At 41.2% G+C, this 72089-nt stretch overlaps 1 long non-coding RNA gene across 1 annotated transcript; it reads right to left on the bottom strand.

Annotated features, from left to right (window-relative positions):
• Nucleotides 1-41973: 41973 nt before the first annotated feature.
• On the bottom strand, nt 41974-43618 carry LOC115343229. The gene is made up of 2 exons (XR_005932752.1): nt 43211-43618; nt 41974-42670 (listed from the first exon to the last, which is right to left on the bottom strand). It is a non-coding gene; the product is annotated as an uncharacterized LOC115343229 (long non-coding RNA).
• Between the last annotated feature and the right edge of the window lie 28471 nt (nt 43619-72089).

Here is a 72089-nt window from a genome sequence, read left to right as displayed (position 1 = left end):
CTTGGCTTAGAATAAAAGCATAGAGGCTGCATGATGGGCTGTGGTCGTAAGCGTTCCCCTGAGCTCTGATGGGAATGGAGAACAGACTTGTGTTTGCTGCCCTCACTGTGTACATAAGGTCAATGTATCAGAAAATAGCCAGTCGAGCAGCTAGTTTTAAGAGCTTTCAGGCACTGATTATGAATCTTATTTTATTGTTAATGTTCCTTTTAAGCTTGACATTGATCTCCTTATTACATTACGCACACAAAGCAATGAATTATTTTTTGGATGTATAAAGGAAGATTAAAAATACTCCTGAACTGTCTACCCACTTCATGGAAATATTAAGCAATGGACCCAATGTGTGACAAGACGGGAATCCTCTCTCTCTCTGGGATTTCACAAGGGAATAGGGAGTCACATGTAGACTGGCCCGGAGCTTTGCATGAGAAAACAATGGTATGTTTTCTCATAAAACCAGTGAGTCATTACAACCAAAATGATTTCAAGGAAGGGTCAGTTTCAAAATTGTTTGATTCAGAAAGTACTGGGAAAATTTTTTGATTTTTAAAGGACTTGTGTCAACATTTTCTTAATGGAAAACAAAAATTGTTTGAAGTAATCTTTAAAACACAGGCTAACTCAATACAAACTTAAATGGTCAGAAGGGAAATATTTTGAAATGAATGTTTTAAAATTGGTAAGGGCATGTTTGATTCACCGTCACCCATTTTATTTTCAATTTAATGAATTTTGATTTTTCTAACACAAGGAAGCATTTCTTGACTTGTTGTTCATGGTTATATAGACTCTGAGACAAATTTATTTGGCGTAAATATGCAAAATCTTATTAACCTGACTGTACTTTGAGTGAGCTTTCCTATGACAGACCACAAAGTAACAGTTAGACATTCGTTACTCACATTGCCTGCCTCTTTCCTGGATTGGCTCTGAGATAGCCCGTGTTTCAGGTATGCATGTTACCCATCCCTGAATGACATTTTGGAAAAAATGAATTCAAAAGGGATCCTTTTGGGGTATTCAGAACATCCAGGACTTGTTATACTGTTTCTTGGTTAGGAGAAGCTGAGAAGATGCTGTCCTGCTCACCTGCTTTCACTAGATAAATATCTATTTTGTGGGATGAGAGAGGTAGTAGCTGGTGTAAAGTATATAGGGTAGTTTGTAGTCTGAGTATAAGAGAAGGTTGTTTTTAACTGTCTTGAAACACACATACATCTTCAAAAATGCATTTAAAATGAGAAAAAATTGCACCTATTATGTGTCAGTGTTGTCACAGTCTAACCTGGTGATTTTTTAAATTCTACTTCCCTGCTTGCTGGTTACAGTTTCACTCAAACTTGTGTTGCAGTCACAGTACAATGCAAAGAGGATATGTACAGGTATAGTGACTTAACTGGTAGCTGGTATTCCATCTAAAGTATAACACGCTCTCGTGAGCTGGGCAATATCAAATTTCACTGTATATTTTGCAGTCCCTTTTATAGCCCATCACTTTGTTTTTACTGATCTTATTTCGATTTCCCTGCCGTAAATACACAGGAAGGCAGGGCCGTGTTTTCAAGAGGCTGTCCGAGAGCTTTCCCATGCAACAGGAACCGCCAAACCCCTGACCCAGTTACAGTATACTTGCGGCGGGAGCTATCTGTAACTGTGGTTTGTGACCAGGACAAAACTTTCCCAAAGTCCCTTGGACAGCTTAAACCGCAGGATATTTCATTTGATTTTGGCCAAGCCTTATTGGAATCTGGATTTCCAAAGAGGGAGGACAGCAAAAGTGGGGTGAAGGGAAGTGTGTCAAGGGGGCAGAGGGTAGCTCTCTCGCTGGTGTGACATCCCCGCCTGGATGGGTTGCTCCATAACAAGAAGGACCACGTCCAAAAATAAATGTTCTCAAGCATTCATCTAGCTATGAACTGTAAGGCCAGCTCAGCCAGGTGTTGATTCCTGGGCTTGTCCATCCCTGTTCTGTAGTATGTCTAGATTTGACTTTAAAATTAACTTTACCTCTAAGTGCTCTGCTGAAATAGGGCCTCCCAATTACTGAATAGCAAGAGATGTTTTATAATTTGCAGTAAAAGTTGTGACAGTTAGAACCTTCATTTATTTCCCTTTTACATAAAATGAGGCCATGTGCATAATAAAGGTTAAAAAATCCTCATCTGAATTATCTGAATACCCCTGTTCCATCAATTTCTCTATAAGTATATCTGGGTAAGAGTCACCCTCTTGTGACAGCCACGACTAAGAGGACTGGTTTGTTGCAATGTGTGAACTGTTTTGCAGGTATCATAACAAACCAGGCTAATTTAGCAGGCTCTGGTAACATTCAGCCTTTCCTTTGCTGACCTTCTCTGGAGAAAATCAGGATTTCTGACTACATGTTCTCATATTTGAAAAATCCAGACTAATAGAGTTGTTGTTAGTTACAAAAATCCCTGAATGTTGTTAGTCTTGTTAAAATATTCATTAAAGAATGGCTTGAGGTTTTTTCTTAATTATAGTGTTATTAATCTTTGAACTGTTTTGGATGGATGAGGCTTTATTGTTCTCTAACCAACTGAGCTTATAATTCTATTGCTATATCTGTGGTTGGCCAGGCATGACAGATTGTGCCACACTAACTTTTAATTTTTTTTCATTCTGTTAGTAACAGTCTAGTGTTTTGTTTGGTTTGGTTGGGTTTTTTTGTTTGTTTGTTTTTTTTTTTTTTTTTTTAATAAGCAGGAACCCTATATAACATGCTGTAGTCAATTCTTGAAGTACAGAGAAGAATTAGCATGTGGCAATAAAGATCTAACCTCTTGCAAAAAGAGGAATATGAAATTATGAAGCAAAACTAGCATTCTTTACCGACAGCCTTCTAAAACAACAAGTTAAATAATTGTTAAAAACATAAAGGGAAGTGAATGATTTTGTGGTTGGCTTTTGGATAGTTGCCTAAGAAATTAATATATGCAGTTTAATGTAATTATGTTAATTATAACTGATTTTTCTATTACTGCCATAATGACAGTACACATTTTGAAGTGGGCTAAAGTTCTGAAGAACTTTCTTTTGCTATTTTCACTTTAGAGAACACTAATGCTAGTGTAGCACTCAAATTTGCAGCAGTGATGATGCAGCTGAACATTTTCAACATCAGTGTAAATTCATCTCACACCTCTTCTGCCTGTATCTCTGATAACCTGGTTTTAGGTGCTCTTAAAATTGTGGGGTTCTGCAGTCGCACAGAACCCCCTAGAGGCAGTTGAACAAATTATCACGGGTGGTGGTAGGTGCTTAAAAAAATCAGTGGCTTCCAATTGTCGTAAGAATTTGACATCCTGTTTTTGTCTTTCTACAACCTCGGCTCTCTCAGTAGTTCCAAAGCTGCATTCCTGCATGTTTTTAACAGGATGCAACAGCCATTTCCTGATTTTGAATGGCTATTTTTATTAGATTACAATTACTTTACATTATGATTGATTGAGGGCTAAAACTCAGCTATTCATTTGATGTTCATATAGTCAAAAATATTTCTTTGAAGTTAGAGTTCTTTTTAAAAATAATATTTTCCCTCAATTTTGTATACAGTTTCCTAAATTAATGAACAAATGCTATAGTACAGAAGAGTGCGTATTATCTGTGTTCTGTGTATGCACAATCTTTATTGCTTTGCATGAATTAAGCTCATGTTAGAAAGGGATGAAATCATTTGAAACTGTGTAAAAAAACTGTTTTGTTAAAAAGACATGCTTGCTTTAAAGACTACATAATGCATTGTATGCACACCTTATTTATTACTCTGTGCTTTTCTGCTGCTGTAAAACTGCTGTCAAAATAGATCATGCTAGCAAAAATATTCTCAGTTTCTTGGTAAAGCTAAATGAAATCAAATATAAAGTTTGCGATACATTAAATCACAAATATAAATATATTCTTTACAGCCAGTTGTTATGTCTAAATGTGCACATTTTAAAATGGAAACATTTATCCAACATGCTGATTAGCAATTTCAGTTCTGAAAAGCCTGATTACATTTAAGATGCAAAAGATTAAAATGACTAAACAGATAATGTTAATAGTTCATCTTCCTTGATGTTTTTATATGTTTAAAATCGCAAAAGTTACACCAGAACTTCTTGCATAGTAAACTCACCAGAAATAGTATGGTTGTAATGTATCTTACCGCAAGTTGTAATCTCTTACAGCCAGTGTTTGAAAGAAAGATTCTTGCTGAGAATGCCTGTCTGTGCTTCTTTTATGATATTTACACACACATGTCTAATTTAAGCTACAAAGCTACATAATAGATGCTTGTACTAAAAATGCCCGAAAAGAATAATGAGCAGTTATCTTAATTACTAGTAGAACTCTTAACTTTTGTGAAAGTTCACGTTTGTTGTTAATAATTCATTTTTCAACTATTCTTCTGCTCTGTGAATACAATTAACTAAAAAAAAAAAAAAAAAAAAAAAAGTCTGGGTTTACATTTCGTCTAAAATCCAGTGTTACAGCTTAATTCTTCCATTTTTGTTATCTTTTCTTATACATTTGAACATGCAAATGCAGAGGTAAAAATATTATTAGCCTTTTTTTATACATTGGCAATCATTGGTTCAAAAGTTCACGCAATACCATATGTCCTAATAATATTTATCTAAATCTGAAATAATATGGAACTGTCAAATAGGATCCCACACGGTAACAAATGATGGAATGCAGGGGAACTCTTAGATTTAGCCTTTTCTTTTTTGTCCAACAAGCTAATGCAATAAGACCAATAATAAAAGGTTGTGTAGTAGGCCAAAAGTCTGTGACAGATAAAAAAGAAATGTTGGAAACCGATGAAGCTTTTGCACAATTAGATTTTTTGAGGCAGTGCTGTAAGGATTGTCCAGGGCCTGTTCAGTTCTGATTGATGGTAAAATCATAACTACATCCTATTAGCCGTAGAGTTCACTGACAGGTTACTGCAGATTAATATTGCTACTGCTGTTCACTTACCATCAAACTGGTGGAAATATGAATTGAGCTGCTCCTACAACAAACCCTGCATATTAAGAGGTAGGGTGTTTTACTGAACCATCTCCATTCTGTCATTAGGGAAGGAGATGCAAACAACATTTATCTCCAAGGTATGTAGATATATAGTAACATACTAATTAGTTTTTCCAGGGGACCTTGATGATGCTGACCAGGTAGCAATCACGCACGCTTATTGTTGCTTTGAGGTTTAGTTTATGATTAAAATGATACTTGCAAATGATAATGAACAATATTTTTCTCTGATTTAAATATTTAATCTCATGCAAATAGCAATAGCATGTAATGGAGACATGCTTGTTCTGGAAGATAAAATGAGAGATATTTTTAGGGCCCAGGCTGATGGAGGTGCTGCACCCCTTCAGTCCTGGCTGGAGACACGGGGCTGGGGTGTGCTGGCAGTCTGCCCGGGGTGCCCGGTGTCTGCGGCCAGCACGTGCAGCTCGTCGTGGCGTGGAGAAGCCCAGGACTGTGCCTCGCTAATGGCAGTGGTAGAGGCAATACAGTGTGTGTTTGAAGTCACAAAGAGCTCTGTGTTTTCTGTTTCTTTCTTTGTTGATATTGGGACTTTGTTCTGCCAGGATCTCCTCTCACCCGGCACCTTTGGCACCCTCCAAGGACCGGCCGATATTTACCCTCTGGCCCGCAAGCCTTGAGAGATGAACTCTCTTTTTGCTTGGAGGAAAACCCGACACTGGGCATCCCCCTGCACACCCTGTAGCTCTTTTCTTCCCTTTCCCACTGCCAATGACTGTGACAAGTACTGTTTCTCACCATTCCCAGCGATGCCAACAGCATACCAACATCCCATGGTGGGCACCTCTCGCCTTCCTCTAACCCAACTGCTCTACGTATTTCACCAATATCTGCCTAAACCCTCCTGTTGCTTTCCTCACAAAACCACACCATATGAGAATGCCTTTGGCTAGGCAAAAAGACGTATTTCCGTAACAAATGAAAAGTCTAAGAAGCCCGTTTGATCTGAAAAAGGGCAGCTAGAGGAAAGATACTGCTGGTGGGTAGTCGGAGTGGAAGCAAGGTCCCCATTGCTGGAGTTGGCAACCATGGAAAGCAGGCGCAAGTTGCCCAAAGCAGCATTTGCTCCTGCCCTCTGCTTTGATCTTCACTTCTCCCCATGTCACCATAATGAGCTCCTCTGCCTCAGTTTTTCCATCTGTAAAATGAGAATAATCCTTCCAGGAACATGGCAAGAAGTAATTCATTAGTGCTTTCTGGGACTCGCCACAGGAAATGTACTACTGAAGCGCACAGGTTTAAAAAACAGTTCCCCAAGTGTAACATAAGAGCATTTGTGATTTTAAAAATGTAGGCATGAATCTTTACTGCAAATCTCAGCTGAGTCAAATGTATTTTTTGTCAAGGCGACATTGTTTTTTTTATGATAGCTATGCTGTGATTCATGAGTCAACATGCTCTACAAATACCAGAAGGCATAAGTGAGTTACAGACATTTCTCAGGAGTGGCACAGCAGTTCTCCATTACCCAATTCAGTTAAAATATCCTATTTATCATACTTTTTTTTTTTTTAAATGGATGAATCCTACAATTTTTAGTTAAGTAAAAAATCCGTGTGAGGAAACATGCTCTTTGGCTAGAAATGAGTTTGGATAAGAATTACAACTTACGCTATAAAAACAATTTAAGAAAATGATATATAATAGTCTCGCTGTAAATTATACATCTTCAGTGGCATTTAATAGCCTTTCGTTTCTATCAGTTGCTCATTTATTTTACAAGACACCTAGATTCCTGTATCTAGGTGGTTTTGGATATTATTTCCGCTTGACACAAGTAACATTTAAATTAAAGTGGATCATCCTTTTAGAAAAGTTTTGAATGTGTGTGTCTGAGGATATAGTAGGTCGGCAAATTTGTGATGATACACTGTTCATTGAAAAATACCTATGTGGCAGTATGAAAAAATGCTTTGTGGATATGCAAAATCTTTAAATGAGAAAAGTCAGGTTCAGAACAGAATTGCTACTTCAGTCCAAAAAGAAGCCCATGTGAGGCCAGAAGGTGGTGTATCTACCTGTGACACGTAGAAGACCCAGGTTCAAGTCCCTCCAGGAATCTGAACCTGCGCTTTCTGCATTCAGGTGAGTACCCTGGCAATGGGGCACGGTTAGACCATGCCTCGGTGGGTTTTGAAGAAAGTCAGAATATTTTGCTTTTTGTTCCAGGACAAGATGAGAATTCTTTGGGGACTTCTGAAATTTTCCAGGACAGATAAAGCTGTTTCTTTGACATCCCTTCTCTGCAGCCCATGTTTTTAGAAATTTTTAGGAGACTGGATAAGCTTAGAGTTGCTTAGAAGTTAAATGGGTCACAGGGACAAATTTAGCCATGACATAAACTTGTTGACTTCCAAGTTGCTCTTATTACCAGCAGGATTGAATTTGGCCAGTAGACAGTATTTATGCAAAAAAGCAACATATTTAGTAAGGAGACGATCAAATGCTCATGGGGGGCAGGGGGGAGGAGGACATATGGGGGTGAGATGGAGAGAAGCAAGGGGAAGACAGAAAGGAAAAGGTCATAGCGTGAAAGGGTGCCGTGAATTCCAAAAGTGTCTAATTAGGTTTCTGGCTGTGGAATTTGCCTTTGCCCCAAGCCAAGAAGCCCAGCTGTTTTACAACAGGGCTTTTGCCTCCTAGCAATGACTGCAGACAATGTGTGACCTAAACTGCAAGTGTATTTATAAGGACAACTTCCTTCACTCTTCACAACAGATTCCATAAAATATGTTCAAATGTTATTTAGAAGGTCACATAACTGTTTCAATTTTTTAATGCACTTTTCTTGCTTTTGTTGGGCGTCTAAATACAATTTTGAAAAGTCCTAAAAAGAGAGGGATGAATTTCATTAAAGGCACTCCTCTGAACTTGTATTCCATTGGATTATTTTTAAAAAGTGTCAGTCTTCAAAATGAAATGTTTGATGGAATATTAAATTTGATGAATCATTGCCAGTTTCCATGTTTGTTAGCTTTTATATACCACATTAAAGCATTCATTAATAAAGTGTCACACAACACTGCTTTGATTGAGTCCTAAAAGGTTAATGACTTGATACAAGCTGGTATTCTGAGCTTTACTGTTTGCAGGCGGTTTGTGGTGAATGCGAAGTGCTTTGAAATTGTAACAAAGAGAAATCTTTTATTTTCCTCTATTTCAAGTCCAGAAAGTGTTCTCAACCGATCTGGATGTGCAAGACAAACTAGACTTATCACCATTAAACTACAATAATTAAACAACAGGAGGTACAGTCATGAGGAGCAGGGTTTTTTTGTTTGTTTTGTTTAGCTGGTTTTTTTTTTCCTTACAGGACTTACTCGAATTTAACAGTAAAAAGCTTCATGTTCATATGACTCCTCAGAGAAGGGTGCAGTAAGATACATACAAACCCCACGTTTGCTGTCTACCTACTCCTGTTTGTATCTTTAGGCTGCCTTGCCAATCGATTTTGGGGGCTGCAGCTATGTTTCCCCCATTTTGAAAGTCATTAGCCAGTCCAGAATTTTTCAAATTGTCAGAAGCTTTCAGAAAATGCCTTTTAAGGGCAACTGCTGTGGACACGTCAGTGAGGTTAGGCTTTGTATGAGTCAGAATGCAGGTGGGATACATGGCCAGTATTTTGCCCAGTGCCCTCTTGGTAATGGCCAAGCTGGGTAGCCTGGTCAAGTACAGGCATTTCTATACACTTAGGAAAGTGTCGCATTTATGTCGCCCAAAAAATCCATGGCTGAATGGGCAGTATGGGCAGCAAAAAGAAAGGAAATAACATTTCCAGTCTGTCCTCTTAACTACGCTGTATCCAGATTCTATGAAATTTGAACTCTCCTGAGATGGAAATAAGCTTCTTGACAAAGTCATGTGTGAAGTTAATTTTGTTTTAAGGTAGTATTGAGGTTCTGCTCTGAGGGGAGTTGTTAGTAAAACAAATGACTCTAACTGTTTTAGTATGGAAGACAAATCAAAGCATTTCCATGAAGTAACAGGGGTGACCTGCTGTAACTTAACCATTTCCTGAGCAAATACAAGCTTCTCTATTGGATGGGGGATAGTTCCCATGTTAGCCATTGTGCAGAGAAAAATAAAAGTTCATATAAAAGAGCCCACCAAGGGTTATATGGCTGCAATTGTTTCCAAACTGAAACAACTTAGTATCTGTTTATGATTGTCAGTATCATGTTATATTGTTCTTGTAGAATCCATAAAACCTAAAAGTCTGCAGTATTGCCTCTAAACATCCAGCGACTGCAGCCAGGAGATTTCAGAGCCAATGTGTTTAAACAGAGGGGAGGTAACCCCCAAAAGTTAATAAAAAGTTGACCTTGCTTTTATTTACCATCTTAATCTAATTTTGACGAGGTGCTTCATTTGAACATAGAAGAACAAAAAGCCAAGCCCAAGCTGATAAGGTTAAGGTATTTATACTTGCGTCCTATAAATATTTCTTTCTTTGATTCAAGGATTGGAGACGAGAAGGAAGAAGCAGTAAATCTGAATTCCAACTTTCTCACAATAACTCATGTTTCCACAGTTCAGAATGGTGCCCATTAATTTTCTGAGCCATTCAGATGTACAGCATGCTGTCATATTAGCAGTACTTAGACGAGGATATTCATTTGCATTTTCATAGTCACTTCCTTTGCATTGTGTATGACAAGTGATGCAGAAAACGAGTGGGCAAAGATGTGGTTCTCCACTCAAAACTATCCCTTGGAAGAAGCTACAAAACAATTCTGTGTCTCAAAAGACAGAGATGTTGTCACTCAATACAAATATAAACTATTCTCTTTTTCAGACAATGCCAAAGTGTTCTTGCTAATGAAATCATGTTTCAAAAGCTAATGAGTGAAAAACAATGCATACTTGGACTTGAAAGCAAGCTGATGGAAAGATAGAACAGTCATTCGTTGGTAAATCAGATGTATTGTCAAGTACTTGTACTGGCTAATTGCAGTGGCTTTTTACTGTCTGATTTTTAGCAGTTTCAGATTTCTCTGTGTTATTTTCAGCAGTTCAAATATTAACACATTTAGGGTAAGAGAAAGACAATCTGCTCACAAGGTGTAGATACATCACATGGGTATCTGTAGTCCACAAACCTTTCTGTAGGAACAGGACCATGATGATGATGATGATGATGATGATGGGGGGGGGGGGGGGGGAGAGGAGAGAGGGAAAGAGGGAAAGAGGGAGAGGAAAAAAGAGCACATCATCTGGTTAATCCTATCTCAAAGATACTTCAAAGCAAATTATGCAGAGTAGCTCTTATCAACTGCAGCTGCTTAGTAGGAATGTCATGTGAGCAACAGAGTTTGGAAGATAATGGATTTATGTCTAGCAGGAAGTCAAACGTGTGATGACTTCATGCAGATTCTGTTAGGAATCATGTTGCTAATATTTTTTCCTGTCCCAACAATGTCAAATAAAAACAATGAAAATTTTATATTTGAAGCCCATATCAGATGACACAGGGAATGCAGATGAGAGGGAGCTTTATTTCAAGGACAGATTGCATTAGGAATGATTCCTTTTAGAGTTGTCCTTGCCAGAAGCAAAGCTCTTAGCTTTCCTGATTCAAAAATAAGGGGGACAGCCTCACATGGGGTAAGTGTCATTGTTCTCTTAAAGCCAACAGTGAGATGGTAATTTATGATTTGGCCCATGTACTGATGAGTCTGATAGATGAGTTTATATTGCTTGCTCATAAACAAACCCAGTTTGCTCCAGTTCTCAAATTAGGACTCTATATACTCACAGGCGCTGGGAAAATGAAAGAGAAAAATAATCGTACTTGCTGAACTTGAAAAACTCAGCACTTCCTATTTTAAACCAGTTGTTATGTCTCTCATAATAATTTCATATTTTATTATCCCTGCCTACAGTGGTCTTTTACCATGTCTATATAAACTTCATTTCTAATGGTCTCAAAGGACATACTTGGTATTTCCAGAACAAGATAAAATTAAAACATACACCCAGAAACCACACATATGCACACACAGTCCCGAAGTACTATAACGCTTAAGGCTCCGTTCAAAGCCTATGGACGTTTCAGTGCGGGATCCGGGCTGTGATGACTGACAGATTGGGCTAACAGCGCTGTGACATGCTGAACAGCAGCTGAGCCTCTTGCTTTTTCCCTGGCTTCTCTAGTCAGCGGCACTTGTGGGGTAATTCAGAGAGATGTTCGGCCTCTGTGGAGATGGTACTTTGTGTCATCCAGAAACAGCCTCATCTGGCTACCATCACTAGTGAAACACAGACCCCAGGGGGCAAAAATGCTGCTCAGCCCAACAGCAGGCTTTAGAAAAAGGAAGACTAAAAATGGCTTGTGCGGGGAGAAAAGCCCTAGAAATTTTCTTAACTAATTGTTTGTTTTTATAAGCTTATGGAAAGAGGAGAAGTGATCCAACAATGTAAATGGCAAAATATGTGAAATGGCTAATGAATTTAAGGACTTGACAGTAGGAACTCTACTGAACCGTTGCGACTGATTCTTATTTGTACATGTTTGCAGGTTTACCAGGAATAGGACAGGCGTAAAACACTTCACAGAGCCAACGGGGGGGGGGGATAGTGTGCACATGCAGCACGCACACACACAGAGCATGCACACACATGCAGCATGCACACAAACGCAGCCTGCACGTGCGGCTGTGCTGCCGCATACATTGGCATGCAGATAACAAATTAGCAGGTATATCCCTATGCATTTTCACTTCCTCATACACCATCTCGAGCCATGCTACGTGTATTACATATGCTTAGGTCACAGAAGGGTTAGGCACATAACTACTGGATCCCAAGGGACAGATGGAGCAAAGCCAGCATAATCTCTGAATCCAGCTCTTTACTATTACTCTCTGATCATGAAAAGCCCAGTGAACTTGGAACAGACACTTTTATCCAACAGCTGTTTGCATATCAGAGGCTAAAACCGTACATAAAATCTGAGAGAAAGATTTTTCACACAGACTCAAAGCAGGTAGGGAGCCAGAGTCCTTTTTCTGTCATGGCAGCGGCCCTGAAAGACCAGCTCAGGTTTCTGTGCAGGCTGCTAGAGGCTTTGGACTACAGCACTTTTCCAGTGCATGGATTGTCCTCTGCCCCCCCTTTTTTTGTGTTTGTGCAGCTCCCAGCACAAAGAAGGTCCTATCAAAGCAGAGCACTAAAATTATATAAATGCTTAGTGCTATTACTATAAAAAGTAGCAAATATCCTCATATAATCCTGCCTGCCCCCCTCCCCCCCCCATGGGAGTTCTGGCCATAAACTTAGGCGGTCTGAACTCAAAAGTATAGCCGTGGAATTGCACCCTATGCATTTGCTCTTTTTGACATAAGAGCTGTATTCTCTCCCACAGGCTGGTGTCTTCCTTTTTTCTCTGTAGGAAACTCAAAGTGCTTCTGTTTTACAGATCTCTTTCAGGCATGATTAAATTGGCCTCAAAGGAATGGGATTTAACTGAAAGAAGGCCAACTAGTATTTTTTAACCATGCCCACCAATCCACGCTTCATAAATAACAACTGGTGAGCCCATCACCATGCGCAGTCAGAACTCCACCAGATGAACTTCAAGCAAAAAGCATGTCTTTATCACACTGTGTTTAAAGGACAGAAGACATATATTTTAGAAAGAATACCTTTTTCCTTTCCCCTCTCTACTTCTTTTCCATAAGTTTGTTCTTGTAAATAGCTGTGTGAGTTTTAGTGACAAAGGCACATGAATCTGTTATGCTGCCTTGTAACACCCCACTTACTTGTTTTTACTATCTTTTCCTCTGGGATATTTTTCTTTGTTTTAATAGATTTTAAGGACTTTCACCTCAATCTTTGAGCCATTCAGGGTGTAAACCCCGAACAGCAGTTTCTGCATCAGATGCAGATTTTCTGTTTGAGAGAGGGAATTTCTTTTGTAAAGATGCAGTCTTGATTTAAAGACTTCAAATGATCTACCACATCCTGCGGTAGGTTGTTCCGATGATTAATGGCCCATGCTAGAGAAAGTACGGCAGCTTCCAACCATTGGATCTTATTGTGCCTTTTTCTGTTAGACTAAATAGCTATTTGTTATCAGAAATCTCTTCCTTATGTAGATACCTGCAGACTTTGATTAAGTTACTTTTTAACTCCTTCTTGGATAACCTTAACAGATTAAGGCATGTTTTCCTGACTCTTTTTTTCTTTGAACTTTTTTTTTAAACCTTTTTCTAGTTTCATAATATACTTCAAGAACCGACCCAATATTCCCACGAGCATTTTCACTAATGCTATATGCAGGTATAATAGCACTTTCTGAAATCTAGTTAATGCTGTGTACCTTCTTGTCTTCACATTGTGCTCTGTATATTGTATCGAAAGTCCACGTTCCTCTGTTTAGCTACCATTCTTCCTAAATCTGTGCTGAGGCCCTGAGTTGCTCTGTAGGCTCTTCCCCCCTCAGCGGCGCCATGGCTTTGGCTGGCTGTGCTCCAGGGCTGCTCTAACACGGTGCTGTTGAGTAACCCTGGATCGAGCTCCCATGAAAGCAGCTCAGCTGTGAGAAAGAGCTGCGTAAGAAAGAGTTGGAAAATGCCTCGTGTGGGGCTTTTGTCCACTGTCTTGGAAGCTGCATTTAAGCTCGGGCTATGTCCTTGGTCCTTGCCCAAGTTACAATGTAGGTGTGCCTGTGCCAGCCTTGTAGTGTGCCGAGCCTGATCTGGCCTTGCTGACCTGACTTCCTGGCTTGACCTTGGAGCTGCCTTGGCCCTATGGACCTGTCTGAGATGAATGGACTTTTGGCTGACTGTGGTTACTCTCGCTGGACCTGCTCTGCTCTTGTCTGGGTGGTATGTCCCTGCCCCTGGCTCGCTGTCCCCCTCAGCTATGGAATAGGAATGGAACAAGGGCCAGCGGCTGTGAAGCCTCAGCAGAGGATGGTGGCTTTCAGTTCCCAGTTACTCAGTATCACCTGTTTGTTTGGTTTAGTCCATTTAATGTGAGTATGTTGCTTGGAGTTTTATCTTTATCAATAGAACTTGCTATTTCATCAAAAAAACTAAGACACACTTGTCTGATAAGACTTAACTTCCCTGAAAATGTGCCGAGATGAATGTTCTGCTGCTGTCAATTATTTACTGATTGTCTCCAAAGTTAAGCTTCCAAGACTGGGATGAAGGCTCTTTTCAGCTTAATAGGTTGAATGTCTATTAGTCATCACGTTTACCATTTTAAAACATTTGCATGACCTTAACTTCTTTTACAGTCCTCTCTACAGACTCTTCCAGCTTTTTAAAAAGTCAGTGTACGTAGATCAGAGTGTTCCCTGGCAAGGTGCTTTCATACCCCTGAGTAAAAGTTCGCCAGTGCCATTTATTTCTGCTGGGTAATATTTCTCTGCTGGCTGATGGGACAAGAAGAGGCTCCGCAGCCACTCCAGGATCTATGAGCACTCCCACACGCAGCGGTGCTGGCAGGAGTATGAAGTAAATGCTATCATTAGAAGGGCTTTAGAAGGAGTTAAAATATTTGCAGAAAGATTAAAAGATTTGATTTGTCATTATTCTGCTCTGCAATGGAGACAGAAGAGTAGTCCTGGCTGCAAGCCTTCTCTGTATTATGTATTTTAAATACTGCCTGCCTTGAACTTGTCTAATTTATGCCTTGCTTCACCACGCCAGCCCGAGCCTCATCTAGAATTACTGTTCAGGCCATACTCCCCAGACCCTTTACGGAGAAGCTGGAAGCTTCAGCCCAGCTCTGGTCCAGGCGGGAGTCTGTCCACACCAGCTCCTGGCTGTGGGGAGCTGCCTTCCCACTGCTGGGGCAGGCACAAAGCAGCCTCAGTGCTCCTGACAGCTCCTCGCTGTTTTGCAAAGCACTGCAGTTCTCGATGACTGGGCAGGAAGTGCCCCAAAGCTGCAGCGTTTGGGTCTTGCAGAAACATTTTCACTCATATTCTAGTGCAAAAGCTGGAGAACCAACCCAACCCAACCTTTTTTTTTTTTTTTTTTTTTTTTTTTTTTTAAAAAACAAAAGAAAGCGCAGTAAAACTAGCCCCGGAGTGAGGCAATTACTGGTGAAAGAGCATTTGTTTTAGGAGCTAAAAGACTAGGGGAAGTGGTCAAAATAACCCAGATGACTCTAAAAAAGAATAAGCGTGAGAAATTAATTGAAGTCACCAATAATCATGAGTGGGCAAAATATTTTAAGTTTATTCCTTTTGCTTTGATTTACTTGGAAAACTTTCTGAGTTGAAGGATATATTGAGAAATTTCATAGTATGTTAGATAAAAGTGTATTGATGAGCCACCTGCCATTATTAAAGTACACTATTACAAGCTAAAGGTGTCCTTTCCAGTCTGTAACCAAAATCTAACATCTCTGCAATCCTTCTTGAGCTTCACTCATCATTTTTCCTAAGTGAAACTTAACTATCTGCATTAGTTTATTGGACTGTACCACTGAGAAAAGCAAAGGCAAGGGGAAAAAAAATAATGTTCCTAATAACTCATTTCTTAGAACAAGATCCTCCCAGCCTGCTGTAGTAAAGACTCTCAGATGGTAGGGGCTTGTGCTTCTTCTAGGATACAGCACTTGCTGTGTCTGGCTTAGATCAGGGCCCCATTGAAGTCAATGGGAGTTTTGTGCTAAAAAGTATCTAGTATGCTGTCACTTGGGCAAATGTCCACCTCAGGCTACAGCAGAAGCAAAATCACCACATTTGTTTTCACTTCTGACCTGCTGAAAGTAGGATTATATTACTTGTATATTTCATTCTGATTTTTTTTTTTTTTCCGATTTAAACAAAGATACCAGTGTGGCATAATCTGATACCAAGTACTGTGCGAGAGGCCGAAGTCAATTACAACTGAAATTGCAGACTGCATTTACTGTTGCCTTGCTTTTAACTCAATGTTTTTCTTCATAGGCAATCAACACGTAATTTCCTTTCTTTAGCTCATACGTTTGTGTCTCACAACACGAGCAGTGGCACTGCTCGCTGTGAATTCCCAGATTCTTCTCACATTGTGCCACTTCCTTCATATTATTTAACTCCGTCTTTCTCCTGCATAGATATATTACAGAGGAAAAATGAACATAACTTCTAACAAGTTGTCAAATGAGTGCAGCAAAACTGAGCCATGCTGAGACAGTAAACACTGACTGAGTCAATTTTTCACTATGCAAAATGTATTTATTAGTATTTTGCTCAGATAATCCAAGGGCCCAGAAACACTCTTCCAGTGACTGGCTAAATCCGATTTTTGTTTGTGACCAGCATGAATGCTGACCTTTGCCTTCTTGACTGATCTTTGCATCTCCTAGAAAGTTCATGGAAAGGTCACGGAGCAGCACCGACTTCCTCTGTGCCTGTGTGTGCCTGCGTGTGCGTGGGGACACCTTCCTCCCACTGAGCCCACCGACCGGCTGGCCTGGCCCACGACAGCTTTAGCTTCACGTTTGTGGAAATCTGGACCCACTTATACCAACAGCAACAAAGTCAAACCAGGCAAAAGGGCACATCATTTTTTATTTACCAAGTGCCTTTGTTCACCTTCCTTTCCACTGGCAATTGCTCCTTATTTAGCTTTAAAGTTTTGTCTCTGTTCAGATACATCCTTAGCTTGAGGAAGTGGTAGTATGCAGAGTATCTGGCTTTGTAAAACGGAAGGACTAAAATGTGACTAGAAACAACTACAGAAGAAACACGGCTAACATGGCTCTTTCTTAAATACACACGTATTAAGGAGAATGAGTTCTTCCTTTAGATTGCTTTGGCATAGGTGCATAAGAGAAATAAAAATGATTTCTTGTATATTCTTTAGCTGATTCCTTTCACAGAAAAGTTCAGTGCTGCTTGTCACTGCAAAAGAGAGCTATGAATCTCACGAAAGCTGCTCTGCTGACACCATCAGCTGTACAGCACCCGCTTCCAAACCAGACCTCGGAAAGCAGCACTGTTAGAGGGTTTTAAATCTCTGCTCAGGAACTGTATCTATTTACAAACAGCAAGAATAGCGCTGAAATTGTGAAAAATGCACTCGAGTCATATTTAGAATGATTGTATGTGGGGGATATAACAATACTTTTCAAGACTGTAAGCACTGCGTATATTCATATCTCGTGCTATTTATCTTGCAGATATACAGCGCTAGAAGTTGCTGGATGCAAGCTGGTAAGCTTGTAGCAGTGAGAAGGAAAGATCTCTCCGTTTGTCACTGGCCGTATATCACCGCAGCTGTGCCCTTTGATTACACAGAGGGCTCCTCTAGCCATTAATAATGGGAAACACTTTTTGTCTGGTGAATGCATCTCAACGCCGTCCTCTAACACCTAGGCTTTGCAGTGAGGTAAAAGAGGTAAATTAAGGATGGAGCTAGTTCATTTTACATTTACACTAGGTGTGTAAACAAGTATAACCTTTGTTTTCCTCGGAAAAGAAAATATGCCATTCTTTTTCCTACCACCACAGTGACTGTTTTTTTACAGAAACAATATAGCACTGCCAATTACAACTTGCTGGGGAAGTGACACTAATGAATCACAATCATGCTGCCACAGCATCATGGAAAGTGCTGTGACGCCAGCCTTCCAGATTAATTGCATCACATATAATAGCCGAGCCACATCTGCTGGCCAGGTGTATCAGTGTAAAAGGTTTTCCCAAAAAAGCGGGTCTTAGAGGAAATCAATATATAGGCTGAATGAAGCCCTAGGTATGAATACTGCATTGCCAAAATTAGATAGCCATCTGAAATTGTCACAAATAATTGATGCTAAGATTGGAAAACTCTAAACTGGTGTAAATCGTTTAGCACCAGAGAGCACTACAAAAGGCATTTCATGCTTGATCTGCAAAATGAATCAAAATTAATGCTAAGCTCATGCGGCATGCTGTTGCTCTTACCTCTTGCAGCACAGCGTATCTGAGCTGCTCCAGAGAGGTGTTTGCAGTCAGTGGTGCGTGGAATCTCCCTGGGCCTGGCCTACATTGATCATCTCCCACAGCACCTTTGACACAATAGGAATAAGCTAAAGACCATTCGTCTTAACACTGCTTTTAGTCATGTGTCAAAACCTTGCTTTAACCCATCCCAATTTTGATTTAAAAAGGACTTTTCAGTAGCAAAAAAACCCAACAAAAAACCATGAGCCCCTTCAAAACAAAGCCTGCTCTTGCTAGCCATTATTTGACATCCTCTGCTCTTTGATTGCTAGAGGTAGCCATCCCATCACTCAGGCCACAACTATATTTGCACTGGAGGAAAGATTCTGCAAAATGCAGTTGTTTTGGAGGTATTCCAAATATCACACAGAAAGGTATCATTCCTGTCTGCATTTATCCCAAAATGGTGCCCTCTGTTTATATTTTGGTAGAACCTACAGTTACTTCATTGATGGTCCTGTGACTACGATATGGTCCTCTTAAATCTGTGCTGACAACTTATTTAGGTCATGGAGTCAGGGTTTAATTTCCTCAAGTTAGATTTATTCCCCCAAGCTGTAAAGAAATAAGAAAGTGTGTGCTTGTTGCTGAGTCAAACGCAGAGCTGAAAATCTCCAAGGTGGAGGCTTCAGCCAGCATGCTGCACCTCTTTTTTCAGCCTCAGTTACTCGCTTCACGATTTGAGGATTTGGAAGCTGAAGCAACTGCAGGATGCTACCTGGCCTCAGCAGCGGGCACATACGAACACTGCTGCCCACCTCGCTCCATGGATGTCTTGCTTTATTGAGTCCTGTCTGCAGGCAGTGAGGTAGTACTTCATTCTAGAAACCGCAGTAAATCCTTGGCAAAAGAACCCATCCTGAGTTATGTGAATAACATAACTTATATGAAATAATAAAGTATTTTATTTTTATATAGTGCTGTTCTTCCATGGACACAAAACTTGGCTGAAAAATGCCATCTATCTATATGAATACCCAAATAAGAATTAATTGGATGTGATTGGCTAAATTTCACCAAGAGAACATATCAGTCAGTATTTTTCTAGACATGCAGAAAACTATACAAAGCTTACTTTTTGCTATTTTTTAATCTACCTGCCCCAAATACAGTTATTATATTGGTCACTGAATTTAAATGATGAATTTCCCTGCTTTTAAAGCTAAGAGGAAAAGATCACTAAATTTCTTATCAGAAGATAGTGATAGACTTTTCAAAAATGCACAGCATCTTGAAAGTTTGGTTTCATATCACCATTTATATTCCTGAGAAATAGACATGTCTCACATTCTGTAGCAGTGTTTTGTGACATTTGGATTTACAATGCTCAAGTTTAAGTCTCTAGCCCTTTGCAGTCTGTCAAAAACAGCTTCTCTGTCCATTTATTTTTGTCTTCTGCGCTCAGTCTGAATATCTTTTGTAAATTTATACTTGACAACCCTCGTATTTCAGCAGCTGGCTTTGTTTCACAATCTACCTTGCTTGCTCTGTTGCATTAGCTGAAACAACAAATTTAATCCATGATGTCAATAGTAAATTATAGTGGAGATGTAATATATGCCTGACATCACTAAGGTCAAGGCCACGGTGAAAATATTGCAAATAATAGATCCAAAGGGTCTCCTCATAGTGGTAGTTCCTTGCTGCACATTTAATGTTACGAGAAACAGATTAGTGCCGCACGCCGCATTATGTTAGCCTTTTAGTTACAGCCAGCATAAAACTCCGGCTAATGTAAGAGTGCTCCCTCAACATGAAGAGAGGTTCCAGAGAAGTTTGCTATGTCATTATATTTCATATTTTCTAACTGATAAATAATTAAAACAAGAATTACTTTACTGAAAAGATTCATTTAGAGCACACATTTTCGATTACTCTAACTGTTTGGAGGAGTTGGGGGAAACATTTATTGCATACCTTACCTAAACTACCTTGCCATTAAAGTATCTAAATTACCTCAGTGAATTCTAAGCACAGAAGTGGTTGATGAATTGCTTTTTGCATAAATGCACTTTCCCTTTGCTAGAACCTAATTTTGTGTATAAACACACACACACACACACACACACACACACACACAGAGAATAAAGCAACTACTGAACTCTCTCAAGAAGAAAAATTGAAGCCTGGAATTTTCTCTGTGTAATGAAGTTTTTCTAAACGTTGCTTGTATTATAAGCATCCTTGGACTCTCTGAGGACAAGCCAAAATTGGGCTCTTCTACAATGGCGAAAGAGCAGTTAATGAATCATTTTCTCCCGTGTGAAAGAGCTCATTCCTGTTAATTTGTCCATTTTTACAGCCAGGGCTTTTTTAATATCAAAATTCACTTTCCGTTTAAAAGTCCATTTAGTGCCAAAGGGGGAAAAAAATTCTGCCAAGTGAACCATAAACAAATTCAGTGTGTGGCGGAATATGGAGATTTCCATTCCATGAAGCTCTATTATTTGTTTTATCTGGCATAAAGAACATCAACAACCCAAGGACTTTCAATCTGCAATTCATCCCTTTAACTTGGCTCTAAAGTATTTTCATTCCTTAATGAGAAAGGATGGGCCAAATTTACAAAGCAGCAGAATATACCAGAGTACAGCTACGGTGCTTGACTTTCCACATGCCCTGTCTGGATGAATGTAATTTAACAGGTTTGCTTCCCAGAAGAGTAAGTTACCTTTTGTTCCTGGTGTTCCCACCTTGAATGGAGGAAGGCTTGCGCAGGTGGTACCTTTTGGCTTCCATTTCAGCTTAGTTTTAAGAATGTGAGTAACCCCATGGGGTGCAGGAACACTCAGGGGAAAATGCTTGAATCAAGGTCTTGACATACAAATCCACATTTTGGGAAATACGGGCATTAACCACCTCTGCAGAAGCCTTGACCATCATGTGCCTTTGCCTATATTCTTTACTCCTTCATTCAAATCTATACCAGACTAGAGTGGCCAAAAGTAATTGTCATTTGTCTTGTCACTGTATTCAGTGTTCTACATGCAATGAGTTGATGGGTTTGGTTCAGTTCTTGTGGGCCGCAAGTCAACACCACTTTTTGCCCATTGTAATACATTTTATTGATGCCTCTGTTGGTCAAAGCAGCAAAGAAAAGGAGGGACAGACCACATGATAACCCTTTCTTGAGTTTGTCTGGCAAGCTTGAGTGAGGCAGGATGACAGAAGGGAGTTACTGAATCTTGTGCTTTTGAACTCTGGGCTGTTCCTTTTGGAAGGGCAGTTTTCCTTACTGATAATCTGGTGGTCAACTGCCATGAAGGTATTGCTTTAAGGATGTAAATATTAATGAGAACCCCAAACACTGAAGTTCCTGTGATAGTCTTCTATATGCAAACAAAAAGTAGAAAAGGGAATCAGTGGCTGTTGGAACCAATCAGCAGTTTCAGTATGGGCTGCTTTGATGACTATTTAATCTCTCCCATAAAAGAAGTTTAAATAATGCTGTTACATGCCGGTGCTCTTAGCACTTGCTTTGGTGCATGATGTATGGCCAGTGTCTGCTCCAAGAATCAACAAATGTGCATTATTCCATTAGCAGTTTTCTGTTTTCTACAAAGCTTTACAATTTATTAGTTATTTATGTTAATGTACTAGTGCCTTATTTTACATACTTATAATATCTTCTTTCCTCTGCCATGAAAAGCAATGAAAAGTTTAGGTATTGCAGATCAGTTCAGCCTACATAACATTTACAAATGTTCTTTATAAAAACTGTCATAGAGAGTCCTTTCTATGCTTGGAACTGCTGTTTTAACTTATGCGAAACTCTTACTGACATCAAAACAAGATTGAGGATTTTCTAATCTTTGCTCCTTCTTTCCTGCTGTTTTTTAGAAAGGGGGAGAAACATCAGCTGTATGAGCAGAGATGACACTTTTTTTTCCAGTAAAATTTGGGACAAGTGTAGGAAGAGGAAGAACATCAACAAAAGGTTGAAGATGTGGGTAAGAAGGTTTCAGTAGGAGGAAGAACTCATAGGGAGCAGTGTGGTGGAATCCCAGAGGGTTTCTAAATGCATATTTATTCAGCAAAAATGTAGGTGATATCACTGGCTACCCAGCAACTTATTCCTGTGCCTGCGTTATGCAGCAGGGGGTACAACAACTTCAACACAAATCAGTTCTGACTGACTGTCTTTCCTTGATTTCCATGGCACATGATCTTCATGGCACTTACCAATTCTGAACATTGTCAGCATCATGGCTGCATAACAGACTTCTTAAGTATGTCCTTTTAAGGCCTCTCCATTACACCCAGCACCTTAGCTCTGCTTGTACAAGTAATTTACCACAATGATGTCACTCTGGGCTAAGTGCAAGCAAAGGCACCATGTTAGTGTGATGCTTTTAGCTTTGGGTGCTGACTGTATTGGGTCAATACTAGAGCATGGCTAGTTCCACCTCTGTCCAGCATTGCAATTTAAAAGCTTGTGCATGGGGTGATGAAAAAGAGTTTCATATTTCAGGATGCAAATTATTTGTTGGTTCCCCATGTGTAACTTCAGTTTATATTTTTAGCAATGCTTATGCTCTCTAACCATGTATCATCAATGTTATTGGGTAGATTCTACTCATTCAACTCAATGACCTACTCTACTACATCACCTCAGCAAAGGCTGAAGTTCGTTAGCATCTGATGTCTCCTAGGTGGCCTGTGTGAAGCGAGTTGTCAGCGTTCATGCAGTTTCTAGATATTTTATTGCTGAATTTTCAGACATTTTTAGTTGCACACCGGCTCCTGCAAGTGGACTTGTCCTGAACACAATGACAGTGAAAGAATATTTTAGTAAAAACGTTAATACACTGTTTCAGACACAAATCTGCTTTATCTGTATCGAAGAGTTTCAAATGCCTTTTGATTAGCTGCAGACCATGTCTGACTTCCCCTTTTCTGCCCCCACAATGTGACTTAGCTTAAGCCACATCAGTTCCTAAATTCCAGTGTAAAACAATGAAGGCTGCCATGCATATAATAGCCCCTTATTAACTAAAAACTGTTAACTAAAAACTGCATCAACACTGACAACTCACTTCACACAGGCCACCTAACAGACGTGAGATGCTACCGAGTTTCAGCCTCTGCTGAGGTGACATCAGTTCATCTCAGTGATGGAGAGCTGTGCTCTTGTTTCCAATACCCCAAACACTCCTAGTCCCAGAAGGCACCTGTGGACCCACATTTGATGGCTTCCAACAAATTTTCATGTATTTGTCTTTTCCACAGATTTCATTATTACTCTTGACATTTCTGAAAGCATTTCTCAGATATAGAGAAATCCTTCTCTTTCCAAGGACATTTCCAAGGCTCTGGATTATTTAGGGCTCAATTGACCATGAGTATTATTTATTTAAAGGTAAATTTCTCTAAATCAAAAAAATTTAAGAGGACTAGAGCTTGTAAATGACCCCTAAGCTTCAGTTAACATCAGCTTGTCAGTTTGCCTTTTATTTTTTCTGAGTGGTCAGAAGGGAGAAATTTCAACCCAAACCCAGCAGTTTAAAATGACCCATTTTATACTACCTAACAATGAAAAAACTACCAGTATCTTATAACACCCATAATGTTCATGATTCTCCTTTCAATATCAGAAGCTTCTTAAGTGTCCTGGTGGGGTATCATGCCTGGTCAGGATCTGTTGATGGGATGACAGGGTTTCATTGGTCAGATAAAATCTGATCTACAAGGGTAAAGTAACAGTGCAGAGCAAAATGCTCACCTTTATGAAAAAAACGTAGTGTCTACGTTGCTGCAATAATGCTGCTTCTACCATTTTAACTAAATAAGAACATCTGTACTGATTTCAGATCTCATCTATAATGTCATAGTCGGGATTAATTTGGTCATCCTCTTAGAACAAAATGCTCGCTTCTATGAACTGGCTTAAAAATCACGCTAACAGTCCCCAAAGAAAATTAGTGGCTGGGTGTTTAATTAATTTTTAGAGGACTGAATAGAAAATGAAGTTTTCTAAGCTGTGATTGTTGGTGGTAAAAAAGAAATGCACAATATCAGTCAGAAGCTAGGCAGTATTTTTGTCCAATGGAGCTGTGGTTTCCTTCTGTTAGAGTCCATCCTTCTGCAACCAAGCTCTCCCCATCAGGAATACTTCTTTCCTGAGAAATACTTTCTGGGAAGAAGGCTTTCCCGGTGAGAAACGCCCACCATGTAGGGACATCATAAGACAGCCCTCCTGCATTCTTCATATCCTTCCTGACAGGGAAGGAGTGTGCAGCTCTAAGTTGTTCAGGTGAGATGGATTATCTAAAATGAGTAGGGGAAAACATCATTTAACCCCAGAGGTCAGATCCTCCTGAGAGTTCAGCTCCATCCTCCTCTTCCCTTCTTGGCACACCCTTCCCACCTCTGTCCCTCCTGCCATAGTGCCTTACTCCTTCCTCAGCAGCATGGGCTCCAGGGAGAGCTTTCCCTGCCTGACATGGGGTCTCTTTCGCTACCACTTGTTCCTCTCCCAAGAAATGAGGGCCATGGAGCTGAATTCCTCCTTCATGCCACTGCACTGGCCAGTGGATTCACTCCAAAGGAACTTTGCAGTGAGAGCAGGCGCAGGAGCAGAAGGTGGATATTTGACTGGGAAAGCAGCGTGTGAAAGGATAATGCTTTTTGGAAGAGCTTGTATCAGAACCCAGAATGTCAATGGCTCCTTTTTCAGAAGCAAGCCAATGCCCACACTTCTGGTTCCTGACCTAGTGCTAGAATACACACAACTGCCCCAATTGCACACGTTGCAACCTTGCTCCTAGAACTTCCACTCTCTCCAAATGGCAACCTTCCTGAATTAGAAAATAAATATGTCCTTCTATAAAAGGGAGAGAAAAGGAGAGTTCTGTTTTCTGCAGAAAACCCAGCTGATTTGAAAATAAATATAGAGGAAATATATAGCAACCAAGAGTAAACATTCTTTTCATAAAAGAAATAGTCTCAAAATGTGTTCTCTGGTCTTCCAGCAGCAAGCTAACTCAGAGTTCAGAACACTGGCAGAAATAAATTACAAGTCAGTTCATAGGAAAAAAATTTTGAAGCAATTTTTGTCTTGTTTGCAGAACTGTATATCTTGCTAGGGCTTGAAAAACACTGCTTTGGATTTCTCTTATAGCAGGTAACTTCTTCGGGGAAATTAAGAAACAAGTTAAAGTGCTGTTTATGGTCACTGAAACACTCTGAAAGCATATATTAATTATTATGAACATGTTATTTTTATAGATGTATGTGCGGCTGTCATAAATTATTACTTGCACTGAAACAGTCCCTTAGGCCATATCTGAAAGAGGAGACCCAGGAGTACGTCTGGAATGTGCACCCAGCAGTGGGAGTGCCTGCTCCGGCAGTCTCTGAGCCTCCTGCAGGTAAGGCGCAGATGTTCTCGGGTTTTCTTTCCCCAGCTTCAACTTTTCTCTCATCTTCCCATGGAAGGGAAACTGAAGGGCACAGTGCTGACAGGAGCCCTGAGTACTCCAAAGCTGCCTCACCAGGGTTCCTGGGTGCCAGTTCCCGGCACATACGATCAGCTGCCCCATCCCTGAAAGAGGCAGTTGTGACCTGGACCCCCTTGTACTCGGAACTACACAAAGCCACACCAGTTTTTATGGTCCCTGCATCAATGCTGTACAGTCTCATGTACTAGGTGCTTCACAGATTAAGACTAGTGATCTGCCCTCAAGAGTGAACAAGAGTCCAACAGAAGGGATAAATACAATAAACTTGAGAAAATTTCTGTTCTCTTTTAAAATTAGCTTAATACTTGAGAAGGTAGCAAAGCCAGGTGAAGAAGTTCAGATGCTTTCCTATGGCAACCCTGTTTAAATAAGAGATAGACAACATGCTTTATTCAGACAAAAAAATAGTCAAATACTATTTTGTACTATTATTTGTCAAGGCAAAGTGAAGTTTAAATTGTAAAATGCATAACCAAATGCTGAAAGGTTTGATCTTGCTCAGTCATAAATGGGTAGGTTGTTTCTGATGGCTGGGAACTTTCTGATTAGATAATTTGTTCATGCTTATTTGTCAAAATGAGACATTTTCAAGGGACTCCTTTGTCAGGAAACGTTTCTTAGCTTCGTTTTCTGGTTAAAAACAGGGATAAAAGAGAATACGCAGACTCAGCCCAGCCTAGCAGAAGGGTCACAGACTTAAAACAGGTGAGACTTGCCTGGAAGTGTCTGCTGTCCCCAATCCACTCAAATGGTTCCCAGCATGATCTGCAGAACCCCTGATCACGTCTGTGCTCTGTTTATCCATTTATTTGTTCCCTTTGCCATTTTGCTATGGTTTCTTTCTCTTTTTTACTCACATTTTACAAAGTTTTTTTTTTGTTGTTTTTTTTTTTTTTAAATGAGTTGGTCTTATCCCAGCATAAAGCAGCTAACTGTTAGAAATTTTGAAAAGACTTATGGGCCCAGAACAAGGTTTCTTGCCCAGCTTCAGGTCATTCCCCTCACCTCTGAAAGTGGGGAACTTGTGTGTGCTTAGTGCTGGGGCATCAGGTCAGCTCTTGTATATTCAAACCCATATTTTGTGAGTTGCCTCTAGAGAGCTCCCAAAGGCAAGGCAACCCCCCAACCCTATTTAAAGTTGCAACGTATTTTTGTGGCAGCTAGAAACAGGTCTTTGCCCTCCCTTCCCTGCCCTGGGCATAGGTATGTAAAGCTGCTTAAGATTCACTTGCAGAACACTACAAAAATTCAAGACCCTACTTATAGCATGTACAAGATTTTCTGAAAAAAACCCACCTAAACCCTCTAAAGAGATCTTACATTTTGTTCATCTTGGCATTTGCGTCTGCTCTGCTGGCAGAGAGCTCTAATTGTCAGGGACACAATAAGCTGTGCTCTTATCTGTGATTAATAGACATGATCTTTCCAGAATGATAAATGCAGGTAGGTAAAGTCTCTGTGACTGTTTCTACACTACATTATAGATTATCAAAAACCCTACAATGTGGACATGATAATAAGCATCCATGGTGTCTAAAAGTGCTGGCTAAGAGTTCCTAATGTCTAGAATTAGATTTTTATGATTTTAATGAGGCTTTGTGTGGGAATGTCCTCCTCAACATTGAAATTCAGTATTCAGTTTCTTAGTTGTTGCTCAACTCTGTTACAGGGATTTCACCCACATTCCTTTCTGAGATTCCCTTTAAGCAGAAAGAGGGATCTGCCCTCAGCAGCGGGACAGGCTGGAGCTGCAGGAGAAGTGTGCACCAGCCCCAGTGTGTCTCTTCTCAGGGTTGAAGAGGGACGAATTGACATTCCTCACAGCAACTATCAACCATCTCTTTTTCCCTTGTCATGGTGGCACCAAAACCCTCACATACATTTTCAGCACACTACCAGCTGTGATTGTCATTGCTGTGACAAGGGCTGTGGCAGGGCCCTGCCCATTGCTTGGTCCAGCTTGGAGTGAGAAGAAAGCTCCTTCCTATGGCACCCCCTTCTCTTTCCTGTGCATCCCAGGACTGCATCCCCCAGACAGCCTTCTGCAGGCTACGTTGTGGGTGAAACAGGGGAGGCCCCACCACAGAGTTGTCCAGAAGTTCTTCAGAATTGTTAACTATGTGCTTACCTCTGCAGGGAGATGGGGTGCCAAGCAAGATCTCCCTCCTGACTTGCTCTCTGCCCCAGGAGAGAGTTTAATATTTATCATCAAAATGATAAAACACAGTAAGTAGGAAAACTACCTGCTAGATTCAGCTCATTCATTGCAACATGAAGCCAACATTTAAATATGAAGTAAGAGTTTTGTTCTAGACCAGCCCTGCCCAGCCTGTGCCACAGTACAAAGTTTGGATCTGAGTGCCAGAAAGCTTGAAGGTGCTCATTCTGATGATTTTTAAAAAATCATATTCTAGTACAATGCCTTTATTCACAGCCTACTTCGGAAATCTCGTCTCTTGTTAAAAGCAAGAAGCCTTAGATAAGCCCAGAAGTGAAGGGGAGTGGGGTCACAGAGAGTAGGGAAAGCTGGGCTTTCTTTCATGGGTGATCACATGTATCTGCACCAGACACTCAACGGGAAGGTCAGTAAAACTCCGAAATGTTTTATCTTTCTCATCCATCTTTACTTCCCTGTGTGCTTTTTAGTGACTTTGAAGGAAAATATTCCCTGGTTTGTAGGCAACAGTATGTATTTTTAAAGATGATGTGGCGATTGCCGAAGTATCTATTGCATTATGTGGATCAACAAAAGGAAATTGGTCTGGTGAAAATGTCTTAAGGCAAGGAAAGACAGGACTGAGAGCCCTTGCTCCTCTTCAAAGCCACAGCCAGCACAGAGTTTGCATTTGAAAGGCTTTTCAACTAGATAGAGGTGTCACAAATGGAGTCTTTTGGGAAACTCACACCATTAAAACCCCTTGAGGGAAGCATTTGGAACAATATTTTTCTTTTTCTGATAGCAATGTTTCAGAAGGCTGTGGTCCTCTGAAAGTTGCTGCAGCAATGAACTACCACCATCTCATGCCATCCAGTCATGAGGGGAAGAATGGTGATTGCAAATGACAACCAGCGTGATTAAAACCACCCATCAAAGAGATTAAGAATCTGTAAATGCCGTGGTACGTAAGATGCAGAGCACCACACTACTATGCAGATGGAAACATCTGTAGTAGAGATGTGACATTCAGAAATGTGCAACAAGTTTTTCAGATGCTCTTGCAGCCTGAGACGCAGGCCACACACTGCGAGCAGATGGCTCCAACTATGCTTCATCATACACAGAAACATTGATTTCTTGTCATGCCATGGTGTAGATTTTTGTTGATAGCAGGTTAATGGCATTTGGCAGTAACCATTGTGGAGCCTTTTTTCCTTTTTTTGGTGACATGGGTTGTTTTTCCACAGAGGCACACAGCGTGATGCTGAGATGTCCCTTTGGGTATTTCCTCAGACCACCATGGTAGGTTTGGGGAGTCTGTGAGGAGGGGAAAGGAGCAGCTCAGCTCTTCTTTATTTGCATGGGAGCCAACGACCAAGCAGGAGGTTTTGGCTCGCATACAGCTGTCTGAGGCAAGCTTTGTGATGAGGAAGTTTTTGGTACTCGGATACTGAGAAGCATTATTTTCAGTGTATATATTCTGTACCAGGCAGCGTAAGAATTAAACATGGTGGAGACACTTATATAAAATTGACATGAGGGTTGTATCTGCTTTTTTATCTCAGGTTTGTAATAAACTTCCAGCCAGAGCAGTAATGGCCAGAAAAGCTTTGCAGTAAAGACTAGTAAAGACTGGTCAGACTCTTATACCTCTTCCTCAGACAATTCCACCTCTAAAACTACTGATGGTTTTGCTTGCCTGCACATTAGACAAAAGCAGACTACCCAGAGCTCTGGGTTGTGCTATCTGAAAGCTCCAGCAAAGTTAGTGTGAGCCTGCCCATGTTGCCGGCAGGCTAGATTTGCCCAGGTGCATCAAACCTCTGCTCTGGTGTCCCTGACAAGTGACACCCTTCTGGGGAGAGCTGACAGTTATGTTCTGTGTCCTTGAAGCCCTATCCACTTAAGCCACCAAAGTCTCTCTCTTCCACAGGGGCAACTGTTTTACTGAAGTACTTCACTTGGAAGACCCAAATTGGGAATTTGTAAGAAAGAGGAGCAAAAAAGGTCTGACAAGTGTTCTCCCTCAGAAAAATGTTTGAGTCCATGACTGGCTATGTCTACTTTATAAGTCATGTCTCTTAATAACTTTTATTACATCAGGATTTATAATCTGTCTAATCGCTAGGTTTCCTCCAAGATTAATTAGTTGCTACAGATATCCACTCCCATTTCTGTAAATCGACAACTCTTAATCTTGTAATGCATACCAAGAAAATACGGGGAAGCATGTCTCCTAAATACTGATGATAATGACCAAGATGATGATATTCAAACACAGTTATTAAGGACACTTATTCCCATAAAGCACACAAGCCCTAGAATCTTTGGGTACAGAGATAAGATATATAAACAGTTTTATTAACATGAATGAAGAGTCTTATTCTATTTTTAAATAACAAAAGATATAAAGAGTGAGAAGATGGATTATCAACAAATTGAGAATTTGGCAGGCAGAAGTACTGTCAAAGAATCAACAGGAGAGAGGAATCAAAAATATGAAAGAAATTCTGGGACAGCTGCAGAAAAACGCCCACTCTGAAGCCATGTGGGCATTATTGGATGACATATGCATAGAAAACCAAAATAATTACTTTTTTATCAGCTTGAGGGGATTTTAACAGGTTGAACAACTGTAGAAGACATTTCAGGAGAAGCTTTAGACTAGTGACCTGATTAAACAAAGTTAGGCACGTGTTTAAGGGACTTGCTGCCTTGGGATCTTAATTATTACGGACAATTTCCATGTGTGTGTTTGCTTTAACATTGTCTCCTGCTGGAAAACAGCTGGCTGCAAATGGGCTGGCAAGGTAAACAGAAACAGGCCTGCAATGCTCAGCAACTCAGACAAGTCTCATCACCAGCACAAATCTGTTGCCAACCTGACAAGCATAAAATGTCTTGGAAGGATCCACATTTCATAGCAGTTGTGCCTCGTGGACTGTGTCATAGTCCAGCAACAAGATATTCAGGGCACGGTCATACAGTCATTGTTGCATGTCAAATGTTGAGGAAAGAACATAGATACTTACCAAATAATTTTTCTTCTGAAATATGTACGTTAATTCAGTGTTTGTGAATAAACCAATGCTCTGTTCGCTTACAGTGTAATGCTGGCAGAACTGGCTGGTGCTCTGTTAGTAAATCCTGACAGCTTATTATTTTTGAGTTAATTGCTATTTGTTCAACTCCAAGAGTGTTCCAGGTGACTCGCAGGCTGATATAGAAAGAAAAAACTTGCCCTGAATAACCTAAATAAAATAGTTGGAAAAAAGAAAGGGGAGGTAGCAGTGGGTATAAGACAGTAGAGCTGTGTTATGAACTAAGGGCTCAGTCTGTTGGGCTTTCAGTACAGTCAGTCGAACAGCCAGGGATATTGGTCATCCTGTTGCCAGAAGCTAATGTTCTTGTGCTGGGAAAAGAGGAGAACTTAAATAGAAATGGTGATTATGTTTCTGTAGTTTCCTCCCAGAAGCCTTGGGTTTATTCTTTTTTTGGTCCTGGATTCCCCTGCATTGCTAACTGTACTAGCATAAGGACCTAGCTCCAGCGTGTACGTGTGGGACACTTCTCCAGTGATGAGTAGCTGATAAAAATCACTCCAAAAAGCTCTGAGGAGTAACCATTGTGCCTATTAAACCAGGGTGCAGGTCGAACCCACAGCTGGAATAGTGGCCCAGATTTTGCATGCAATTTCATTGCCTTTCACAAAGCTTAAGTGTGTGCAGCTACCACTGTCCAAAATAAGGCCATATTCTTCTGCCATGGTCTCCTGCTTTGGGAGCACAGGTTGATCTGTTAGGCAGACCTACTCGTATATCTCTTTACATGCCTGTCTTTTAAATGACTATTTGAGGTGAATCTCATTTAAACAAATATAAACAGGGCCAGGTGAAGAAAAGGCTGTCTGCATAGAGTCGAGTCATTCCATAGTTTGGTCAGAGAGAAGAACATGTACAGAAAGAGATGAAAACAGATGTACTAGGGAAAGGTTATCTATAGTACTGAGTAGTGGAAGAGATACTAGCAAAAGAAAGCAAATACGTAACGATAGTGCCAAGGTTTTGAGCCTGACAAGATAACAGAATTGAGATGGCTGAGGAGACAGACGGGATGTGATGGAGAAAATTAAGAAAAAAAATAACATGCTTTTGTTTTGGAGAAGGACAGTCTAATGTAGTCATCTAGAGCAGACAGCAGAGAAAGCAGCAGGGTCAAGGGTGCTGGATAAGACAGAGGCAAAAAGCAGGCTTTGAGAGGCAGTTGGAGAAGATGAAGTTGAAAAAAGAGAGAAGATTGGAAATAGAAGAAAACAAACAAACAAAAAACCAAGAACAACAATGGGGTAAAAGGGATTAGGAGACTGCAAATATCTCACATTTCCATTATCTACCTACTCATGAACTGATTGAAGTGTGCATTTAAGTACACAAATAAGGAGCTTCTCCCCTCATCCCCACTGATAATGAGCTAAGTATAAGCAATGGAAGCCTCTTATAAATGGCCTAGGACAGGTACTTAGCAGACAAAAATGCAATAAAAATCAAAGTTAAAGTATCGGTCTTTGAGGAGTGGCCCAACTTATCAATGGCATGGGGTGCTTGACCATCCTGTCCTGGTCCCTCCATGGAGGTCATAACTGGGAGGCATTGTCCTTGTAGCCTCCCTTTTCACAGACGGCAGGACACCTCCATCTGCATGACTCTTGTCTCAATAGTCATAAACTTGCAATGAACTGGCCTACTTCACTGGCAGGGCTGAAGTATGAAGTGGAAAAAATCTGAAATTATGTTCAAAGAGCAGAAATAGTGGCTTGGATCACTAGAGTTCACAGCAACTATATAGCAGCAATGAGACAAGTATAATTATGTTTTTTACCCTCATATTCCACAGAGACTTAATACTTCCCAGCATGTTGCCCTACCAATAAATAAATAACCAACATTTTCCTTATTTCATTAGTTTTCAGATTCATTCATTTATTCCAGGTTCCCTATATTTTTTACTAATATATGCCAAATAAAAAGTTTAATATTTAATCACTAGGATGGGGAGATCAACATTTTTCAGAGTTATCAGACTCCAGTCTGATAACTTTGAGTTTCACTGCTGATTGCCATGTAAAGGCAAGGCCATACTTTGCTTCAGTTTGTCATTCTCTGGACTGGCTTCACATAGCGTGTATGTGGAGAGAATGAATATTTACAAAGTGTTCTTGAAATCACAGGGACACAAAGCATCATTAAAATATTAGTTTACATTTTTTTTTTGATCAGTACATGACACTGCAGCAATCCTAGCGTGATCGTGCACTCGCAGACCTCTCAGTGACCGGAGGAGTGTGCTGTGTAACTACCAATTACGTTGCTACAGCTCCTGAATGGCACCATTTTGTTGTTAGAATGAACAAAGGATGCCTACAAGGGAGTGAAGTGTAAGGTGCTGAGAGAGGAAAGTTTTCTGCAGTGTGCTGGGGGAATGTGGGCAGCATGGCTAACATGACAGGTCGTGATGAATGATGTTACATGAAGAGAGGCTGGGCCAGATGTGTGCATGCAGTGAACGTCTGTCCTCGATAAGCTGGGCAACTTAATGGGAGTGAGCAAAGAAAAGCTCCTTTCTGTGATAGGATTTCATCCCCTTTCTCTTTGTCAGGACCTTGCATTTAAAAATGTTACTCTTGTAGCAAGGATGGCCATGGGCTACACTGCATTAACCCGTTTTGACACTAGGGTAACACAGTGAACAGCTTCATCAGCAAGCAGGAGTGACACAGGCTCCCTCCAAATCAAACACTCAGAAAATGAGTTTGCTATTGATGAAATAATCACCACCTCAGTTCTTGACAATTAGCACAAGCAAATTTGACTGTAGCTATACACTGCAAGCTCACTGAAATCGATATTAGGTATTCAGAAACATTGCACAATTAGAAGTGTCTTGATTGATCTTTTAGGATTGAATCTAAAGACAAAAAAGTTTTATTTCATTTGGGGAATTTAAAAAAAAATCTTTGTTTATGCAAAATTCTGATAAATAAAATACTTGACTGAAGCGTTTTGCCCACCTCTGGTTAGCAATGCCGTATCACTGAAATCTTTTATAAGCAGGTAATATTTAGTTCTAGAACACAACTAACATACTACTCTGCTGACTATTTGGATATATTATTGACAGCAATATGTGGAGAGTAGTAAGGTTAAAGTGGTAATCAGGTGGAGTTTAGCCCAGTAATCATACCACTTCTAACACCAGTCATCCAGAAGAGAAGTTACGGAAACTGCTGAAGTCTCCTCTAGGTAGAGATTTCCTTTACATTGTAGTTTCCCCTCTTTGCTAATGAAACGTACATAAACACGTGCCAATATTAAGGACTTTTTTGTGTAGTTTTGCACTGAAATCTCCTGTGTTGGCACCTTCCCGTACTGAGAAAGCTTTTTTATGTTACAGGCCATCTCCAGCACTGTTGGGAGAAAATGCATCATGAAGGGAGGTGTTAGAGGTGAGGGGGCTCACAGTAATGTGACACTGCAGTCCATAGTGGTGAAATATAAACGCTAGAGGTAGCAACGTAAAATGTGGACAGTCTGTGTGGCTCTAGACTAAAGAAAAGCATGTGTAAAACTTGTAACAGCATTTTGCAGCTTGCTGGTGATCAGCTCTCTAGAGCAGCATTTTTGTACAGCTATACACTATATAAAGTGGGTGATTGGGTGTCTTTCAGGTTTTTTTTTTTTTCCTTTTGGTTGACAAAATTTCAAGCAGATTAAGAATAAAATCAATTAATGTAAACTTTATGTGACTCTTTATTGGCTGTCAAGGACAACTAGGACCCACCAGATACAGAAGCATGTTCCTCTCCTGAATCCATTTTTTATCTCAGTGTATTACAGTGAGTTGTCTTCTCAGTGGATGTTTGATGAGGAATTGTGTTTTTCTGAGCCCTTTTTAAGACAGACAAAAATGAATTGGTCCCACTTTACTGACCTACATCAGGCAATTTATCTAAACATTGTAATGTAGTCATATATAAAAGTTATGGCAATTCCTTCACTGCTCAAACCATGTAGCGATTAACTTTATTTGTGTATTTATTTCAACATGCTAGATATGTCAGTCATGGGGCTATACTTACAAGTGTATCAACAGTTGCCTTTTTCAGGGAATTATATTTTAGAAAGCTTTAATTTTGTTGTACCTAGATGTAATCACAAGAAGAAATATGTCTTTAATGATGAATGAAAATGGTTTGGATATATTAAAGTCACATATAAGCACAAAATTTAAACAAAAACTATTATCAGGACAGGATTTTATTATGAAACACTGTAAACAGCTTTGTATTTTACCTTTTTTATGTGGGCATACAACTGTCAGCAGTTTTCTTTCTATTTTCTTTCTTTTCTCTGGGTCACTGGGAAGAGTAACAGGTGAGATCTGTAGTTCCTTTCCACCTACTATGCTGTTAAATGTTCTTGCAGCTATGCCCTTGATTTCTGGTTTATTAGCTGATACAGAGTGTCAAGAACTAGCATTTGTATATACATGTAATGGGAAATGTGGGACAGTACTAGAAAAAATCCTCAAAGTACTTTCAGTGCTTTGAAACAGTAAAATAGTAAAGATAGTGAAATAGTATGTAAATCTTACTATTTCAGCTACAACACACGCCAAGGCACGTACCGATATCTACCCCAGCCCTTTGATGGGAACCAGTGGCCACGCACAGCCACACTGTGTTCAGTGGAGCTTGCAGAACTAAGTGCAGGACCAGGGTGTCACGTTCTCCTGGCTCTGCTCATGCTGAGGAGTAACTATTCTACTGCAGTCAACTGAAGAACCTGCTTATTTAAGTCAAAAAAGCAGAATCTGGCCTTTGGCAGATAGTCTTACCATTTCCCATGGAGTAAGTCACGATGTAAAATGCACAACAAAACACACATTAAATGATAGTCATGGAGTGAATGTTATGATTTTTACAAGGTCCAGGTGCAATATAGCGGAGAGCAAGCGCAGCATTATGTGTTCACAGTCCGCATCAGTTGTAGGGGTATCTTGTGTTAGTATTTGTTGGCGTTACTTCAGGAGGAGCTTGTGTGCAATGGTCAGAGCAATCAGCTCAGAAGGGGGTTTGCCAGCCCTGGGGTTCAGTCGTGCTCCCAGTCCTTACATCACACCTCAGATCTGAGAAAGCTAAAACTCATCCAAATATATTTTCTTATGCTGGCTGGCAAAACTGGCAAAGCAGATCACCGAGGACTATACTGGCCTTCCTAAAAGGGGCATGGCAACTTGCAGTCCCCAGTGTACTAGCAAGGTCTGAGGAGTGAGTTCATTAAGGCTGAGTCCATAGTGTTTCTGGCCCTGTCTTGTATGGGGATAACAGCGATCTGATAGGAATGGGAATAAATAAAAATCTGCAAACTTTTGTTAGATTTCAAAGTGACAGTGTCACTGATGGATGGATGATGATGAAAAATGGTGGTGGCACTTTAGAGGCCCTCAGTGATGCACATCACAGTCAGATGCTCCATCAAGACTCAAATATAACTAGGTAAAAATGCATTTTTTGAAATACCTAAATATGTTGGCCTTTGGCAAATACTTTGTAGGGTTTTTTTTGGTCTCAGAAGTAAATAATAAATGTTTTATAACCATCAAGAAAATTCTCTGCTTTCCCTTCTTCACTTCAGATCATCATAAGAAGAAAAGAAATGACACAGACAACCATTGTCCAATTATATAGACTGACTGATGCTTTTAACATTGATATTTTTTTTTTTCTTCTTCCGCATTTGGAAATCATAGAGAAGAAATAACAGCTATACAACTTCAAAGCACTTTCTAGCACTGGATGTCATTAGAGATATTTCAGCTGTTCTTCCTACTCGGACAGCTCTGGCTTTCACATGCGGCATGCTCTAAACAACAGTAAGCAGAGAATGGACAACAGTTTACTGACAAAGTTTTGGTGTAAGTATATACCAGAAGGGATGTGCCTTCCAATTTGATTTCAAAATTCTGCTGGCTTTGCTCACATGGCAGTCATGGGAGCTTTGAGGTGATCAAGACGCTTCACTGGTTAATGAACTGAACGTGTAAACCATGAAGCAGGGCTAGGCATGTGCTTCGGTGGGTGCTGCTGAAGAGCCCTGAGCGAGGCAGAACTGCAGGGTGGCAGAGGGGCTCCAACCCGTGTGGCTGGATTCACCCTGAGCCCTCGCTCCCGGGGTCCAAAACTTACAGCATTTCAGGAGGAGCTCTTTAGCTTATCTGCTACAGGAACAGTGACGGAAGAAGACAGACTTTACTGTCTAGAATGACCAGGACGTCATAAATTCAGCTTCATTTCTGTCTTCGATTGCCTGATAGCCTGATGTAACTGACTATGGTTTGTGTAAGTGTGATGGTTTTGGCTGGGATAGAATTAATTTTCTTCATAGTAGCTAGTAAGGGGCTATGTTTTGGATTTGTGCTGAAAACAGTGTTAATAACACAGGGATGTTTTAGCTACTGCTGAGCAGTGCTTACACAGAGCCAAGGCCTTTTCTGCTTCTCACCCCACCCCACCAGCGAGGAGGCTGGGGGTGCACAAGAAGCTGGGAGGGGACCCAGCTGGGACAGCTGACCCCAGCTGACCAAAGGGATATTCCAGACTGTATGACATCATGCTCAGTATGTAAAGCTGGGGGAAGAAGGAGGAAGGGGGGGACGTTCGGAGTGATGGCGTTTGTCTTCCCAAGTCACCGTTACGCGCAATGGAACCCTGCTTCCCTGGAGATGGCTGAACACCTGCCTGCCGATGGGAAGTGGTGAATGAATTCCTTGTTTTGCTTTGCTTGTGTGTGCGGCTTTTGCTTTACCTATTAAACTGTCTTTATCTCAGCCCATGAGTTTTCTCACTGTTGCTCTTCCGATTCTCTCCCCCATCCCGCTGTGAGGGGACTGAGCGAGCAGCTGTGTGGGGCTTGGTTGCCCGCTGGGGTTAAACCACAACAGTAAGAAAATTCCCTTCCCAGACAAAACTCTCTACTGACAAAATAGTCCAGTTGCTGTTAGGAAAAAAAAGGGACTAATGGTCTCACCAGTACTCATACTAGGAAAAGGCCAAAGCAGGTATCTGTCACTCAGTATCATATTTTGTATCTCTCTCGCTAATTGTCAGAATTTTAACCCTCCTAAATGTATCAGTCTTCTTCTTCCCATAGCACTCCACATCATCCTGTATTGCTTTATTCTGATGTGGGCATAAGCCAGATCCTTCAGTGAAAGAGGAGTACTAGATTCACCTGTATTCCTTCTGCTTATTCCTCTTCTCACCTCCCTCACAGGGCACACCAAGTACGTGCTGATTCAGCAAAGTACACAATGCGACACAAGGAAGCAGAGTGACAGGAATGAGATGGCGTGGTACCAAGCTGGGATATTCCCTTTGCCCGGGAATGCTCAAGGCCTGATAAATTTGCATTTCCTCTGCCCACGGACAGACTCCACCACCAGGATAAGCAGTTTAGCCAGTTATTTGTGTTGACAGGGCTTGCCATTTAATAGTTAATATTGTCTTGCACTGAAAGCATTGTTATCAGGCCTCTAAAGTATCACATTTGATGGGCACAATTCACACTTCTCAGAACCATTATTCCAAGCTTCCTGCCAGCTCCTTAGTTTACTCAGGCTTCGCCTTTGCAAGGTTATTTTTGCAGCGACAAAGGCTGGAAATGTAAGGCCCGATTCCCTGCCAGAAGGAACTGGCGCAGTCCCGCTGCCCGCGCCCCGGCTGCCCGCCTGGGTGCTGGGGCACCGCTGGGGCCACGGACGGGCTCGGGGAGAACCACGGCTGCTCCTGCAGGGACTCTCTCCAGCTCTGGTTACGTGCCAGGAGTCAGCCAGTCATGCTGACCTGTCTCTCCTCCAGGTCCATGGTAAAATGCTTCTACCAGCTTGAAAGGCATGAATTTTCCTACCCAGCTTTTCATGATGAAAATCTCCAATTTCTTTTTTTTCTTTATCGCTGTAGCCAGCTGGGCGTCGGGCTCCCTCTTCACTTAGGCCCCGCAACCTAGGCTTTACTGTACTACCAGACCCACGAGTTTGATATCCACAGGCAGTGACTTGCAAATGAGAATCATGCAGCGGTTGATAGCATTTTATTGAAGGTGGGTAAATACGGGACCCAAGACACCAAAGAATCATGAGCCACAAATTGAAGGGAAGGCGGGGAAGCTAAACAGGAGAAAAAAACATTGCTCTGTACTTCTAAGTCAGGAAATAAGGACATTCTTTCAAAACAGCAGATTATGAGTACGGAAAATTACCTACAAGCAGGAAAATGTGAAGCTCGTCTTTTCAGGATTACAGTTGTTCCAGTTTAATGGACTGTATCTGGTATATATTAAAACAGTCCTAAGCAATGCTGCTGTAGTTAAAGATAGGTCAGTTTTTTTCACTGTAAACACAAATTTCAGGTCATATAGTTCAGCCGTGTAAATCCACACCAGCCTAAGCTTGTGATATAACTGCCGTACCGGGGTGCGGTGCCTCCTCCCCTACACAAGACTACACAAACCAGCTACGTTGTTTTTACTTAAAGAACAATGAATAAAAAGAAATTTATTTGGGCTCAGTTCAAATATTGCCCATTTTCCCCTTGATGAGAAAGAGAAAGATTTAAAATAGAGACGGGAATTTCAGAACAAGTTCTTTCTCTAAGAAGATCCACTACTTGCTATGGATGTGGATCAACTAATTTTCATAATTATTTCCAACATGGAGTTCTGTCGGCATCTGGCACTGTCAGTGGGATATTACTGGAATATACACAGTGAAGAGTTTAGTCCAATGAGGATATTAGGTACCAAAGATGCTAGTGTGGCTTTCCACTTTAAGATATGCACAGTGCAGCTTATGCTGCTAAACGGTAGCAACAGATCTTGTCTACACATGGAGTTATTCCTCCAAAATCATGTCTGGATCCTCCCTATTCCAGAAAAAAAGCGTGTTTGATGCTGTGCTTAAGTAATTTTCACTGTAAATTAAAATAACTGAAAGGAAGAAGTTTTATTCTACAGTAAGTGAGTCCATACACAGAGTTCTTGAAATATCTTTTGCATTATAAAGTCACATCCTACCATAATCTAGCTCTGAATTGCAGATAATATTGTATTTATAAAGTATACATTCTCAGGGGATGAAAAATATTTCTCAAAATGCCATCCAAATGTTGAAAATGTAATATTTACACTGGATAGGTGCCATCCTTGTCTGGCAGGCTAATGGATCAGAAAAAACTGTCTGTGAAAAGACGAGTGTGGGAGTGGCTGGGAGTCCAGCAGTTTCTCCCCCCCCTTCCATTTTTAACAAAATTGTACTTCCTGGTGTTATGGTTTAAATCAGATTTTAAGAAGTCCATTATGATGCATCTGCTTAAAATATCAAGGGGAAGCACAATTCAATTACACTAAATGTGCAAAAGCGAGGGCTGTGAATTAATACTGTCTCTCCTGCTTAACTACTGCTTCTTGTGTTAAAGCATCATTGACATACAATTTCACATCTCCATGGTCCTAAAGAGTGTCATGAACTGTAAATAGCCACTTGTGCCTTTGAATGTCTTCCCATGCTCTTGCATCGTCCAGATCAGACCTGGTGGTCTTACATACAGTAATCCAACTTTGTTGATTTAAGTTAATATTTTAGTTGAGTTATGCTGTAGTTACAGGAAATCAAAATGTTATACAGCTATTTGTCTTTTTGGCAGTTTACACTTTGTATTGCCATTTATATTACCTGGAGAAAAAAAAATGATAACCACCCATGCAAATCATTTGTAGAGGAGCTAATTTCTATTTCTTCTAAAGCCAATTTTAAATCTCCTCCATATGGCTGATACAAAATATTACGATGCAGTTGATGAAAACGTGGCTCCAATGAAGTCGATGAGTTTTGTGACTGACTTCAGGAGAGCCAAGATTTCATCCACTATCTATTTCTGTAGCATAGGGCCCAGATGTATTACAGTAAAAAAAAAAAAAAAATAAAAAAATCCAACAACAAAAGCCCGAAGCCATTAATCAACTCAGAAAGATCTGGTTTATGTATTGCAAGATAGGCCTCTGTTGGATGGTGCGTGCCTTTAAATTCTGCAAGCACTTAAAGAAACCCTGCAAAAGAAGCGACACATGTGCAGCCCCAGTCCCTGAGCCCAGACAATATCCATCCTGCCTGCTGCAAGCATCGTGGGCTGCTGTAACTGTGCTTTTCTTCCTCACCCTTTGAGGCCCTTCTGACAGGCAGACTGCAAACTTCCCTAGGCAGGACTCCTGCGTTTGCTCGTCGCAGCTGGAGGTGCAAGGCACAATGTCGGGTACTGAAAGGAGCGGGGCTGAAGCTGGATGTAAACAACGTGAGTTCCAGCCTTGCCCAATGCAGGGTCAGACATCTGCCCATCAGGCCTTCATTGAGTCCATTTAAACATAACCTACAGTCGCCTATCGTACCTTTTTTTTGGAATTGTACATCACATTAGGCTGATACAAAAATTCTGTTGTTGCAGTAATGCCGCATACTCAAAACCACCCGCTGTAAATTAGAACGCTAAATTTAGGAAAAAAAGAATTTCCTCTCACCACTGAAACCCGGATCCTGTACACATAAGCACGTTCCCTGATTCATGTCCATAAACCCCATGGAACAAATGGGATTGTTCACACGGTGATATTGTACACGTACTTGCTCGGGCAGAGTGCAGCACGAAATAGCAAACAGCTGATCAACCAGATGACGGAGTTAGTTTTTTTAAAGAACGCATTTTAAAATAAAGGCGGTGTGGCTCTGCACACCATAGCCTAAAGAGGGATTTTCTAGGAATGTTCTCCAAATCCATTAAATATTAGAATTGATCCCAAAGAGTCTTTCAGTAATGCAAACTAACTCCCGAACCCCTTCATTTCATTTAAAAACTCTTCAAAGTTATGTAGGCACGCACACACCTTAGCCACATGTATGTGGAATTCTGTAATGCTTCGCTGAATTTTTAATTCATGTAAGTTCAAAGCTTTGATCACACTGCTGCTACAATTTGTTTGCGTTTTTGCAGCCTTTACATTATATCTGGTGACAGAAGACTGAAAATTTCATTAGAGGGCAAAGAAAATCATTATTTAGCGTTCATTGAAAACTTGTGTATTTCCATAGATGGTTCAGAGCTCAGATTTTTTTTAAAATGCAGTAGACAATGTGATGTGGTCATTTTCTTCGGCTTAAAAAGTACAACTTCTTTCTGTGAGCATTACTAATTGCAGTCATTACTGTAAAATTATTGAAGATTTATATAAAAATCTGTGATGGAAGAAAAGCAAAGGTTTTTGCTATTTATTCAAATGTATTTTATTTCTGTAATTTGTCAGCAAATATATATATATGAATTACACAGTAATATCCTCATTCTTTTAATTGGAGGTGATGAACATAAGGGTATATAAAACATTACAAGTTTTGAATCAGTGAGATAAATTTATATTTTATGGCTGCATGGTCTGCATATGCACACAGGTCTAGCCAACTTTATGTACAAACAGAAGTACCTATTTTTAGAAACCAGTCTTAATTTGAGACAGTCGAGCTAAAGCAAGCACTGCTTTACACTATACCTGCAACCTTCCCGTTCATTCAGATGACTCAAAATAAAGCACAACACTGTTTACGTTTTTCTTTGTAAGCCTGCCTTAATAGACAGTGTATAGGTCCCGAATTACTGGAGTGCAGTTTACTCACAGGGTTGTTAGAATTTCTAGGAAAAGTAACTTTATGGTTATTTTTTTCCCTTTAGTGAGAACAAAGCTCTTTGTTCCTGCTCATATAGTGTATCTCCTTAAGCCGGTTTTTGCCTAAAGGTCTCCCACTGCCTGCTCGTCCGGCTGCACTTCGGCTCCACTTTTACAGCGTGCACCAGCCCGCGCTCCAAGGCAAGCCAGGCTTAGGCAGCAAGTCACTATTTTTCGTACAGTAGTTGGCCTTGAACATCAGCCTTGCCACATGAGAATCAGTTATCCTCTTCACCTGAATAAAATGAAACTTAAAATATTTTCTACCCGCAAATCTGAAGTCCATTTCCTTGTTTTATTACCGTTTTATCCTCCCCGCTCCCCCCCCCCCCCCCGCGTTAGGTTTCGGGCGCCTTTGCCGAGCCGCTCCATGTGACGGGAGCGCGGTGCTTCCTTCCCGGCCAGCCGCAGGTAAATCCCGGTGCAGCCCCCAGGGACGGACGTCCCGAGGGGGGAGCGATGCCAGGAGAAGCGGGCACCGCCGCCTCGCCCGCTTCCTCAGTGCCCGCAGCCCGGCAGCGCGGCGCTGCCGGCGCCAAAACCAGCCCGGACACCAGCGGTCCCCCCTCCCACGCCCACGGACGGCGCGGCGCGGCGCGGCGCGGCGCGGGGGGAGCGCGGCCAGCGGCGGCAGCCCGTCCCGTCCCGCCGCGTTCCCCCCGCCCCGCCGCGGCCGTCGGCGGCGGGGCTCGTCCCTCTCTGCCTGTCCCTCTGCCCGTCCCGGCCGCGCCTTCTCCCTGCGCAGCACCGACGGCAACGGAAAGGTTCGACTTACTTGGCTTCTGCGGCGGGCTCCCGGAGGCACGGAGGGAGAGCGCTCTCTGCCGCCTCGCCCCCGGCGCGGGACCCCCTGCCCTCGCCCCCGCCGCTGCCCCTGCCCCTGCCCCGGGCGCGGGGGCGCGGAGCCGGGGCGGCGGCGGGGCGGGCGGGGGGGAGCGGCGCGGCCGAAGCTGCCGGGAGCCCGCTCCGCCGCTGCCCGCCCCGCGAGGCGCCTTCCAGCCCAGCTCTACCCGCATTGTTTTCCTGGCTCAATTTTTTTTTTTTTTTTGATTTGCAAGAAGACGCCAAAATCCCTGTAAATGGCTCATTTCTGGGGTGGGGGGGGCGCTCCCGGCGGCCTGCGGGGCTGCTCCGGGGGTCGCGGCGCGGCGCGGGGCCCGCCGCATTCCCGCTCCCACAGCGCCGCCTGGCGGCCGCCCCGCGCTCCCGCCGCGCTCCCGCCGCGCTCCCGCCGCGCCCCGGGCCCGCCCGCCCGCAGCCCGCCCGCGCGTTCATCCCCGCCCGCCCGCCAGTAAAACGCGAGGATCGCCATAAACTAAACCCCCGTGACCCATATTTAGTTCAAGTGCAATCTTTCTTCCCCCCCCCCCCCTTTTTTTTTTTCCTGGATCCTCTTTTAAACCCACTCCACACTGCCGCGCTGTCTATTACATGCTAATTTAATTTTACTATGGACGATATTTTCAGCATTTGCTGAGGACAGTAAATTTTGTAGTTTATGTTATTTCACTTTTTATGACTTTTTAACACTTAATAAAATTTTATTAGAGCACTTTTGTGTTTACAAGGCCACAAAACTCTTGGCAGGTTGTCAGAAGTCCTTTTTATTATGATCCTACTGATATACTGCGAGTAATGAAATAATCATGTCCAGAAATGTATCAAAGGCCAGAGGGATTATCCAATTTAATGGCTCTACAGATGCGCTGTGAGGGATACGGACAGGCAACGCGTCGACAGGCTCAAAAGCGTGTGCGAGGAGGAGGCAGACCTGCTTAATTTCTTCCCCATTGCAGGCTGGTTCTGCGCTGTCCGAAAGGCGCCGGGCTTGGTCACGTGGCTCCAGAAAAAATGGATTTCTTCTGTTGCAAAAAGCTCATTTCTTTTTATTCTTCTTAGGTGTGCATCTAGCACCGGTGTGCTTGCTCTGGTGTTTCCACTGCTTGCGACGTTCATTAAAATACAATGTACTGGCAAACACCCAATGTCATCGTGCCATTGTGCAGCACACGGTGGCTTCGGGCATTAGGATTTGGTCTTGCAGCCAGCAAGTAAATAAATAGGGAAAAGAAAGACCAAACCAAACAAACATAAATAAAAAGTCAGAGGCAGAACAAGCTGGTGAAATCAAATGTAAGCGAGATACTTCACAGTGCTCTCTGAAACGATTGCTTTTTGCTTTTGTCTTTGCAAGGGGTAGGGCTGCGGGCGCGCTCTCATTTGTGTGTGTGCCTTCGTTCCACAATGGGCTGTTTTCCTGCGCTGCTGTCGGTGCTATAGCCTGAGATACTGCAGCTGCTTTTAAGGTCATTTCCTTTTATTTTAAATAATTGTTCATTTAACATATGTTGTTAAACTCATTCTTGCGTCAAAAGGAGGCGATTATACTTCCTGACCCCGAAAGCAAGGTGGGTGGCTTTGTTTTATAATTAAATTTGCTGTGTTCAATTTCATATTTTTCTTTCTCTGCTGTTTCCTAAAGAGCATGCCAAAAAAGATAAAAGGCAGCAATGATACCAGGAACACTTCGATGCCAGTCTTGTCTCTTTAACACACATTGTTGCAAACTTTCAAGCTTCATGGGGACACCAGGAAGATATTCTTTCATCATTTTACAATTAAGTGTTTAATTCACTGTGATTTAAAACCTGCCCCCTTATAGTCTGCAGCTAGAATGTGTTTCACAATTTCCAGAGTAGAAGGAGGACTTTTTTCTTCCAGCACAAACATACGTAGTGTATTCCAAGGCATCTCGTGATACTGCCAATAGGGATTTCTTTTAAAGAAAACAGGTACTATCTGTGTATTTTTAAACTATATCTGAGTAATTTGCAAGGACTTTACAAACAGACCTGAAGACAAGGTTAGAAGTGATCAAAGAATTTATCTTTGAAATCGTGACAATATATTAGTGGACCACATGTTGGTGTATTTATCCATATTGTGAATCTGCCTCACCTTGGAAGAGTGCCTCCAAAATCAGTGGGGCTTCCGGAGGACTTAAAATAACGTACAGTGTTAGTAAATACACCAGAACCTGGCCCAGGAGAAGTCATACAAATCATTAAATGCAGTTTAGCTTCAGGACAGAAGTTTTGTTTTTCCAGAACAATATAATCTACTGTAAATCATATGTTTGCAGGTCAAGGTCAATTTAAACTTCTTAAACCTTTAACAGCCATCAAACTGGAAACCTGCAGGATGAAATGATGTGGTGAAAGAAGTGATGGACTGGAAACTGTTAACCTTGGAAGAGCAGCGTTTGCTATTGTTCTTTTGAGAGAAAGAGCAAACTTAGAAATGCCTTGAGTATAAATATGTAAACGTGCCACAGATTATTTAATCAATGAAGCATCTAACTAATTTAACCCCTTCCTGGGGGGTTCACGTTTTTCCTGGAACACCAGAAAAGGCCTGAGGAAGCAAGTATGCCATTCCCACCACCACGGAAACAGAAACAGAGAGGCAGGATTCAGTGACTGGACCGGGGCTGGCGCCTAGGTGAAGTGTGCAAGGCTGGCAAGATTGTCCTGGCTGAAAGGGGACAACCTTGGTGGAATAATTTAAGGGAACAGCATGACTAGGGACAGCCCTGTCCCCAGCATGCACAAATGCCAGCCCCGCGAAAGGTCCCTCAGACCCCAGCTGGCACTGTCAGGGCAGTTATGTGGGGATGGACATTCCCCTCCACCGAGGATGGCCAGAAGTTGCTATTAGAGACATGGGGAACGTGGGTCCAGGAGGAAATCTGTGGATACTCTGTATTTACACATAACCCCTGTTTATGAGCCGGTTACTCTCTTTGATAGGCCATCGAGCAGGCGCACTAGTGAAATGCAGCATACTCGCAGCATAGAGCACATTGCCAAATCTACTGATGCTCTGGTGAAAATGAGAAGGTACATATTAATCATTTTAATGGGCCAAATCCTACACCTATTCCAGTCAGTGGAACCTGTGCCTTTGTCCACAATGAGACTAAAAGTGCAGTCGTGATTAATTAGTTATTAATAGGCAGTCACCTATGAGCTTTGTAATGACTTTGTACTATCAAAAGCACAAAGCTGGACTATGGTATGCTATAGACTGATGGAACGAATAATAGTAGTTTAACAATTTATCATACACATATTTACATGCAACGTGCCAACAGCCTTTTTCATAAAACAACTATGAAACCCATAAACTATGAAAATCAATCCAGAAGTCTTTAATTTAAGAAGACAAGATGTTCTGTGAGAGCCATTTGGGTTTTAGCCATGCAACTCCTATGGATTAGAGTGGGATTTGTGCAGCTAAATCCCATTCAAATTTCTGAAAACAAAGTTAAGGTTGATGATGAAGCCGCAAAGTCAAGTAGACTTCCTTCTGAAATCTATTAAAAGGACTTCAATCAGGTCTTTAACTTTCTTTTTTTGCAAAACTGCTGGCAAAACAAGCAGTAGGTATTTTTTCAGGGCTGTTTGTTATTTTTATTTTTTGGTTGGCAAATCATTTGCTTGTTGAAAGCTGGCATTTCACAAATCAGGAGATAATGTAACAAAAAATATGGGTCCCTCAAAGCAATGAAAACATTTCCAGGGGCTCGGTTATGATTACTTGAGAAGGAAGGCCTGGTTCCTATAGATTAGATATTAATATACTCCCCTGGTATTCAGGAGACCATAAGACAATCCCTTCTCTGTAAATTCAAGCATGGACTGGAGTTCACATCTGCCACCTCGCAAAGGAGTGCCTAATGCCTAGGTGATGGGGTCTTCCAAGATAGGTCTTCTAGTGAGGGCACTCCAGGGAGCTCAAGGGAAGACAGAAAATAACAGCAAGGTTTAATTAACCTGTCTCATGCATTTTTATTAAAATTCCTGAAGTTTGGCAGGGGTTGTGGCTTGGGAGCAAGGCTGGAGCTCCTGACTAGGTCATCGAATTGAGGAAAACACACATTCCTGTGAAAACTCTGGCCTTTTCTTTCCCACGTAGTCATCTGCTGCAGAGATTAGTATGCTGCAGATGTATAAAAGAATGGCAGTACATGAAGATAATGATATAAACTTAAGGTATATAAAAATAAGACAGTGAAATGCTACCTGCGTTGTAGTTTCATTATAGTTTAATGGACATAAGCCAATGAGCATTGCGCCTCTGTGTCCAAACTGATAGATGTACCCCATAAAAGCTTTCCGCAGAAGAAAGTCAGATAAGTGAAACTCGGTAGAAAAATAGCTGTACTTTCTGCAGCTATAGATTATTCAATCAATGAAACTCCTATCTAACTCAATACTACCCATGTCCTTGGATTTACTTTCTGAACTCTAATCTGAAGTACAAACTGGATCCCAAATTCCTCTGATGAGTGTGGTAGTTTTGAAAGCCCAGAAACCCTTCCCGGGGAGTAAGCAGTAGCTCCAGACTATGGGTTTTATGGCTGAGACCAGAAAGGGATAGTATTTACAGCTCTCAAGACAGAGCTTGGGATTTGCTTTCTTGCTTAGGAACATAGTTATCATTTATAATGCAATGTCATTTAAGTTCTTAAGCTGAGTGGTAGTTACAGAATCATTTCATGTTCTGTATTATTTTGGCTTAGTCTCATTTTTCTTTTCCTTTATTTGCACTACATCTATCTCTCTCTCTCTCATTGCTAGTTCTCAAGAAAATGTTAACATTTCTTCACTGTCTGTTTCCTGGTAACTTATGGAGACAACTTTATTAATGGTAACCATAGTGATACAGAAACAGAGTCTAACATGAGCGCCTCAGACCGCCTCAGAATAGCTACAAGGAACCCGAGATGCAATTCTTAGCCGGAGGAATTATAAACAGCAAACCCAAGTGGAGAACTTCCCACCTTATACTGGAAAGTCCTACCAAACTGCCGTACTCATCCTGCTGAACATTTAGGGATTAGGGGCTGTTTTGCTATTTAACACCCCCGAACCTGCCCTGTGCCTTCCGCGTGTGAGGCACTGGCATGAGTAACAAACATGGCAAGGGTGCTCCCAGAGCCACTGGGAAGTCTCTGGCTGCCCAAGTGCTGCTCTGGTTACTACCACAGGACAGCTCCTTGCTGGGTACAGAATTATCTTTACAACCATTTTCCAGAGGAGAAACTGAGGCACTCATCTTGAAGGTGTTTACGTCCCTAGGGAAATCCCACTTGGTGCTCTGTTCTAATGGAATCTGCATGGCTTCTGTTTTCATCCTTACCTGCCTAAAATATTCTTGTGAGTTTAAATGATATCTCCAACGTTTCGCAGATTTGAATGGCATAGGAGGAAGATGAATTCATACTCCTCAGGTTACCAGCGTAGCCCTTAAGCACAGTAGGTAAGGCAGCACAAAATCTCCTGCACCAAACTGCCCGCACCTTCCTGTGTAAAACGCAGCGTGGCGGGGAACGAGCCTCTGCGGGGAGGATACATAACACACAGGTCTCACAGCAAGTGGGTGCCAGGAGCAGCCTCGGTGGAGGGATTAAGCTGGGGGGTCATATGTGGCCCAGCACGGCGCAGGTGTCAGGGAGCTGGGGCTTTCAGGAGCAGCCCCTGCACAGGAGCTGGTGCACAGGGAAGCCTGGGCAAATGGCTCTCCTCTCCCTTTTGCTCTGGGCTGGAGAGGCAGCTCTGTTATCCTTTGTGTGGCTGGGGACAGGGGAAGTTTCAAGCATCATCTTTTTGACCCAAATTCTGCCAATAAGGGAGCATTATGGAGGCTGTGTGCAGCCCGCCCTAGTCTCTCAGAGCATGTTGCTTCTCCCTCTCTCCTTACACGGGCCCAGCCACACTGCTGGGATGGTTTGCAGGGGAGAGGGAGGGCTAATACTACTTGTAGGCTTTTTTCCCCCTCTTGATCTGTGTGCTTTGCTTTCCTGATGCACTCTGGGGCAAGGGTGAGGAGATATTTATATCTCCCATATCGATGAGAATTACCAGGATCTTAAAATACCAGTTAGAAATGCCGTAACAATGAGTATGTTACACTGGCAGTAGCTCTTTAAAGGTTTCTCATGTAAATAAAGACTGCCTCCAAGAAAAGTCCCATACATAATATTACACAGTAATCATTAGCTTTAAAAATTATTACAAACAATATAAAATTCAACACTTCAAAATGGATTTGGGCTATGTGACCATTCAAAGGTTATTAAAACGACAAACTTGAAGAAGCAGCCAGAATGCTTAAACCTCAGCACTTGTTCATGTGCTAGTTTGATTTAAAGAAGACTCCAGAGGCTTTCTTGAGCCTCTCATGAATTATTCCCCAGACTTCAATGCTGGCCAAAATATGGCCATCACTAGACCGCAGGTCCCTCCCTCTGTGTGATCTGGCTTTTCAGAGAAGATTCAAACCTGACAGCCTTTCCCCTCACACCCATACTCTTGGCAACTCTTTATTTTCCTTGGGGAATTCTAGAGCCTTTATCTTCACTCACACTTAAAAAAGATGTGGTTTGCAATGCTTTAACGCTACTACTAATGCAGCAGTTTCTTGGTGAGTAGCATAAGCTTGGGGCCTTTTCTCTTGGCTTGAAGGTGTGCTAGGGCATGTCTGCACTGCAGCCTGTGCCGTACTGCAACAGTGTCTGAGCTGGTGCTGCACTGCCCAGCCTTGCCGCTGCAGCTCCTTCGCAGGGCAAATTGCCACTTCTGCTGTGTGAATGTGGCCAAGGTGTACCTCTACCTTTTACAGAAACTTCAGTGAAAAACTGCGTTCCTAGTTTCTCGGATTGTTCACACATCTTAGCTCAAGCCTCTCATGCCCGAGGGGTAAGAACAATATTTTTTTTGCAAAATTATTGCCCGTAAAGTGAACAGTTTACAGCAGTGTGTGTTGAACAGGTCAACTGCAGTAGAGCTCCAAATAGTGATGTCCAAACAAGCAGTGCCTGTTGTGGGAATGGGAGTCAAACAGGAGGGGTAGAGAGCCAATGAGGGAATGGAGGCTACAAGGAAAGGTTTTGATCATCCTTTACCATAAAGTCCATAAAGTAAGTTTGGCTCAAGGAACAGGCAAGGGTCTGGTCAGTTTTTAGACTAGTTGAAATGAGTCTTCTGTAAAGAAAAGTTTTGGCAATTCATCCGGCAGGACAACTTTGCACATCAGGTTACTGTGATTTAAGTGACATCCTTTTTATCACAATGACATTGAACCAACCTGAAAAATGTTTCAAGATACTAAATCCTTCAAGCTTGATATTTGGAATGGGGTCCTCTTTCAAAATTTGAATTTTCCCATCACTGATGACATCTTTGTATTATGGAGTCCCTTATCTTTCATTCTAATGATATTGCATAGACCTGTCTTTGTGACACACTGAAGACCTGTGATAAAGTGATGCAGTGAATTTTCTTACTGGGATGTAAGAAAAAGATGTCTTCTGGACAGCTTCTACTCTTTTTTTTATAAGTTCTACAAAATCCCGTTACAAAACACAAGATAATTCAAAGCAGATAAAGTTTTTATCAGACATCAGGTATTTTAAAAAGACAGTAACAATATCACAGGAAGAAGGTGATCGTAAAGGCAATCAAGTATAATACTTATTTTTAAAGTGTCTGAAAAATTATTTTATGTTTTGTTCACTTCATTTGCATGTCTGCACTGCTTCAAGTTGTTACTGTCCAATCACTCTTCAGCCATTTCCTTGTAGGCTAACATTGTGATACGGTGAACGCATGTTAGTTTAACAGCACACTCTTTTAAAAATGTCACCAGAGCCAGGTAGGGCCTAATCCACTGCCCATGGAAAATCAATGAAAGCTTTTCAGTTACTTCTAAAGCCTTTGAGTTGGTTGGTCTCATAAGGAATATTAGTAAAGGATATGAAGATAAGTGGTTTCTGCTGATTTCCCAAAAGCTTTGTACAATTTTCAGTGTATTCCCATGTAAGCCTGTCCTCACTATGTCAGTAGGTCTGTGTACATGCCTCACAAAAGATACATAAAGTAGGATGCTGTGTGAAGAGAGAGATGTCTAAAAATTCCTACAAGTACTATAAGAAACATACTTTGACATCAAAGCAGTACCTCTTATGCATAATAATAAACTCAGACCCCGGGGAGAAGAGGGTCCGTTTTTAGTGTTGGTCCATTTAAAAATGTTTTCAGTAGGTCATACACCTGGGGGGAACACCCGGTATTATAGAACTTGCTGCAAATGTTCCAGACATATCATTTAATCAAAATACCAAATATCTTTCACTACAGTCCGGTTAACCTTTGTAAACTAAACAATTACTTACAGGACTTTCCTCACAAGATAAACTTCTGGCAGTGGATACATAAACACACTTTGTGGGCTGAGTCCTTTTCCACTAACATACTTTGTTTTTGGCACAGTAAAAAATAAGAGAGGGGAGGGTGGAAGGATCAGCCACTTCCCGACATCTAAAATCTTTATCAGTACTAGCAACCCCTCGGCTTGGTGTCAGTGATTTGTGGTATTGTTGTTTATCTGTGTATCACTCACTTGGACGCGCTGTTTAGATCCAAAGGTCTCAAGACCATTTGCAATCTCTTCTAGGCTTGCTGTACCAGACAGAGCAGACATCTGGCTGTCAGTTATAATTGCATCCTGCACCAGAAGTTGTTTTTAAATACTCCTGATTCCCTTTGAACGCCGAACTGTGATGCACAGCAGTTTCAAGCCATTACTGCAAGAGGCAAAGTCAATCCATGGCTTTAGCCCAGTTTGAAGCAAGATTTATGAGGGACGGTGGGGAGGGGGGCCATTTTACAAAAGGGTGGCTGTTTGAGCCTGCTTGGGTTTTAATGATACAGCAGTTTCCTTTCCAGCCTGTACAACTTATTCTTTGAACGCTGACAGAAATAGTGCATCAGAAAAGTATATTTGTGGTGTTGCCATGTTTACTGTTTCCTGTTGTCTTTCTTTGGAAGTATTTTAACAGAAATTAGGACTTCACATAAAAACCCTACAGCCTCTGGGATGAAAGGATTTACTATTAGGTTTCCTTCTCACTCTAACATGGTGGACTGTGATTTAAACCCTACAGACTCATGACAGGATATGATGCCAATTAAAAGCATGAAACCTAATTTTTTGACAGAATAATCACATAATCCCCTTTCTATTATCTGGCTAAAGGGTTATTGACAGCACCTTTATTTCTCAGCCCAAATCTTGGATTTATTAGGCTAACAAACTGCTCTTGTTTAAGTTATATAGGCCAATGATTATTGTTGAATGTCCAGGCGCAAGACTGCATTCAATATTGTAAAGGGATGTTTTTCCCCTGGTAATTGTCACACTGGGTCAAGAATGCACAGAAATGTAAGTGGACAGCTGGTTTTGGTTGAAACCAGAGTTCTGATTTGCTCTTTAATACCAAATCAATTATAAAGTAATTTAATAACAAATCTTATAAAGCGAAACATTACACTGAAAAATTCAGCTGGAGTCTCTTCTGAGCTCTGAATTCAGTTTGCATGGAGTACATAGGAAGTTTGATGCAAAACCATTACTGGATTAGAGACAAGACAGAGGTTAAGTTCTGCCTCTCTGGGTTGCCAGTCAAGACTGCTTGAGCCCAATACGTGATCTACATTGTTTTGTCAAGGCAAGACTTTTGGTAAGATAGACGATGCTGATGCACTCTTGGAAGTGACCTATCCCTCTCTGCTTTGACAGCTTATTTGACACCAGTGAAGAGTCCAGAGGCCAGTATTTGCCATTCAGTTCAGCCCCTGGTGGACTGCTATCTATATTACATATGGGTTTTCCCCAGAAATGTTTCACATTTACAGACATTTTGTGCAGCAGCATCTGAAATGGGGAGGAATATCTCTCTCTCTCTCTCTGTGTCACATACACGCTCACATAAACTGGAGCCTGCAATTTCCCTAATCACTAAAATCCCTTCTCCCCATGTGTAAGTTGTTAACCTTCATTACATCCCCAAGGGGACATACACTAAGCAGAGGCCTGTTAAAATGAAAATAACCATCCCTCCAAATTGCCAAATCATCATATTAAAAAGTCCCCTTCTTATAAAGCAAGGTTCATCATTTGCAGTGCCAGGCTAATTCCTGCTCAGAGTTGAATGTAATTATTTCTGCTATATGGTTTTATTTTTTAAAAAACTTCATTGGCTTCTGCAGCATCACAACAGCATGTATTGTGTTAAATCTTCTTAAAGTTACAAGTTCTAAGATGAACATACACCTTAGAGTTACTAGAAAATTCATATGGAGACTGCTTTCACATGTATACATATGTTGTTTTCTTTGAGCTTCAAGGTTAATTTTTACCCTGTGTGTTTTCCAGATGCACACAGGATTTTCCCCTCATTTCCTGTCTCATTCCTAATCTAAAATCTACTGCCATTTCATAATAATTAAAAAAAGAGCTGGGCTGTTGAGTGAGCAGAGGAACTCCGGTGCTGAGTCGGGTGTGCCAGCCCTTCTGAACCACCATTTTATCGCTGTTGCATGTGGACTGCAAAATGGTGGTTCCTATGATTTTGATGAACAGGGACCTGCAATACACTCGTTGCGTGGTCATGAAAAATGCCCTCGCCCCGGCTAAAAAAAGGCTGGCTTGTCTTGCCGGTGCTTGCCTTTGTGCCTGTCTCTCTGTGCTTTCATAGCCCTCAGTCGCCTCAGGACTGCCCATAATTCCTCTGCGAGATCTACAAAGCCACTAAACGCTGATTTCTAATTTAAAGTTCCTCAGGAGTAGGCACGGTGCTGCGTGCGTGACATACAACCCCAAATGGTAAGAGGAAAAAATCACAGTAATTTTGTGTCTTGTGTGTTTATTAATAGAGGACCAAATGTCACACAGGCAGTAGTTGCAGGACCAGTTTGTATGGAGAATGAATGTTTTGCTCATGAATAAATGGTCCCTCCAGATCAAGGTTGAGGTCATTGGCAAGATCTAGGCGTTAGCTCATTCTAAAGCTATGTGCACATGCGAATACAGGAGTTAATGCTTGGACTGTCAGTAACTCTCTTTCACAAGAGATGTGTTCAGCCTATTTTTTTGGTAATAGTTGGATACAAACAGTTTATCCCACACTTCAGTGTAAATATGTTGCCGGCAAAATAGCAGCCAAAGCAGGCAGTGACCTTGGGCTACCACTAGCTCGGTATCAAAGAGCACCACAAAAGAGGGTTAGGAAAATGCTAACGAAATGGAAATTGCCTGTGATTACCCACAGCAGGATGAGCATCTTCTTTTTCCTGGGAAGAAATAATTTCCTTTCACCCAGGTACTCAGCTCCTGTAGCGCGTTATGGAAAGCAGCTTCGCAGCGTGCCGGTAACCACGGATGATACACAAATACGCTGGCCGTTGAGAAGCTACGTGTAGTTCCCCGCCCCCCCCGGATAAAATAGATCCACAGCAACAGTATTTATGGTCTACACAACAATATTATTTTTCTCTCTTTGGTTTGCAAGGGTTGTAAATAGAACAAAAAAAAAGGCCAAGCTATTAAATCTAGGGATAACAAGGCTCTTAAAGCCAGGTTTATTGTACCGGGGTAGGTAAAAGCTTTACGTTTTTTGATCTGCGGGCGTTAAATATCCTGTCTGCGCCGGGATTCCTGCTCGGGTGTTATTTATCTCCGTGAATCTTCGGGAGAAGAGGGAGCGGACCGCTGTCCTTAAACTGCGGGCACCACCTGGCGGCGGGCGCGCGGCGGGGCGGGGCGGGGCGGGGCTCGGCCTCCCCCTCCCCCTCCCCCTCCCTCCCCCTTCCCCTCCCGGCGGGTCCCCGCCGCCCGCACCCCCCCGCGGGTGGAGGTGGGCTTCTATTTTGACGAAAATGAAATGAAACGGTCCCCAGTGTTTTGATTTTACTGACTTTTAAGCGCTCAAGCCAAGTGTTATCCAATTTTTCCCATACAATCTGTTTGGAGAGCTAGCAGTGCATTTCAAAATGGCTTATTTTGATGACATGGTCATAATTCTAAATAATTTGATTTCCAAATATATACATCATATTGTGGCCTTGCCAGAAAATCATTCTATTGAAAGACTTCTGTCTTAAGATTTAGACTAAATAAAGGGGAAGTGATTACGGGATCTAAACACCTTTCTGCGGGAAGCGGGGCGGGGTGTGCTGCTGCTTGCTAGGAAAAAGCTAAACAAAGAAAATATTTTCCAACCCCAAAAGCTTCTTTCTGGGGGTCATGAACCCGAGACATTGCGAGCACTGTCAAAAATCTAAAGAGGAAATGAAAAATAGCACTTGCTCCTTTTCAATGTGTGCGTATGCTTTCTTTTCTTGATGGCTGGAGGAGACTGCATTTAACAAGGTTTCTCAGTGCATTAGAAAATGCAGAAACATGTCATAATTCCTGGATTCCTTCAAACTAAAAAATCAGAGAGCCTGTTTAACATATAAGAACTCTATGCGTGTGTATTAGCTTGTAGTTGCAAAGCAGAAATTCCAGCTATGGATGTATGTATGTATGGTGGAATTTAAATCTTCAGCCTGCAATAAAATTGTATTCTGTAATAAAACTGCTGCACCTTGACTCCAGACTACACTGCATCCCAAATTAAACACCCCATTTGCTCTACTGTAACAAGCAGGAAGGTTTGCTGCAGTGAACACTATTACAGACAGGAAAGGCATATTATCATTCTCTTTACCTTCTGTACATACGATAGCAACACCTAAACAGCCCCTGTGACTCATATTTTCCTCTAGTTTCTGGCCCCTCTTACAAGAAAGAATTGATGAAGGGAAAAGGTGGATTGAAATGTGATATTTAATTTCACATCACTCCCTTAATTACTTAGCTAGCTGGACAGACAGCTCCAGCAGTTGAAAAGCAAGCAGGTAGCGTACTTTACTACAAAATGTCTTCCTGGATTTCATGAATAACTCAGTGTCATAAACAGAAACAGCTGGCATGCTGAAGGCTGTGTAGATTTCTTTATGCATTATATATAATGTAGATGCTTCCCACATAATGCACATGAACTAGCCGCTTCATATCAATGTTTGTAGCCCACAAATATCACTAAATATTATACCAGGGATATAAAACTAGGGGACTTAAACTCGTTAATTCAGGTTATGTGTTAAAATGCCATTGTTTAGTGGCCATTTGTCTATTGTTTAAAGATCTAACCATTTCAGATGCATACCGTTCTTGGGTGCCAATTTTCCTACCTTTGTCTAGGATAGTCATTATAGAATGTTGATGTTTTTGTTGTGGTTATTAAATTAGAAATTGGAGCTCACTGAGGGTAACAGGAGGTGAGAAAGGCCGTTAATGCCGCTCCGTCACGCCAAGCGAAGCGCAGGCGAGCTGGGCAGGCTGTGTCTGGGGCTGGGCTGAAGGCTTTCAGCTATGATCTGAGGGGAGCTACCCTCTAGTGGACTGATGGGGAATTTTATTCCCCTTTTCATGCCCCATCCTGGTCTTCATTTATTAAATACAAGGTACCTTCCCTAAGGATATTCTTGGCTATTAACCTTCATGCATGAGACAGGAGCTGAAAGTTAATAAAGAAAGTATTTCTCATCAACTGTGGTGATGTGAGGCATGGAGAAGTCATACTAGTAAGCCAAGAATGTGAATCCCCAGGCCTCTCGCAGCTGAGGTTAATCTGAAAGGAGTTACAAGTCTGAAGTTGGTTTAGATCAGATGTCTAAGGCGAAGAAGGAGGGCTCCATTCCCAGACATCTGATCTAAACCCTTTGAGCCTTGGGAATTTTGACTCCAGATGCAGGTTCCAGCTCTGCAGATGATCCTTATCTTTAATGGGACCAACTCAAACAACCACACATAGATTTGTTGCCATCGCAAAGGACCCAAAGAAAGAAGTTGCCTCTCAGCCTGTAGCTATGGGGGAATTAATTCGTTGACCACGAGTAGTCTGAGTTTGGCTCACCTCTGTTTAAAAGTGGAGTAACCTAGGAAAAAGAAACAGGCCAGGGAGCTGGAAAGCTGAAGAATAAAGGATGTGACTGAATTAGAAGTTTTTCTGGGCCCATGCAGGGCGTTGTGCGTAGCACTGCTGGGCTAGAGACTCAATTCGCATCTACTGTAAGTTTTGTTCCAAGGGATCAGATTTCTGGAGCCTGAGACCAGTTACGATACATCAGAGGAAGCCTCGTAATAGGAAGCTTTATTGCCTTCTGCTAAGTGAGCCAAAAGTCAGGGGCTTTCCCTTGTAAGCATAAGGCTGGGAAGGCGGGGGAAGGGGAGGTGGGAGGGTTTTTTTTTTTTCTTTTTGCCTGATGTGTTTCATCCCTCCCCACCTCCAACATCAAAGTGTTTGCTAGGGCAAGTCAGCCCTGTGATTCTGGAGCTGTGTATTTCCCCTCTCCCAGTAGTTTCCATGCCCATTTCCTATAGCCCAGCTGCCAGAGCACTAACCCTCTGCTGCTTTAATCACTCCATTAATCAAGCCTTTGCAGTGATCAGCACACTAGCTCTCACTGCCACAAGGAAGCCTGTTACTTCTTCAGGACACATAATCTCCCACTAGCCCGCCTGTTACTTCTTCAGGACACATAATCTCCCACTAGCCCTCCAAGGGTTTTTACTCAACTGAGCCATATTGCTCCACCAGCTAAAAAGGGTATTTCACTCCATTTTGAATTAGCTGTGTTTTTAATATAATGCAGCTCACATAAGGCTCAACTCAAGAATAGTTCTTGTATTTTGGGCTCTACGAAGGTGAAAAGACATACTTAGCCATTTCCTATCTCAGCTTCACAGACACTGTGATTTCATTAAACAGATGAACGCTGTCATCAAACCAAAGATCAGCAGATACAAAGAAGTCATTTCTGCTGGCTCCTAGAGAGCCATGATTGCATCCCCATGGGCACGGGGGGGCTGTCATATACAAAGGCATGTGTATAGACAGTCTCCAGTCCAGTCAGAGCAGTTTATTAACTACTATTTCGTACTGGGTAGTGCCAAAAGATGGCAGATCCTATTATGCTAGGAGACTTTGAAAAATTTAAAATGTAGCCATAAAATAAAAGATCACAGTAAAGCCACAGACAGAGCAAAAATAAATGAAAGGAAAGCTCAGTAACCTTCAGTGGCCTCTCACACTTCTGACTCTTGCAAAGGGAACAGTGTATCGCTTGAAAATTATTTTTCAGTGTCTTCTGTAGAGTGAAGACTGCACACTCTGCTGACTTGCAGGATGAAGATGTCATTTCCGAAGGTTAAGGGGAAGCAGGGAGAGTCCTGTGTGCTCAGGGAAGGTGCAGCTCCTGCCTGGTGCGAGGTGGGGCAAGGCTTGTCCCCTGGTAGCTCTGCCTGCCTTTGCTAGGAAACCTCTCTTCCCGCGCATCTGTCCCCCAGCACGCCCTGCCTTTTCCTGAGCCATCCATTTCTGAAGCCAGGAAAATCAGGGAAGGGAAAGGAAGGAAAAAAAAAAACCCCAGAGCTGCACTAGAAAGTACTCACATCCCTACCACCATCATTCCAGCAATATGTGAAAGCAAAGGCACAAGGGTGGGATGTGAAAACAGCGGCAGAGAGGAAATGAGCTTGGAGTTTGAGAATCCCAGCCTGCTGGGAAGGACAAAATCCTTCCAGTTGTGGCAAAAGGTTCAGCAAAGAGCAGTGTCTGAAGGAGCAGAGACTGAAAGAAATGAAAGTGAGACCAGTCTGCTTTGCTGATGGCAATGGGGGGCACAGAGAGCAAGCATGTTGCCATTCATCAGCTTTGAGTCTAAGCATCAGCACACTAAAATTTTCAATGTCCAGTTTATATAGCTGTTCATTCCCTTCCCAGATCCAGATTTGAATTCTGCAGCTTGGGCAATTTGTGACTGCTATGAGCAAAGCAGTTCTCTCACATGAATGCACACATGCACACGTGCGCACAAAAACCCACATGCTCTTGTGGTGGACATCTGCAAAAATATCAGCAGCAAATAGAAACAGTAACACCTAGAACAGTTTCCGAATAGAAACACTCATGCAGTACAATCAGTACAATAGTTTTGCAGAATCATTTCACTGAAGTATTTACTTGTCTATCTGCTGTGACTGCATGTTTCAGCTTTTCTTCCTGTATATTAATGCTTGTTTTCCCATTTAAGTTGTCTAGCTCTGGCTTAGTAAACGTGCATCAAATCCAAATGACATGTTTGCATGTGTATACTCAATGAACAACACAAATTATTTATCCCTTGGGATAAAGGACTTGAAAATACAGATGGTCTTGATACAGTCTGGTAAGAATGTAAACAGGAAAATATCTTTGTTGACTTATTTCTTAGTAATCAGTAATAATTAGTTATTGTCTAAAGATGAATTATATTATTTCATAAACCTTGCGACAAACAATAGCTAAATGAAATCGACTTTGATTTTCCTAGGATTACTAAAGATAACATCAGATAACTTCCTTAGCAAAGTAACAAAAGCCCATGCTCCATTTTCCATTGTTTTTTGGTTTATGCCAAATTTAAAGGCAAAAATCAAGATCACGAAAAGTGTCCCAGAATATTATCTTGCCCCTCACTTTTATGGTTTTGCAAATGAGCTATTTTATTTTATTTTATTTTATGTTATTTTTTAAAGTGTGCTTTTTGCATTCTTCAAATCACCACCCTCATCAGATGTCAATATTAAATCTGCTGAGCGGTTTTAGTTCTTCTGAAATCATTTCTCTTTCCCACCACTTTGACCAAGTATTTCCACCCCAGAAACTATGGTTGGTGTCTTGCCTTCCGTATGTTATGTTCTGCTTCCCCATTTCACCTGAGCAAACCCGAACAAAATGTTTTTCTCTGTTTGTGGTTGTTCCATAGGCTGGTTAAATTCCAGACAGTCATATCTATCTTTTGCAATGACTTAGCAATTTTTCAAGAATGTTTCAATTTGGGTATTAATATTAGCAAGAAACTAAAAGCTGAGCTGTATTTGGCTTTAGCAACACTACATCGTATAATGCTAATCCTTTCCCTGATTTCTAGTGTGAGGGAATCATGAAGTTACTATGAAGGTCTGCACATACAGCTGTCTTCATGTCCGGGCAAATCAAATGCAAAAATGATCACAAGGAGAAAATGCAAAAGGATGTGAGCATGGCCGAATTAATAAAAATGTCCAAGGAATGTTCCTCTTTCAACCCTCTTTGCAGAACTTGCACTGGCATGGACTCTGCTGTTACTCCTCCTGGCCCTCCCAAGCCTCTCCCCTCTTTCTGCCCTGCTTGCTCTTCTGCCTTACCTCTGCCTAGATCTGTTCCTAGATCACCTGCTAGTCACCATTCAGTGCTCCTCCACCAGCCTAAAGCAGTCCTCAGACATGTTCAGTGTCTCGTTCTTACTGTGTTTCATACATTGGTAGAACACATTAAGCAAGAACGACCTAACCAATTGGTCAAGTGCAATGATGGCTATCCATCTTAGGGTGGTTGCTGTTGTTATTATTTATTTATTTTGGTATAATTTCAGAAATACCAGCTATCTGTTTTTATTTTTCCAGGTGTAAGGTGATTAGATCTTAGACTATATTTTCTAATGCATCTGTTAGTGTGCATTAAAATAAAATAGAAGGCAAATTCTATTTCCCCTGGATAGTCAACTATGTAATGCAGACTACTGTATTTCTGAGTTGTCACCTGATTGCAGAACTTGCCTGAACCTGTAAGAATTCATGTATGTTCTTTGCAGTGAGGTGACTCTGTGGTATAACTAATCTTGAGCAATCAGTTGACAAAAATATTTGTTAATGATTATCTGTGATGGCTGAAGCTATCTGACCATCCGTGTTGGTAATAGGTGACTGTGAGTCAGGGCAGGTGGGGTTTGCTGAGGCTGATATATGGGCCTGATTGGAAAAAAGACATTTTCTATTGCATGTAAGTTGTCTGAGGATGATGACTCAGACGTTGTTATGGAGATCCCTGTGTTGTTGCTCTACAGCCTAACTACCAATGGCCAGAAACCATGCAGTTTGCATTACAGCTTTGTTTAATATAAATTGAAATAATCTCTGCAGCTGTCCTTTTTAATATGGGAATAATCAAATTAGCACCCCACTGAAAAAGCTTAACTAATTCAGAAAAATATCAAGTGAAGTTACTGAAAATAAAAGATATTACGTGCCGACATGTGGATTGGTATTGATATATGAAACTGTAATGCTTATCTACAAGAACTGCTCGTCTTGTAAAACTGTGCTTTATACCTTACTAGTGTTTGACCTCTTGATAGATGCACTTAGCACAACGATGTAGACTGGTGGTTTAGAGGGGCCAGGGTTTGCTTCAGTCACTGATAGCAGTTTGGGAATTTTAAAAAAGGAGAGGAATGTCTCAGTCAGGTTTACCAACCAAAATGTCACACGGGATGGAGATGTCTTCACCTAAGAATCGGTCTGATGTAAGTAAATGTACTCTACAGGGCAAAATCACTGTGAGATTGCCCTTTTCTGACAGCTTTCAGAGGAGACTGACCACATCCTGGGGAGAAATTATGGGACTCGCATAGCAAGACACAGCAGCCCCCGTTGGACTTTCCATCAGTCCACAGCAAATAGGCTTCCATCGAGCTGCCTGCTTCCTAGCTGGTTCTGCTGACAGAATAGGGCCCAAGAGTACAAGTTCACTCAGGGCAAAATTAAATTTACCTGCATACTGCCTAGTAATTAAGTCTACTACCAAACTGGGCTGTAGTTCATCACTGACCAACTAGAAGCTGTGAGCTCAGCACCTGGGGGATAACTGTCGGGGCATATTATCTACAAAACCAGAAAATTATGTGGGTGAATAAGGCACGCACTTATTCTCCTTTTGTATAAAATTGGTTAAAAAATAGCATGCTATGAAAGAAAGGATAACACCCCCATATTATAGGTGGGTATTCCTAATCTTCACAGCGTTCCTTCAGAATTCAGGTACGGGAGTGAGGAAACAAATCTATCCCCTGGACCTGAAAAACCAGCATCTTCAATCTCTAGCCCAGTCTGCCATGGATTCTGTCCAACACACTTGTCTGTCTTAGTCTCTCTGCTTTTTAAGTGGGGGTAATATTAATTCACCTTTGTAAAGTGCTATGAATTCTTTAGACGGAAAAAGTGCTGTGTATGTCGAACCCTGAACTCAATTTTGGCAGGTAAGTGAAGAAATTGATTTTGAGCCTATATTTATTTGCAGTTTTAAATTGCACTAACTTTCTTAGACTTACTCCAAATGCACAAATGTGTAATTGACAGCAGAATTCATCCCACACCTTCTTATAGACCACTCATCTAACCACTGAACTACAGCAGGCTAGCAGACAGCAGAATCTGGCTCCTTGTATCTTAAGTTGTTTTATAAAACCAATAAAATCAGCTTCACTTTTATAGATTTTTTCTGCTTTTTTTACAAACTGATAAAATCTAGTGGTTTTTTTTTAATATGCAGTGCAGAAATTTAACTGTGCTGCAACAGAGTACAGTAAGGGCCAAATGCTACTCTCCATTATTTGAGTAGGTAGATAACATAAATCCATTGGTATCAAAAGTGCTTCTTTAGGTTTATCTTTTTGATCTGTTGCAGTACAGGCGTGAAATATATTTATTTTATTTTGCAACACCTGACTTTTTTGTAATGGCTGCTACAAGAAATATTGACTTTTTATCTTTTAATAAATAATATTTATAGATTTAGAAAAAATCATTAGATATGAATTATAGCTACTGGAATCATTATAAATACATTAACAACAAATGGTCAAGCCAAATTAGAAAAGCTCTATTAAAAATTAAATAAAAAGATCTATTGAGTAAACAGATGTCTCTTCACAGCAGACATATCCCCACAGTTATTGACTGAAGCACTTCTAAGTATTAGGAAATGACCAACCATGACAAAACATTACTAAAATAATGCTCCATAAAATACAACTTGCAATGTTGCCTTGATCGGGGATGATCAGGAGGCTAATTAACAGATTTGCGTGCAATATTCTCAGAAATCCATTGGCTTCTATAAGGAGATCTAAATGACATGCTTAGAAATAATTAAAGAGTTCAGGCAGCAAATTTTTAAAAGAATAGCTATCATCCAAGATGACTGCACTGTAAAGGTGACCATCTGTCTGTTGAGGTCCTTTTCTTACCTTCTGCAGATAAAAGGTTCAAGAGAACAGTAGAGAAGAAAATTGCAGCAAATGGACCCTGAAGCTTAGCAAGGTAGAGCCTTCAATTCTGATTTGAATCAACTCACATAGAGCAGGGAATATGTAAAATCTGGCAGGATTGGGCCCCCAATTGCTATTAGCATGTTACAAGAACTTATTCAGCAAATAAGTATATGACATAAAAGGTATAATCCTACAGTGTCGATGGCCATGTTTAAAAAGTACATAAACAAGATTATACTTCAATTATTATGCTACTTTGCTTTTACAGAGGGCTAAATCTGATGCTTTAGATTTAAAAGCAGTGCTAACTTCCAGGCTAAAACAAAGCCAGTTTAAGGAATTGAACTGGCTCCAGTTCTTGATTTAAAACAGGTTTTTACTTTCAGTAATCTCTGGCAGTAAACACGCATATTTTTCTTTTCAAGATGGTTTATGATCAGTGATTTCAGTCCACTCCACATTACCCTACCACATGTCCTGAACTGCTTGGGACAATCCCAGATTAGGAAACGCATTCATAGGTCTCGCACAAAGACTACTTTATACAGAAATAACAGAATGTCCTAACATCAGTTCACAGCCCATTTAGTAATAAATTCATATACCTTGACACTTTCAAAGAAGGTCTTCCTAGAAGTTACCATTATCTCTGGGAGACAAGGGAGCCAGGTGGGGTTTGCACACACACTTTCTTTTAAACTAAATCTTATTATCACTGATGTTATTAGAGAAGCCATTAAATTCTGTCCTTGCTTCCAAGGTGGAAGACCTTAGCTCAAGCTGAATGGCTCAGCTGTATGGCAGATCTGAAATACGCAGGGCAGGGGTGAACACTCACTGCCTACCATGAAGTTACAGTTACAGAAAATCATCATATCCTGTCATATAGGGAAGGGAGAGCGATGATTCAGGGAAAGGGTGTCCAATGGAGTCGTCTCTACACTCTGGGCTCTACACCTGCAGTCTCTTGAGAGACCATAAGTCTCCCAAGAAAGAAACAACATGGTGGTGGTACAAGCTATTGCTCTTTGACATTTACACCTTCTATTTCAGACCAGAAGGAGGGTTTATGCACTCAAAAGTTTGTCTTTTTTTTCTCAGTGATGGCAATCACTTTAATAAAATGTCACTTCTCCCTATAAACTTGCTGGTCTGACTCCTTCACATACTTGTAACAGCAAATCCCCATCAGAGTGATGCCTGTTAGGCACTCAGATGACCACTATTCAGGATTTGGCCTATCTGGACAGCAACAAACTGTTCTGTAATCTGGGTCCTTGCTTTTTTAATACTGGAATGATAAAGTTTATTGCAGTTTTAGTGCCCATTAGGAAGTTGCCTTCCCACAGATGCCCTGATTTAATGTGAGACAGTTGATTTATTATGAGGCACAATGTGAATACTTGTTTTCACCTTCTTCGCATCTCCACCCCCAATTCCCATGTGTTCTGGTTGAAAAGTTCTGCAGCACGTTAAGTGCCATCATCATCAACACATACACCACTCAACCCTCTTTGTAAGGGTAACTTTACATTGAGTGCTGAAGCCTACAAGCTTTACAGTGTGAGCAACCTAAATTGTCAGATTAATGCTATCTTGGGATATGTGCATGACCTAAAGTGATATTTTTCATTGTAGTAGAGATACACCCTTATAAACAAGAGACAGAAAAAATCCAGTAGTGTTTGGAGTGCTTAACCCTCAGAATAGTTTCTAATTTGTTTAAGGCAACTGCTTGAGGAAAGAGATAATACTGCAAGTAAAAGTAATAAAAGCCTCCCACAAAATCATTCATTAAAACAACAACTGAAATGTACATATTAAGTGACACAATTGACATGCATCTGGGTAATTTAAATCTATTAATATTCTAGTGGGAAAAATGCTCACTGCTGCTGCTTGGCCTGATGCAGATCAGAATAACAGTGCTGTGTCACTTAATCTTGTGTAGTAACTCTTACACTCCATCTGAAAACACGTTAGAGATAAATAAGAAATAATAAGAGGAAAGAAAAATTACAGGGTATAATGCACAGGAGAACAGAGACGATTTCAGGTGAGATTTGAAATCAGATTGAGAGTCAATGAGGTAGAGAGATAAAGAAAGGCTGTTCCAGATGGCGGGAGCTGCAGAGCAGGAGGCTGTCTTATCACCGATTAATTTAATGAAACCCACCCACCAGTTTCCCGTTCTGACTTTTTTCCCAAACCATGTTAGGCTCATACCTCGTGGTGTGAAACCACAAGAACCCAATGTGAAAAATTCCATGCTCTCAGCATGCCATGGTGAGAAACTCCCATGTGCAGATCCATCTGCAGGAAAGCCCTGCATTCAGACAAAGGCCTTTCTCTCCTGAATGTCACTGTTAAGTCCAACAGATTATCCTACAGGAGCCTGTGCCTGCACGGTGATGAGCACCTCCATCCCCAGATCGCTCCGCACATCTTGGAAGTCGCCACTCATCACTGAGCGAGCAGTCCAGTACAACAGGATAGGTACTGCTCTTTAGGCAGAGAGCAGCATACAAGGAAAGGCTTTCCTGGGTGCGTTGGGAGGTACTTCATGTACCATACCCTTCTCCGGCGTGAGGCCACGCTAGCTTACGTGGCACATTATGGCGTGGCTGGTTCAGCCTTCTACACAAGCAGAGGCACCTCTGAGATGCAGAGGGCTAATACCGCCATAAAGCAGCCCAGCTCTTTGGCCGAACCTAAAGGGAATTCCTCCCATCCAGGGCCGGGTAAACACAAATGATACTAATATGCTCCTTCAGAGGACTGTTATATATCTGAAGTTTAATGCAACATAAAATGACCACTGTGATAATTACCTTTGCATAGTTGAATTCACTGAAGTGAATGTAAATGTTAATCATATGATCTACGCACTGTAACAAGAGAAAGCCTGCAACAAATAATATTTCTAAGCACAGCTTGCAAAAGTAGGATAATTCCTGACAACTAATCTAACAGTTCATCTAACAGTATCAACAGCTCATCCTGAAGAAAAGCGCTTTGCCCTGCCCCGTGAAGCCCATCAGAACCAAGCTATTTCAGACGACACATAGAAGAGAAGGTTCAGAGTTCATGCTCAGCTCATACTGGGGCCTCTTCTCCTTTGTACAAAGGAGCTTTCGCTGATTTTACCAGCACAAAGGTAGGAGAAGCAGTCTTTCAGACATTTGAATCTCAGGCAACACAGGGCTTTCTAGGTTAAAAGCAAAGCCTTCATTTTCACAAAGAAACCTACAGGTACTCCTTGTAGGTCAGCAGTCAGTTTGCAGGAGGAAGCATCCCTGAACCATCAGGATATTGTGCTCTCCTTCAGCTTCAATTTCTGGATAATTTCCCCTCGATGTCTGGAAGATCTGATTTTGCCTTATCTGATTTTGAAGTAAGCATAATCAAAAAGTCAGCATTTGTGGTAGCAATCACAAACTTTTGACTGTATGTAAGTGAAAAATATAAGCTGATTTAGTTATGGCTGCTTCCTCATTTGATAGCAGTAAAGTGTTCTGGGATATACTTCCAGTGAACAACACAGAACCAGTACATGTTGTCAGTTAAACCCATGACCTTCAAGCTATTTGGGGGTAAAACCAGAATAATGCATGAGTGAATTGCCTCCCAAACACTGTAAATGTAGATTCACAATATTATTTGATTTTATTCCTTTGCATAATTCTACTTATCACAACTCTAAAAAAACCTAGATAGAAACTATTAAAGAAGTGATGACAAAAATGCCATGTTAGATTTCCATTTATTTTATCATTAAAAAGATTTACAGCCTGTACTGATATCAGATTATAAAAATTAGGGCCCTCCATAAATTAAAAGGGCTTGCTCTTGCTGAGCTATAGTAAGGGAGCTAATATGTCAGATTTGAAAGGTCTAAGAAGCAGAAAAACAAGCAGCAATGAAAAGTGAGATCTTAAAAGCATGTAGAGATTTTAAAAGTAGATTCTTGTAGAATGCAATGAAATATTAGCAGAAAAAGGTAACTTGCCAAAATAACTGCGCTAATCCTCCTCTTATAATAGCCTTCATGGCAGAATTAGTAATACTCTTTTTTTTTTTTTTCATTAAACAGGCTCTGATATAATGGCATTGAATTCCATGCAAATATTCTACTTCTTTAGGAATAATTTATTATAGCTTTACTGGAAAATTTTAGCTGGATCTTAAAAGGTTTTATGGCCTCAATTATAGCACTTTTACTCCTAATAATCAATATTGATTTTTCCCTATCATCCTTTTTAAAATTTCTCTTGGTTTACCTAGAATCTAAATCCTGACTGAGTTTATAAAGTGCTAATATTTTCATTCTAAAATCATATTCTTTTAGATAATTATTCCAGCTCCTCAATAGCTACTTCTGCTATACCACTAAAAGACAAACCAAATCTTACTTTCTTTGTTAGTAGGAAGCAAGTGTAGTGTAAGGCAGTAGGAGAAAGGTAGCTAATTAGCAGGATTGTTCAGTGACCTGCAGTTGCGCTCATCCCTTTACGTGTCTTCGTTGTGCTCCAGAGCTTCGTTCACTGTATCACAGAGTCTGTGTCTCATCTGCAGTTGCAGCCTACACTCCTGCTGCAATGCCCCAGAGAGAAGCCTCAGGAAACACTACACACTGACCGACATGGAGCTTTCACTATATGCTCCTCCTAGGAAACACAGCCTTCTGAATCAGCTCCACGCATCACGGGCAGATGCGAGGGATCTGTCTCTCCAGTCTGCTCCTCTGCACAACCAGGCTTTTCCAGCTGTACAGTTCTCCCAGGAGCTGTAACACTGCCACCTCCGAATTGTGACTTCTCAAGCCAACCACACCCTGTTATCATCTCCTGCAGATGCCGTGCCACTTTCCTTAGCGTTCACAGTACTGTGTGTGAAGAGTCTCAGCCACAGAGAGTGCCTGCTCTTCAGGTCGGCCGCCCCTGCCCGGGCTTCTCCTGGTGACAAACGGCGATGAGGTGCCGTCACGCAAGGGGTCCCAGTGCTCACCGGAGCTGGGAGCTGTGGAGAAGGCTGTGATTCAGGCAGCCAGCTGCCTCTTTCTAGTCCCGCAGGGCATAACTTCCTTGTTCTCTTCATTGAGCAAAACAATGAGGAATAGATGCACTTTGATCGGTTAGCCCCATGTTTTATTCAGCTTTAGACAGATGAAGTTTGACTCACTTTCCCTGGAGTAGGGCAGTGGTCAAGTGAGATCCTTGAAGGCTCTGTCTGCAGTGGGCATATTTGTTTATATTTGCCAGGAGGATCTCCATTTCCATTCAAAGTATAAGCCTCCTTATTTTGCCCTTGCCTTTTCTAACATAATTAAATGGTGACACATGTATATACACATAGTTTAAATATCGACTTGCTTTTTCAACTAGGAAGAATAAGGAACAAACATATGACAAAAGTGATATGAAAGGAATAGTACATAGAATATTTCTGAGACTGTTTCTCTTGACTTGTACACCTGCTTTGTAGGTTCTTTTACTTTGTCCTTCTGCTTCCTTACACTAGGTTTATTTCAGCATCTCTGGAAATGAAAAGATCTCCTTTTGTTTCAGAATTAGTATTTGACTGATGAAAAGAATGAACCCCAGGGGCTGTCTTTTCCAATCAGGCGCTGTACAAGCACTTGAGCTGACTATGTTCTGCAGAACATTGAAAACATGGCATGCCCAGGAAATGTTTGCCATCACATTAGTGATGCTGTAATGGGCACCACAAATCACCTGGACGTTAATAGAATGAAATCACTTACTGCCTCTGAAAGCAGCTTTATTCTCAGTTGGTGTCCTGAAGGCACCATGTGTGCAGTCTAGAGTTTCTACCACAAAGGAGAAATTTTCAAATATCATAAAAGTCCTGTTTTACTTGCTGCTTTTGGAGTTTGTTTAAGTCTCCACTGATTGTTTCTGATGGCAATCCCTTAAACACAACTAGTGTTGGAAAAAAAACATTAAAAAAAATTAGTTGTCTTACAAACTTTAAGTGATCTCTGATTTTTCTAAAAGCTGTAGCAGGACAGGATACACATGACTTCTAATAGCTGCCCTTGCTCTCACTTAACTGCAATAACGCATCAAACGTGTTTCTTTATCCTGTTATTGCTGGTTTGTAATTTGATCATCAGACAGATTTGAATTCTCCCCAAGCTGTTCCAACGTGTCTGTAACAGAAGCAGAGGTACCTACATGCACTTCCCATTTTGCTCAGAAAATAGAACAGCTTCAATGATCACAGCCCATGTAAAGCAGACAGCAGTGGTTAAATTAACTGTTGTGATCAAAGAAATGGGCTGTTAAAAATACCTGTTTTCCTATTAGAGAAGACTTTTTAATTGTGCTTCTGGTGCCTAGAACACATTGAATTTTTTATGAGATATTCAGGTAACATTCCATTAGAAAGTGTATTTGATTTAGCCTAAGGAAGTTTGGGAAAAGAGAGAGCACTCCTGCGTGAGCAGCGGCTATCCTTGCCTGCCCTGCCCCTGCCAGGGCTACCGTTCCTAGGCAGCAGAGCGAGCGGCGTGCCCACTCCTCTGCCCCCACAATGCACAGCCCGCTGCATGGATGCACACTGAAATTAACTGCAGGTTACATTAATATATCTAGGTGTGAGCTACAGTGACTGAAAAGCCCACTCTGCTTTCCTTGTTAACGGGAGCAGTATCCTCTGCAGCTAAATTCAAGAGATCTCAGGAGTCAAATCCTTTACCGTCCATAAAATAAAATATCTGGCATCTCAGGCTTCTCTTTCTGCTTTTAACTTATTTTCACTTTGTATTAATAGAATGTTTGTTATACCATGTTCAAGAAAGCATCTGGTTTCTCCACTGCTACTCTAGCAATCAAACTGATAGCTGTAAAACAGATAAATAGGAGCTATACACCACCATTTCTGCTGGCCCATTTTTCATTTTTTGAAATAAACCCCCCAGAGTCTTTTTGCAGAATAAATTGAAGATAAAAAAGTTATCTTTTGATGCGGATAGTTTGAACATGTCAGATTTGTGAAGCATTTTCTTCGGCTAACTTAGCACTCTCCCTTTTGAAAGACATATAAGGCAAAGCACAGCTGTCAGAATTTAAAAAAAAAAAAGTTGTATAGGACAAAATTAAGTAGCTCTATTAAAAGCAGAGGATCTAGAAAGTCAGGTTCCACTCTCCTTGTTAATGCCAAGCAGCATTTCACTCCACAGTTCTTCCTTACTGAAATAAATGAAATTACTTGGGAAGGGGAGATAATACGAGGAAACATGCCTAAATCTGGCCTTAACTCTTCTGTTCTTGGCATTGAAACTGCCCTTACAACCTAGGATCCAGCAAATGCCTCTTGCTCTGTGCCCCTTGTTCCAAATAGGAGAGAAGAACAAAATAATCTGGCACAGAGCTCAGCAGTGGGCTCACTGGTTACTGGGGACCCATTTATTTTGACCAGTTCTTTTGCTTCTTTGAATTATGTTGTGGGAAGCTTTGGCTGAGATAGAAGCAATAAGGAATCCTGGTTTTGTTTCTCATTCCTAGTTCCTCTGCAAAGCTAAAGACTGAATACGTTTTTCCAGTATGTTTATAAGCAAAATATCAAGTCTAAGCATTGCAGAAGGGAGTATTTTTGTACACAATTCTACTTCATGGTAAGCTATAGAAACTTAATTACTTTCAGCTCTTGGAAGGCTGGTCATATCTGGATCTGAAATAATAGATCTGAGATTATTAAAATTAATAATTCTCAATATAGCACTGCTTGATTTAATTTTCCATGTAGATCTTCAGCACTTCGGACAAATATGTGGCAAAGATGATCTTACACTACACTGACTTCCTTGAACGTTCTTAAAATATACATTTGCACACCTAAGAGCACAAACTGTTGCAGTTTTATACTGCTCATGCTTCTAGACCATGGAGGTACTGATTTAATTTAAATTATTCCTGACTTATTCATTATGTAAGTTAGGAAACATCAGATTCTCCATCCTGCTATCTGAACTTGTTTTATGGAAACCGAATAATAGAGGATAGGGACATAGTGGGATCAGGGATTTTTGGGAAATAATGAATTAAATCAATGGCTTTCAATCTGCTTCTTGCTGCAGCTCCTAATAGGCGATTAGTATGTTTGTTACAGCATGCTTGCATTTTTGATCCAGTGCAATCCCTCAAACACCTCACAAAAGCAAATATTGATCAGACAGAGTCCAAAAACACCAGGCAGGATAAGGTCCCGTAAAGTTTAAATCTTTATATCAGCGCTTGGCGGGGGGGAGGAGGGGGGAAGGAGAGGAGTAAGATTGGTAATAATCTTGCTGAAAATATCTATTTCTCTGAGAAAGTAAGACGTTTCAACAGTTCTTATGGTTAAAGTTGTAGTCATAAAGAAGGAAAATCTTTCTAGTTTTAATGCACTTGTAGTGTTAAATGTTCCCTCATTACAGGAAAATACACATTAAAAAAAAGAATCCTCCCTTTAAAAAGCTCTTGTACCACATATGAAGACTGAATTCTGTTCTTAAAGTCCAAGATGAAGGTATTTTTTTTTCCTGATTTGTAGGAATGTCAGGGTAGC

Source organism: Aquila chrysaetos, chromosome 6 (assembly GCF_900496995.4).
Source record: "Aquila chrysaetos chrysaetos chromosome 6, bAquChr1.4, whole genome shotgun sequence".
Classification (NCBI taxonomy): Eukaryota; Metazoa; Chordata; class Aves; order Accipitriformes; family Accipitridae; genus Aquila; species Aquila chrysaetos.
Note: the sequence above shows the minus strand (reverse complement) of the source record. Positions and strands in the feature narration are given on the sequence as shown.